The sequence below is a fragment of the Saccopteryx leptura genome, chromosome 3 (assembly GCF_036850995.1).
Source record: "Saccopteryx leptura isolate mSacLep1 chromosome 3, mSacLep1_pri_phased_curated, whole genome shotgun sequence".
Lineage (NCBI taxonomy): Eukaryota > Metazoa > Chordata > Mammalia > Chiroptera > Emballonuridae > Saccopteryx > Saccopteryx leptura.
Window position 1 is genome coordinate 224,998,983 of NC_089505.1, and position 71,628 is coordinate 225,070,610.

Consider the following 71,628-nt stretch of genomic DNA (forward strand, 5'->3'; position numbering starts at 1 on the left):
GCGACCATAGGTTGGTCACTTAACCTCTGCAGGGGTTACCAGCTGTGAAAGGGGATAGTAATCACTACCTGTTGTAAGTAAAGCGAGGAGCCAGTGAGACAGGGAAGGTGAGAGCTCTTTGTGAACTGCAAAGAACTTTTCAAAGAAAAAGCATTATCACGACTCTTTGGACCCACACCTTTAAGCTTATAAAGCATATCCACCTACCTACCAAAATATATCATCTCATTTTGAATATCTAATGTTGCGAACCAAGAAAGAAAAATTCTGATGCTTAGCAAAACTCTTGACACAGAAAACATAACAAAATTTTTTTTTCTGAGTGATTTAGGTGAAAATTACTAAAAGGGGGCCATTGAAGCCTCTTCAGAGTCAAGAGGTAGATACAAGAAGCCACCCAAAATTCGTGTCAGGACAGCCACAAACACCCTTGTGGTCCCAGTGAAGCACTATCTAATATAATCCTCTTTCTATTCCTCAGAAAGAGATGGTCTGGTAATGAAGTTTCCTTACAAGTCAACCTTTGTTCACGCTCACAAAACAGCAGGCTCCCTGAAACCAAGCAGGAACCTCTCACTCTCTACATTTCACTCACATGGTTCTTTCTTTAAAAACTGGTTTCTAAAAAAGTCATATAAAAGAAAAAGTTAAATTAGACCTCAACCTGAGTTGTTTTTCTAGAAAAAATTTTAAACTCTCCTTGAGAAATTCAACTACCACATTGGAGAATTCTTTACAACAGAGGAGTGCCCTTGCCAGGATGGGTGTTGCCACTAATGATGGGACCAATGGTATTTTCCTGGATTACCAAAGAGGTGTTAAATATTCCCTCTAGAAATTAAACATCTTCAAGGTTTCAACGGAGTCTTCCTCTGAAACTGTCCTCCCCGTTGAAGTTTTTCAAACCAATATTTTCATAAGAACAATTTTTTTCTGGTGAACCAAGGCGTTACAACAATGACTATATAGGGTCCCCAGTGACAGAGCCATAATTAGCAGTTACTATTTTTGTTTAGTTGCATCGCCATAGCAGCCCACATCCACAATGTGCTCTGCAATTGCTTCTTACTAGCAGTCTTCCCAAGAGCTCCAAGAGGCAGAAGGGTGATTTCTGTGTTACCTGAAGGGGAACTGCAGATGTAGAGAACTGGCTATCATCACCACTTATACAATGACCTCTGAGACACCCAAGGTCTGCCCCAGTCTGGTCCCATATTTACACTGCCTACATCCAGGATGCCAACTATTTCTGTACCTCTTGTTTATGGCTATTGAAACACCAGGCCTTTCTTCAGGAGGAACTGACCTGGGCAACAGAATCAGAATCAGACATGTGGTACCTAGGTTAGACCATAGGGATCATCTAACCAACTCCATCATTCACATTTGAACAGGACCAGAGAGAACACTTAACCCAAGTCACACAAGGCATTTACTCTCAGTTCTGTGTTTTTGTGTTTGATAACATGTTGCCACGCCTCACCTTTCTCTCTTTACCTTCTTTTTCTTCCTCTACCCTCTTCTTCCATCTTTTTTCTTCATTTAAAATATATGTGGTTTCAACTCCAACCAAGAAACCTGAAGCATATATCTGCTAAGAGTCTGCTCTTGCACCACCTGAGCTGGGCTAGCCTCAGAATACTGAGAAAGTCTGACCAATGTCATACACGAGCCCCTTCCTTTTCTCCAATCTCTATTCTTGAATCTAACCACTGGCCTCTGGCTGGAGATTTGCCCATACCTCCCTGAGTCTGCAGCTATCGTCCCATACCTGGGCTTTCTCCTGAAAAAGACCAGACAGCTCTTTGGACTCTGGTGGAGGCTATAACATGGCCAGGCTGAGAGTTTTCTCCTGAAGCTCTGTTACTTCTGTAGGAAATGGGTTGTAAGGAAAGGAGAAGGATGAAGACTTTTGTGGTTGAATATCACTTTTGTCCCCACTGTCCTGCCCTAACCAGCAGGTTGTCACCCTGTACTCTGAGTGAGTTATGCTTATTCAAACAAACCTCTCTCTTCAGAAAAATATGGGTCTTCTACCCTCAAGGGCCATTCCTCAGCGGCCAGGGGCTGCCAAGTGCTCTGTCAAATCCTACTCAGCCACGGGGGACAAGAGACAAGCTAAGCCAAAACACAGAAAACAACTCCAGAGCTCCTCTCCAACTCTAGCCACCTGTAATTAGGATTTTAGTAGTTCTCCTTTTTTTCCACCATATATTTTTAGTTTGTAAGTTTCTTGTTCCTTTTTTCTAAGACTTTGTGTTTATAATTGTTCAGAGAAAAGCAATAAATAACATAAACCAAATCAAAAACTCTGAAGAATCTTTGTAAACAACACTAAGTTTATAATCTGTCTGTATTTTGCCTAGCATAAAGATGAATGAACATAAAAGCATACAAAGCAAGATCCTTCCTTGTGAATTCCCCTGTGACGCACAGATGGCCCCGCCCACTCCCTAAGAGACAAAAGGCAGAGGAGCCCAACTGGGCTAAGGAAGTCTCCAGGCAGAGAGGGAGTCACTTCACTGGCGCCTGAGTAGCAAAGGTATTGTCCCTATCACATCTTTGGCTTTTAAACTATTTTTTCTCCTTGACTTTTATCTCTCAAACTGCCTTCTCTGAAGCTAAAGCCTTTTTCTTCCTTTCTTGTCCTTTCCTCGTTTAGTGTGTGAGTTAGAATCAGTCAGATTTTAGAAAATGATTTTTTCTCCTGATGAGGAACTGAGAGACAGAGGAACTGATCTCAGAAAAGGGCACAGGTGGGTACAGCCAAGTCTTCCTTCAGAGGGAACTCAACTACCAAAAACTACCAAGAGAAAACTGGAATTTCCAACTCTCTTGCTTCTATGTAAGGCAAGACCTCATTCTTGTGGGGTTTTTTTAAACTTATCCAAAGTTCACTAAATGCGTACTATAAGCATATATTGAGTTGGACATATAAGAGATATTAAGATTCTAAAAGAAGTTTACAGTCTGGTAGAGGAGACAGAAACATAAGCAAATAATTCAAGGGAGTAAAAACAAATGGGAAAAAATGTTGAGTGTGAGCTAAGTCATGCTTTAAGTTTCTCAAGAAGCGCAGAGCAGAGGTGGTTCCCCTTGTAAGCATCTGGGTCAGAGACTGGCTCAGCTGACAGCCCCTGGTGTTCTCTGTTGCAGAAGTCAAGATGGCCAAGGTCCCTGACATCTTTGAAGACCTGAAGACCTGTTACAGGTAGGAAATAGATTCTCTTGTGATTCGATGCGGGGATCGAGGCATGTTGGAAGCCAGCTAAGAGTTACAGCAACCAGCATGGGGACAGACTGGCAGAGACAGAAAGATGTGTGCTACCTCCAGAGTCAGAGCGGGCTTAGCAAAGACCTAGGGAAACTAGGGAAACTAGGGAAACTAATCATCCAGCAGGGCAAACCGAGGTGACATTGACAGGGAGATGGCCATTATAGAAAAACTACCTTTAAGGCCTGCTGAGTCCTAGTGAATCTACTCAGAAAGAGCCTCTCTTGGGTCACATGTTCTTATACAGTAATGGATTTTAATGGCCTGTCAGAGAGAAACCATTCTCAGAAAACTTCTAGATCTGAATCTGGAATGTGAAATGGCTTCCCAGCACTCTGAGCACGTGAGCGCTCACACACAGTCACACCTCATCCACACAGAGGGGGAATACACACGGATACAAAGGTGAAATTAGAAAGCACTTTACCAAACATGTTGCTCCCATGGCACCGGCACTTGGCCATCCAAATGTTGTCTGGATGTGCTGCCAAGTATAAATGACTAAATCTATTTTAGTGACTACATGAAAGCAATGTGTAACATAATCTATTTGATTAAAATTAAAATGAAGTGTTTCAAAAATATTTCTTTTCTCTTGAGGAGCTTAACATTTTTCTCTGAAATTTAATTACAATTCTTCAATTTATTAGCCAAGCCCTGTCTTTGTTGGTAAAGTTCAAAGTCTGCCCTGATGATTACTAATTCCAAATTAGTGAGGGACAAATCACTATATATATGTATGTATATAAAAGTTCTTAATTTTCTAAGATGACAGTAGTAGCTGTGTGTGTGTGTGTGTGTGTATGTGTGTGTTACCTAAAGCTAATGTGGTCATTAAAATATGTTGCCCAATGACTGTAGTGGTGGTATGGTATAGCAAACAATTACACTCTTGTCATCTTGTTTGACAGTGAAAATGAAGAATACAGTTCTGAAATTGACCAACTCTCTCTGAATCAGGTAAACAAATGATTGATTCTTACAGGATTGCTATTCAGACACAATAGTATTTTCTCTACCAGAAGAGAACAGCAATGGTTTGAGTCCTAGATGCTTCTGTTGTACACTCACAAGAGGTCCAGAGACATATATCTCTTCATTATAAGTGAGGTAGACTGCCTTTCTGCAGTAAGAGTTGATGGCCTTCTTCCTCTCACCAAATTTTCCCAGAACAGAGAAGAACTACCCTGAACCCCAAGAACTGGAGTCTCTTGATCAGGCTTCTTCAGAATGAATGTTAGTTATGTCATCCTGAGATAGTACCTTTGGGCCACTTCACCAGGACTCTGTCTCCTAAAGAGATATGTTGGGATCACCCCTCTGACTTCAGCTCCACGGATTAGAGATAACCTTGCAATGTCACAAACCATGAAGTTGAGGTGAAAGATGCAGGCCATTTGCCAGCCGTGTGATTTTTCTAGGAGACCACACAAGTACTGCCTTGTGTGTCTTTGGTACTGGCTTTAAAAGATGTCTGTAGGCCCTGGCCGGTTGGCTCAGTGGTAGAGCGTCAGCCTGGCGTGCAGGAGTCCTGGGTTCGATTCCCAGCCAGGGCACACAGGAGAAGTGCCCATCTGCTTCTCCACCCCTCCCCCTCTCCTTCCTCTCTGTCTCTCTCTTCCCCTCCCACAGCCAAGGCTCCATTGGAGCAAAGTTGGCCCGGGCACTGAGGATGGCTCTGTGGCCTCTGCCTCAGGCGCTAGAATGGCTCTGGATGCAACAGAGTGATGCCCCAGATGGGCAGAGCATCGCCCCCTGGTGGGCATGCCGGGTGGATCCCTGTCGGGCTCATGCGGGAGTCTGTCTGACTGCCTCCCCATTTCCAGCTTCAGAAAAATGAAAAAAAAAATTTTTTTTAAATAAATAAATAAAAGATGTCCACAGAGGAGTGTTTTAAAAATATTTGCACTGTGTCCAGTAAAAGTCTAACTTCCTGTGGGAAAACTAACTGGAAGGCCACCACTCATTAAGATCTTGCTTGTAAAGTTGCTTCATTACATCTCATGTTTGAGTCAGCCAATGGATGACAAAGACTGGCCAATAGATCACATTCTTCCAGGGAGATCCTGAGAGGGAAGGATGGGGAGGAGGGGAAGACTGATGAAATATGGGTGAGCCAAGACCAAAATGGAAAGCTTTCTCACTGACTCTGGTGAACAAAATTTTTACTGAAAGGACTCTCATGCTATGGCCATGGGTAGCCTCTCAGTTTCTACTTCTTTTCCTCATAGAAATCCTTCTATGATGCAAGTTTTGACCCACTTCCCGAGGACTACATGGATAAATTTATGTCTCTGAGTACCTCTGAAACCTCTAAGACATCTCAGCTTACCTTCAAAGAGAGTATGGTGGTGGTGGCAGCCAATGGGAAGATTCTGAAGAAGAGACGATTGAGTTTCAACCAGTTTATCACCCATGATGACTTGGATGCCATTGCCAATGATCCAGAAGAAGGTAGGGGTCAAGTACAATAATATTCTTGTTTTCCATTTTTAAGCAAATATAGAGACAATAAAGTATGGATGCAAATAAAACATAGAATTAGTAAAAAAGAAGGCAACTAGGCATTAGACTGGTAACTATAAGGAAGGAAAATTAAGTGTTGTCTTTCTCCAGCAGAGAGAAAGCAGCAGTTACCTGAGTCTAAAGTATTTGCTCATGTGCTCATTTCATGGCCATATTGTAAAGGTAGTGGATAACAATGTACACACTATGTTCCCCCCCATGCTAACTCTGCCTCCTTGGCCTAGTTACTTAACCTTGCAATGCTCCAGTTTCTTCTACTGTGAAATGGAGATGATCAAAGCCCCTACTATTGAGAATGTTAAATGTGTCAAAACTTGCAAGTTTCTGGACTTAAATAATGCCTGGCATGTAGTAAATATCTAATAAATGTCAGCTATTGCTGCCGTTGTTATTATTACTATTACTACCAGTGTTCCTTCTTTTGTTAACACTATCAACAACAATACTTTATTAACAACTGCATTATCTCACAACTTGGCAACAACCTGCCATTCTCATTTTACATATGAGGAATGTGAGCTCAGTGAGGTCATCACCTGCCCAAAGTCACACAATGTGTACATGGGGAAGCCTCAAACCAAATTCAGTACTGACTCTAAAAATCATGACTTTTCTCCCATGCCTCTTCTCTACAACACTGTGTAAAACATAAACCCAATATTTTTAAGGTAACAGCTGAACACTAATACGTGATCACCTAGAAAATTAAGAAATACAAGAAAATGTAAGAAAGAAAATAAAAATCATCATGCTCCCACTAAGGGTTCACCACTGTTAGCACTGTGATACATTTCTCAAAGTTGTTTCTATGTACATACGCACGCAGGAAAGTGTTAAGATCATACTATACACAATCTGATATCTCTACCTTTCTTTCACTTAACAATAGATCAAGGGCATTTTAGAGTGCTAGTTTTTCAGTGTTGTAAGTAATGCAACAATAAACATCAATAAACCCTCATTTCTACCACCATTCACTTCCTGAGAACAGACTCCCAGAAGTAGAGTTACGCAACCATGAGGGTTTGTGAAGCTATTGACTTACACTACTGTGCCGAGGGGTGACAGACATTTAGACCTGCTCCTTCAGTGCCTTACATAATTTTAATGTATTTATTTCTTTTCTCAGGGCACATTCGTTTAAAAATATAGGAAGGAAATACTAGGAGTCTTCCTGGTTACTTAGACACCTCCAAACAACCAACAATGAGAAAGTTGCACAAATAATCTCTTTTTTTTAGAAATACTGAGGCATAGCCTGACCGGGCGGTGGCACAGTGGACAGAGTGTCAGACTGGGATGCAGAGGACCCAGGTTCGAGACCCCGAGGTCGTTGACTTGAGTGTGGGCTTATCCAGCTTGAGCATGGGATCAAAGACATGACCCTATGGTAGCTGGCTTGAGACCAAAGGTTACTGGCTTGAGCCCAAGGTCACTGGCTTGAGCAAGGGGTCACTCGCTCTGCTATAGCCCTCTGGTCAAGGCAAATATGAGAAAGCAATCAATGAACAACTAAGGTGCCACAACGAAGAATTGATGCTTCTCATCTCTCTAGCTTCCTGTCTGTCTGTCCCTATCTGTCCCTCTCTCTGTCTCTCTCTCTGTCTCTGTCACACACACACACAAAAATATACTGAGCCATCAAAGTTTAAATAGAATAAGTACCACAGTAATGATCCCGGAGACCACTCTACTGCTGCTGGGTGATTCTGCCTCTTGCCTCCTCACCTGCACTGTAGTATTCTAATATCTTTTCCATGGCTGCTTTCTATGCTTGCATTAAGGCAGATATGTCTTGTTTGCACCCAGACATTAATCTCAGCTTGTGCTTCTGGTTGTAGAGACCATCCAGCCTGCGTCAGCACCTTACAGCTTCCAGAGCAGCATGAAGTACAACTTCATGAGGGTCATCAAACAGCGGTGCATCCTGAATGACACACTCAGTCAAAGTATCATTCGAGATACGTCAGGTCAATACCTCATGGCTACTGCATTAAATGATCTGGACCAAGCAGGTAAGTGGACAACCCAGTCATCTTCTCCTCCTATTATTTCTGTATTTCTTTAAGCTTTCTATTTTCAAAGAATATACCTCTCTAGATTCCTGCCTTTGCATAATTCTTCTTGAATAGAAGGATGCATATCATCTCCGTAAAAATCCCAAGCAAGGACAGGAGCCTCAGCCAAACCTGGAAGACACCAAGAGAAGTGTCTGTCTTTGAGAGGACACTGAGTGGGAAGCTTTCTCATAAAGTTTCTCTTTTGGTTTTTTCAGTCTTATCCCCTATTTTAAAGATGAGAAAATTGAATCTCAAAAATATTAAACAACTCACCCAAGTTTACCCAGAGCCAATGAGAAGCCATCATGTTTCATTGGTAAGCTCACCAATCAAACTTAGAAATAATACCGAACTAGCCCTGGCCAGTTGGCTCAGTGGTAGAGCGTCAGCCCAGCATGTGGATGTCCCAGGTTTGATTCCCGACCAGGGCACACAGGAGAAGCGCCCATCTGCTTCTCCACCCCACCCCCTCTCCTTCCTCTCTGTCTCTCTCTTCCCCTCCTGCAGCCAAAGTTCCATTGGAGCAAAGTTGGCCCAGGTGCTGAGAATGGCATCGCTTCAGGCACTAAAATAGCTCCAGTTGCAACAGAGCAATGGCCCCAGATAGGCAGAGCATCATCCCCTAGTGGGCTTGCCAGGTGGATCCCAGTAGGGTGCATGTGGGAGTCTGTCTCCCTGCCTCCCACTTATCACTTAAGAAAAACACACGTACAAAAAAAAGAAGAAGAAGAAGAAATAATATTGAACTAGAAAGAGCCATTATTACAATTATATAAAACAATTGTGAGGCAAAATAGCCAATAAGCTGCAAACATATTCTGAAAGATGAAATTTAGTGTCTAAGAAGTTTTATCACCAAGTCCAATTTCCATGATGTACTGTTTAGCATAAGGACATGTCATCATATACAAAATTATTTTCGGTCACAAACCAGCACAGCTAGTAATTCCAGGTCCTGAGTGGGAATGGCATGGAATTAAGAAAATAGGCTTAAAGAAATAAAGGATGGGGTTGGGAGGACTTTGCAATTGCTGATGGCAAGAAGAAAGCGCGCTCCACCACGACTGCTTATTTATAAGGCAAAGTGAGGCCATTAGCAAATCAGAGATCTCTGATTATGTTTCCAAGACAACCCAAGAATTTTACCAAGTGCAGAAAACCCCCACCATACATATCATCTTAACTTTACATAAAACAAAGGATAGAAGAAATTTGCCTCCAGTCTTTCTGGGGAACATGGGGCGTAGTGTAAACAATCCAGCACCACAGCTTAACAGCCTTTTGCAACCTAATCAAGCAACTGAGGTGGGGGGTTGAGCAGACTGTCAGCATATGGCCAGTTCCCTACACTTATGTTTCCCAAAAATCTAAACTGCAAAAACCCTGTTGACTTTTCAGTCCCCAATAATTTTCAGAGATCCACAGAGGCTCCTCTATTGTAAACAGTAGGACTCTTTCTGATTGGACTTAAGTCAACATGTTTCCCACTCTTTGACACAAATCATTTGTGTTCTATTTTCCTACTTAATATTATTTCACACAATTTTCCCCACATATTTTTGCTCTAACTAATTCTGTTGCAAATATCTTAGTATACACACATTTTTTTCCAGTGAGGTTATCTCTTTAGAGCATATCCCAAAAATGGAACTCCATATATAATTTTACAACTCTTACTAAACATTGTTCTCTAAGGGAAACTGAACTACAGGTCACAATCACTAGCAACATGAGTATCAGCTTCCTTAACCCCTCCATTTCAGGTCATTACAAACTCATGACCTCACAAATTACAAGGTCCACCCTACTAGTGTAATTACAAGAGACTTACCAAATACTTAGCCCCCAAGCATTCATTCAACATAGAAAATTCTAAAGACATTAATCAAGTATCTACCTGCCTAGTAAATGTGGCAGACATTGGGAAGGACACAAAGATGTACCACATTTAATTTCTGGTGCTTACAGCATGGCAGGGACCTAACACACACACATGCATGCACATACACACTCACACAGTGTATCTACATATACTCTTGATTTTATACAAATACAATGGATTTACTTTCTTTTTGGCTTTTCTCTTCACCAGTGAAATTTGACATAAGTGGTTATATATCAAATGAAGATCTTAAACTTCCTGTGACTCTAAGAATCTCAAAAACACGACTATTTGTGAGTGCCCAAAATGAAGATGATCCCGTATTGCTACAGGTGAGTTGTACCTGGACTCTAACTTCCCTTCATTACACCACATACATTTGTAAATGACCTCAATAGGCAGACAACCCTAGCAGGATGCACAGTCCTCTTCTCTTGCTCCCACAGTCCCCACCTGCTCAGCTACCCCCATCCTTTGCCTCACCTATCCCCAGGGACAATTCTAAGCAGGATCTGTGAGAGAGTAAAATGGAGATGCAAGATTATATATGAGACAAATGGCCTGCTTCCTTCTTTTTTCTTTTCCTATCTGATCCTGTTCACCTCCCATCCCAAGACATCCATTTATTCCAACTTTCTTTGATCCTCACTGACATCTGCTATCTGACCTATGTGATGGTAGGCATTAGGACAATGGGTCTGCCTCCAAGAAACTCAAACAAGCCCACTGAGATCAGGGATGATTAACCATGTGCTAGCTGGCACAAGGCAAAAACTGGACCAAGACTCCAGTTCAAATCCTGGCCTTCTGACTCTAGTGCCTCTCTCTCTCTTCATTGGTGTGAACACTGTCCTTCATTTCAGCCCCGCCTCCACTACCGCCTTCTCCCATAAATATGCAGATACACATATGCCCACTGTAGTCTTAGATATTTTCTCCACTGATTAATAGATGACTTTTTTGCAGTAAATGTATAATCTACCCCTCCACCCCTAGTAGGATTTACGTGGTACATGTGTTTCTATATCTGGATCAAGTGTGATAAAAGTGGTGTCTGCAGAGTAAGGCAGTAGCTTCATTCATGAAGTCATTCAGTAAGCATTATTAGTGAGAGCCTTCTATCTATCAAGCATAGTGCCCACAGCTACGTCAAGAGTGGTGTGACAAAATCCCTAACCTTATAGAACTTAGTCTGGGGGGACACAGACAGTAGACAAACTAAACAACCAGCACAATGTACAAGATGCTATAAAACAAATGAACAGGCCTGACCAGGCGGTGGCACAGTGGATAAAGCGTTGGACTGGGATGCCGAGGACCCGGGTTCGAGACCCTGAGGTTGCCAGTTTGAGCGCGGGCTTATCTGGCTTGAGCAAATTAAAAACACACTCACCAGCTTAGACCTAAGGTCACTGGCTCAAACAAGGGGTTACTCGGTCTGCTGAAGGCCCACAGTCAAGGCACATATGAGAAAGCAATCAATGAACAACTAAGGTGTCGCAACGAAAAACTGATGATTGATGCTTCTCATCTCTCTCCATTCCTGTCTGTCTTCTGTCCCTCTCTATCCCTCTCTCTGACTCTCTCTCTCTGTCCCTGTAAAGAAAAATAAATAAATAAATAAAACAAATGAACAGGATGCTGAGGAAAGTGGAAGGGTGCTCTTTAGACAGAGGGGCAGGAATAGAGCTCCTTGTGAGATGAGAGCTACTGATGTGAGAGAGGGAGCATGCCATTATGCAAGAGGGTGGGTGGAGTAAAGCATTCTGAACAGGGGGAGGGTCTGGCTGCTCCCAGGCCCTAGACTTTTAAGAGCTTAAAGACCAGCTTAAAAGATCAGAAGGACACTCTAAGAGCTGGGCACCATGAGGAAGAGGGAGGATAGAAGGAGCTAGAATTGGTGGAGACTTGCATTCAGATTTCATCTGAAATACAACAAAAAGCCACTAAAAGAAGTTTATTTATATTTTTTAAATGGAGACTAGATCAGAAGGAAGGCAATAGAGGAAGCAGAGGGCCCACGTAGAAGTTGAAAACAGTCATGGGATGGGAAGTGATGAGACAGGTGAAAAGCAGTAGACAGAATCTCCTTACATTTTGAAGACAGAACCAAAAAAGAGCAAGAGGAGGAACTACATTCACTGAGATGAGAAAAAGTAGGAAAGGAATAGGTTTTGGAAATAAAAACCTTAATGACATTGAAAACCCCAAGGAAACCTCAAAAGGACATTTAGTTGTTCTAGATTAAAAAGAGTAAAGATGAAGCATCTCAAGTTGGAATTTGAATTTTACCTTTCCGTAGAAGTATTGTTAGAGTCTATTCAAAACCACAAGAATAGTACAGTGTAAAGAGATCACAATTGTCAACAATTGCACTGAAGAAGATTCAGCAGCTAATATACCTGGTGCACATGGCAAGTGGGAATTGGTGTGTGTGTGTGGGGGGGGGTTAACCTTCATTTGTTGACTTAAATAAGGACATTAATATCTCTAAATCGTATTTCCTAAAGGTATGATTTGTACACTTAGAAGTCAAGATCTTAGAGGTCTTAGAATTTAGAGGTCTAGTGCTTGGATTTGACACAAAATGCTCTAGGCCTGTGTTGGAGGTAGGACAAGAACAAGTTTGGCCCCACCTGTCAGGATACAGGGAGACACTGCTATCATTGGCAATCTTCATGACTAATTTAAATTTCTCTCCAGTTAACCAAGGAAATAAAATATTATGAATAAATGGGGCCAAACATCTAAGAGGCATGTAAAAAATGCTTGCTGGATGAACAAATGAATGAAGAACCACATCATATTGCAATCATAATTGTAAAGTGCTGTGTTTCGCACAAAGGCCACATGCCAAAGGATTGAACTTTGGTTCTTGTTTTAGCATCTCACTCTCTAACATCTCTGTTCTCCTTATCCTAGGAAATGCCTGAGACACCCAAAACCATCAGAAATGAGACCAATCTCCTCTTCTTCTTGGAAACTCATGGCACTAAGAACTACTTCAAGTCAGTTGCCCATCCAAATTTGTTTATTGCCACAAAGCAAGAATACCCAGTGCACCTGGCAAGTGGGCTACCCTCTATCACTGACTTTCAGATACTGGAAAACCAGCCTTGACTCTCAAGTCTACTTACTTGTGAAATGTTGACAGTCCGTATGTACCATGTACATGAAGAAGTCAAATCTTAGTCATTTGCTGAGCATGTGCTGAACCTTCGTAATTCTAAATGAATGTTTACTCTCTTTGTAAGAGAGGGAGTAAGGTCTAGTGAACCAACACTGACATATAGTATTGCTTGTTATTTAAGGAACACCCTATACAATGCAGACTACCAATTGTTTTAATTATTATTCTTCATAATAACCTTGGGAGGACCAAGGCTCCTGACTATCAAAAAGACTATACCTGTACTACATATGAGTTAACTAAGGCTTAAGAAAACTAATACCCACAATGGCACTTGGAATGAAAAGCCATAGATTTCATTCCAACTGCTTACCTTCTGCTTTTAAGTTGCTGATGGACCCTTAATCAAATACTTACTATAAGTTTCTGGGACCTATATCCTTTCTGCCTTAACAGTATCTTATGACAATCAATGAGATCATTCCAATAAAATGCTTCTTGAAACTGAACTTCAAGAACAAGGCAAAGCATGGAATGTTATTTTAAGTTATTATTTATATGTACATATATATTTATAAATATAATTTAAGATAATTATAATATATTATTATATTTATGGCCATTTTTTGCAATCTCTGAGTGTGACCAGCCATCCTCAACAATAGACAGTGTTTTCCAGGCTGAATGAGTTTGATGTAGTTACACTAAAGCACTTTGATCCAAGTCATGTTTTTTCCATTGCCACAAGGCTCTGTATTTTAGTATCTGGGATTCTTGTACTTATAATAAATTTATATTAACTATTATTTTTTATTTGAACTGGTAATTGTCCAAAATCTTTCATTCTTCTGCCTTCAGACTCGCTTTGTCATTCATTTGACATTCAATTTCACCTGCTGTCAAGTCATGCTAGCTAAAATGGAATGAACTTAACTTTGGCAACCACAGGACAATTGTTATCTAAACTTTCTTTTCTGGAACATAAGTAATGTTCTTTCTAGATTCTAAAAAGATCAAGCCATAGTTTTATATTACTAGCAACAATGAGGAATGATACTTATCCATCATAACTGAATAAAAATTTTAAAAAAGTAAATTGACACATAATTACTAGTTGTTTTAATCATTATTTTACTGCATGGTAATTAGGGACAAATGATAAAAGTTCATATAAATAACAATAGTATTACTTTACAAAACCAAACCAAGATTTTATACTTTTTCTCTCCCCTTTGTTCACTAGCCAGTAACATAAATGGCATTTAGAATGATAATAATGCCTGACTGGTGGTGGTGCAGTGAATAGAGCATCAACCTGGGATGCTGAAGTCCCAGGTTCAAAACCCCAAGCTCACCAGCTTGAGTGTGGGGTCGCTGGCTTAAGTATGGGATCTTTGACATGATCCCAAGGTCGCTGGTTTGAACCCAAAGTCACTGGCTTGAGCAAGGGATCGCTGGCTTTGCTTGAGCCCCCCAGGCAAGGCACATATGAGAAGCAATCGATGAACAATTAAATTGACACAACTACGAGTAGATGCTTCTCATCTCTCTCCCTTCTTCTCTCTCTCTCTCAAGAAAAAAACAAAGAATGATAAAATTCTTAGGTTTATTTAAGTTCACATTACACACTTACAACACATGTGTTTATATATCCACACAAATTTGTACATACAGAGCCACCTTAATAACTAACTAATGCATTTAAAAAGCATGGATATAAGATATGTTGAGTTGGAAAAGTTAAAATCAAGAGAACTTGGAATTAGATGTGGAAAATAATGGGAAAAGAGTAGTCATAGATGATCGCAATTTTCTGGTACTGGAAAGAGGGTGAATGATGGTGTCAATCAGTACATTTGGTGGAAATATGGAGTATTTCTCACAACCAGGATGCAATATGATGAGTAGCATTTTAGACATGTACTTTCAGCTACTGGCAGGATGCCCATGTAGAATGGGGAGATGATAATGTATCTGGAACTCAGGAGAAGTTAGATCTATATATAGATTTGGAAGACAGCAGGGGTATAGAAGGTAAAATCCTCAAAGTGGCATCAGAGAAAAAAGAGAAGAGAAGCACATGGTGAACACTATTGTTCGTGTATGCAGTTGCCATCTCCCCTGCCTCAGGGATAAGAAGGTCACTATGATGGGGTTAAACAGTCTTGGCACTGAACTTGTTGGAGTCTATTTCTTTTAGAATGGTCTTTATACATCAGTTTCTAAAATGATGAGAGAAAAAACAAATCACCTTTAAGCCCAAGTTACAGAAACAAAAAGCCAAGCCCTCTTCCCACTAAATCATCCCCCTGATATTTAAAATACCTACACTCAAATGTTTTGAGGGTGACAGAAATAGTTGCAATAGCAATAATTATTGTGGTGGATGTAAATATATGCTTGTGTATCTATGTCTATTCCATAATCATACGGTGGTTTTGTGACTATATACATTTATCAAAATTGTCCTCTTGAGTCTTTACCGACATTGTCACAATATGGTCAGACTGAAAGAACCTAGAGTTAGATCTTGTCCTTCCTATTTTAGACAACATGCTTTTGCTAGAAAGTGACATTGGCTTTTTGAAAACAAGTGACATTGTTGATTCGTATAGTGTTTTAAGGCAATTAAGACCTACACCAATTCTCAACCTAAGTTCAAACTTTAAATTTATCTCTGTTAAATTTAATCTCATTAATATGGCCCCAAATTTTTCTAAAATTTTCCAAATTCTGATTTTTTTATACATTAGCTTTTTCTCTTAGTTTTTGTGACATCTGTAATTTGGTGACATAGTTTTATTTATTTATTTATTTATTTATTTTTATTTATTCATTTTTAGAGAGGAGAGAGACAGAGAGGGAGAGAGAGGAGAAAGAGACAGAGAGAGAGAAGGGGGAGGAGCTGGAAGCATCAACTCCCATATGTGCCTTAACCAGGCAAGCCCAGGGTTTTGAACCGGCGACCTCAGCGTTTCCAGATTGACTCTTTATCCACTGCACCACCACAGGTCAGGCAGTGACATAGTTTTATTTTGTTCACAGTATATTGTCACATATAAAGAATAGGTTACAAGTATTTTATAGTGTGATCCTGTTTTTATTCAAAATACAAACTATTTATATTTAAATGATTACTAAAAGATATATTATACATCAAAATGTTAACAATCCAGCCCTGGCCGGTTGGCTCAGTGGTAGAGCGTCGGCCTGGCGTGCAGAAGTCCCGGGCTCGATTCCCGGCCAGGGCACACAGGAGAAGCGCCCATCTGCTTCTCCACCCCTCCCCCTCTCCTTCCTCTCTGTCTCTCTGTCTCTCTCTTCCCCTCCCGCAGCCAAGGTTACATCGGAGCAAAGATGGCCCGGGCGCTGGGGATGGCTCCTTGGCCTCTGCCCCAGGCGCTAGAATGGCTCTGGTCGCAACAGAGTGATGCCCCAGAGGGGCAGAGCATCGCCTCCTGGTGGGCAGAGCGTCGCCCCTTGGTGGGCGTGCCTGGTAGATCCCCGTCGGGCGCATGCGGGAGTCTGTCTGACTCTCTCTGTTTCCAGCTTCAGAAAAAAAAAAAAATACAAAAAAAAAATGTTAACAATCTTTACTTCTGAGTGGTTGAGTGATTTATAAAGGTTTATGGTTATATGTTTTCCTGAATTTTTAAATGAATGCATACATTCATTTAAAATATTGCACAACAAAATACCAATTTACACCAAAAAAAATTTTATGATGGTCTTCACTCATCAGTTTCCAAATTGATGAGGAAAAAAAACGATGAGTTCGACTTGTATTTAGATCCCACATGTAAGTGATGCCATGCAGTATTTATTTTTCTCTGTCTGACTTATTTCACTTAGGGTAGTGTCAAGTTCTATCTATGTTTTCACAAACATCAGAATCTCTTTCTTTCTCATGGTTGAATAATATTCCATTGCATATACATATTTTATTATACACTATTTGTTTATGCATTTCTCCACTGATGACCATTAGGCTGTTTCCATAGTTTGACTATTGCAAATAATGCTTCATTATCCTGTTTTCATTTCCTTTAGATATATACCTAGAATTGTAAATCCTGAATTATATGGTAGTTCTATTTTTAATTTTTTGAGGAATTTTTATACTGTTTTCCATAGTGACTGCACCAATTTCCATTCCCACCAACAGTGCACAAGATTCCAGCTTTGTTCTTCTTTCTCAAGAGTTCTTTGACTATTTGGAGTCTTTTGTGATTGCATACAAATTTTATGATTGTTCTATTTCTGTGAAAAATGACATTGGAATTTTGATAGGGGTTGCACTGAATCTGTGGATTACTTAGGATAATACGAACATTTTAAAGATATTAATTTTTCCAATTTATGAGCACTGATTATCTTTCCATCAGTATACAGTTTTCAGTGTACAGATTCTTCACTTCCTTGGTTAAATTTATTCCTAAGTATTTTATTCCTTTTTGATGCAATTTTAAATGGAGTGTTTTTCTTAATTTCTCTTTCTCATAGTTTGTTGGTAGTGTATAGAGATGCAACTGGTTTTTGTTCATTGGTTTTCTACCCTACAAATTTACTAAAAATAATTGTTTGTTGGTGGTGGTTTTGTTTTTTTGGTTTTGGTGGTGGGGTTTTGTTTTGTTTTGTTTTTGGTGGCATCTTCAGAATTTTATACATATAGTATCATGTTATATGCGAACAGAGACGATTTTACTTATTATTATCTAGTTGGCTTTTACTTGTACTTCATGGCTCTGGCAAGGGACTCCAGTACTATGCTGAATAAAAATGATGAGATTGAACATTCTTGTCTTGTTCCTGATCTTAGGCAGTGTTTCCTAACCTTTTTTGTGCCATGCCCCACCTTAACCTTTCTAAAATTTTTATGTCCCCCCCATGTAACATACATAATTTTTAACATTAAAAAATTGATTTGTTCACTTAATAAACATAAATGATAGGTTCTAGGAAGAAATCACTATGAAATTGTTAACAAAACACAGTAAGTAAAATTTCAAAACATATAATGAAAAACAAATTTAAATTCCAAGTAATTTTAATACAGATTTTTCTATATTAATTTGTTATTTTAATTTAGTGTGATCCTTGCGCTTGATGCTTGCTGCACAGATTTTATATTAGTTTCCAATTTGGTTAGCTTTAGTCTCAAGTCACCACGTTGTGTTATATCCAGCCGATTTCTTTTTTTTACCAGTAAATCATTTACAGCACTAAATCCACATTCAACTAAAAATGAAGATGGAAACGGTAGCAATAGTTTTCTTGCACATTTGGTTGAATTTGGGTATTTGATTTCTGTTTCCTCACAAAGCCATGCCATTGCTCCTTTGATATTAAATAAAGCTTTAACTGACTCATCATTTTGCAATTCTGCGAGTTCTTCTTGATACTGCATATTTGATATATCAGACAAATCCACTAACATTGGCTGCATCATCCATGTTGGGAAATTAATTTGTTTTAAATCAGAAAATCTTTCTTTTAAATCAGCCGATAGAATATTCAAATGATTGACAATAACAAGTAAAGCGGTATCAGTTACTTCACATTTTTGGAGCCAATGAAACTGTTTAAAGTTTTTGTTGTTAATATGTTTCTGACATAACTCAATATTGGTAATGAAACCAAATATCTTTGCTTTTGCATCGACAAGAGTTTTATTTGTTCCTTGAAGTTGCTTATTTAATATATTTAGTTTTTCAAAGATATCGGCTAAATAACTCACAAATGCTTTACCATCTATTGTTAACAGATACTTCATTTCAGGTTTGTCGCTTAAAAAATCACTAAGAGTATCAAACAGTTCCATAAATCTTTTCAAACAGTTTCCTTTAGATAGCCATCTTACTTCAGTATGAAGTAAAAGTCTCACATGGTCTTCATTTTGTTCTTCACAAAATAGCTTGAAAAGACACTCACATTTGGCACTAGCTTTAATAGCATTAACACACTTTATTACTGTATGTAATACTTCATTCAGAACAGGCGAGATGTTTTTAGCTACCAAGTTTTCCCTATGAATAACACAATGCACAAGAATCATTTCTGGATTCGCATCTTGCATCAATTTTAAGCAGCCATTTTTCTTGCCCATCATATTGGGAGCACCATCTGCAGCACAAGATGTTATATTTTTCATTGGTATATCATTGACATCTAAGTAGTTTTTTAGCTTATTATATATATCTTTGGAGGTAGTGGTGCTTTCTAATCTTTTACAGAACAACATTTCTTCAGCAAAATGTCCTTTATCAATATATCTTACGTAAGTTATCAATACTGCCTCACTGTCTCTCAAAGTTTATTCATCCATTTGCAAGGAGAATTTTCGTTTTCAGCTTTTCAATAAGTTGTTTTTCAATATCCTCACTCATTTCGTCTATTCTTCTGCCAACAGTATTGTCACTGAGTGGCATAGCTTTTAGATCTTTGTCATCTTTTTCAAGAACCGTTTTAAGAAATGCTGATATTGATGGTTTTATTAAATTCTCTCCTATAGTGTGATTTTTCTCCAGTTTTAGCGATGAATAAAGAAATTTGATAACTAGCCTCAAGAACACGATTATTAGTTGAAGTATGAGCAGTAAATAGAGACTTTAATGTTCTTTTTTCAAAATTTTTCTTTAAAGTTTTAAAGTAACTCAAATCTGAATTAATATGAGCACTATGTTTCGCCTTCAAATGCGCCTCAAGACAACCTCGTTTCATTGATATGTTGGTCAAGCATTGCTGGCATAAAAGACAAAAAGGAATCTGCTCATCATGAACAGCGGGTATGAACCCAAATTTTAAATATTCCTCCGAATATTGACAAGTTTTTTTCTTGCTTGCACCACTCATTTTACTATGGGCTATAAGAAATAAAAATAAGATCAGGCCCTGGCCGGTTGGCTCAGCGGTAGAGCGTCGGCCTAGCATGCAGAGGACCCGGGTTCGATTCCCGGCCAGGGCACACAGGAGAAGCGCCCATTTGCTTCTCCACCCCTCTGCCGCGCTTTCCTCTCTGTCTCTCTCTTCCCCTCCCGCAGCTAAGGCTCCATTGGAGCAAAGATGGCCCGGGCGCTGGGGATGGCTCTGTGGCCTCTGCCTCAGGCGCTAGAGTGGCTCTGGTCGCAACATGGCGACGCCCCGGAGGGGCAGAGCATCGCCCCCTGGTGGGCAGAGCGTCGCCCCCTGGTGGGCAGAGCGTCGCCCCATGGTGGGCGTGCCGGGTGGATCCCGGTCGGGCGCATGCGGGAGTCTGTCTGACTGTCTCTCCCTGTTTCCAGCTTCAGAAAAATGAAAAAAAAAAAAATAATAAGAACAATTAAAAACTAATATTGTCCTGGCTGGTTGGCTCAGCGGTAGAGCGTTGGCCTAGCGTGCGGAGGACCTGGGTTCGATTCCCGGCCAGGGCACACAGGAGAAGCGCCCATTTGCTTCTCCACCCCTCTGCCAAGCTTTCCTCTCTGTCTCTCTCTTCCTCTCCCGCAGCCAAGGCTCCATTGGAGCAAAGATGGCCCGGGCGCTGGGGATGGCTCTGTGGCCTCTGCCTCAGGCGCTAGAGTGGCTCTGGTCGCAACATGGCGACCCCCAGGATGGGCAGAGCATCCCCCCTGGTGGGCAGAGCGTCGCCCCATGGTGGGCGTGCCGGGTGCGATCCGGGTCGGGTGCATGCGGGAGTCTGTCTGACTATCTCTCCCTGTTTCCAGCTTCAGAAAAATGAGAAAAAAAAAAAAAAACTAATATTAAAATATGTGTTAAAATATATTCAATGTGACATAGAGTAAACGTATACTAAAAATTCATATTTATTTAAATGTATATAACACATTTACTACACTACCACCGCAAATCAAAAGGTATCTATATTTTTTCCACTTGACAAAATTTTCTGGAAAGTTATGCTTCTAAAATTAAAATTGTCGTGCATGCACTATTTATTATAGCCCCAATAATATTTATAAAATATTATTGCTTTCTAGCCACGATGCAAGAAGTACTTAATAAAGAGTTTAATATTGATAAAAATAAAATCAAATACCAATTATATCTATACAATATATATATGTATATTTATTAAATCAACGAGCTTTTACAACAGTTTTGACTGATACTTATTTCAAATTAACACCAACTGAATGATGTGAAATACTATAGAAGTTGCGATGGGCCAATTAGGTGAGAATAACTGCGTTGTTTAGCGAGTTTTTAAAACGTTCGGGGTTCCCCGCGGCAGAGGGCACGCTCCGCGGTGAACCCAGGACGAAGTTTACTTGACGACGCCAATCACCCAGTTGATATTTTGGTCTCGTCAAACGAAATTATACTTAATAATTATTTACCGCAATTATTTAAGAATTGCATTTTTTGTTAAATTTGGCACCGATATCTAGCATTGCATTTAAATGGCCGGAGGCGAAAGAGTTAAAGTCGTGTCGAGTCCATTTTCAAATTGCCCCCCTTAACTAGCGAATTGCCCCCCTGTGGGGGGTGGGCCCCACGTTGGGAAACACCATCTGAGAGGAAAAAGCTGTGAGCTTGTTATCTATGGCCTTTTTTTTTTTTTAACTCATTTTACAGAGGAGAGACGGGGGGATGAGCTGGAAGCATCAACTCCCATATGTGCCTTGACCAGGCAAGCCCAGGGTTTCGAACCAGCGACCTCAGTATTTATAGGTCGAGACTTTACCCACTGCGCCACCACAGGTTTATGGCCTCTTTTATGTGAAGGAACACTACTTCTATGTCATCTGTACCCAGTTTGTTGCTTTTTGTTTCTTTGTTTTTATCATGAAGAGATAACGAATTTTGTCAAACGCTCTCTTTGCTTCTGTTTGGAGTTTAGCATAGTCTACTAACTGGTATGACAGGAGGTAGGAGGTCGCCTGCTGTGCCCCGGCTGGCAGCTCTAGCATCACCACGCCCGCCACCCGTTGCTTTCAAAGTCGCCCCGGCAGCTCGCTCCTCCAATCAAAAAGCCCTGAGGAGAGCCAACGGCAAAGCTACTATCTCACTACTTTCTTTCGTCCCGCCCTCCTCCACTTCCTATTGGTGGTTTTCAAACCCTTGGGAGCCAATGAGAGCAGGCCAAGAAAGTACTCAACAGCAGTTGCACCTTTGAGGAGTAACTGTCGCGGACGACAGTCCTCTGTAGCCATTATGGTGCGGTCTGGGCTCACCGCTGCTGTAGGTGAGTGCTCTGGAGCAGGGAAGCGCGGCGGGCTGTGTCCGCGGAGGATGCCTCCGCCTCGCCCGCCTTGGTGTCCCCACCAGGCGTCTGGGGCCCCACTGAGACGCGCGGGGAGTCCCCGGAACCCGCAGGCACTTTCCCAGCAGGTCCTGAAGCAGCTCCGCAGAAGCGTCCCGCGGGGGGTGCACGTCCAGGAGGAGCCAGGCGGCCCCCACCCCGGTCCGGCGCGGCCCCGCCGGCCCAACCTGCACAGCGGCCCGGCGAGTCTGGCCTCCGCCCGTAGGTGCGCCAGGGTTGGGACGGTGTCGGTGGTGGCACCTGTTGACGTGACGCGTCCTGGGCGCTTCATTTAACGGCCCGACCCGTGACATTGGGCACCTCTGTCCCCTTGAGGTGGCTCAGCTGCGACAGATTTGGTAAAGTGCTAGACGTCCCAGGACTGGCGTCCCCGCCAGCCTTTCGGACGCCACAGCCCCCGCTCCACTGGCGCGGCTCCGGTTCCCCGCAGTGTCTCTCTCTCTCTCTCTCTCTCTCTCTCTCTCTCTCTCTCTCTCTCTCTCTCTCATGCCATTACCGAATTGTAACCTTTTCCAGCTACTTACTCCCCTCATTCCCTGCCTCTGAACTCCCATAATTCTTTCTTTAACCCTCTGATGGCACCTAGATTTTTGCCTTGCGTTGTAATTGTTGTGTTTATCTCCACTACTACACTGAAACTTGAAAGCAGAAGTAATGACTTTCATCTCCTCGCCTTGCTTAGAAAATCACCATATAGATAGGTATTTTGTCCGTATTCCCAAAAGAAACCATGTAAGGTTTAGTAGGCAAAAATCATCCCGATTGGGAAAAAATGTAAGACCAGACCTGCTTCTCCAGCTCAGGTGGGCCGATAACAGAATTTCTTCATGCAAAGCATATATTGTAGCCCAGAACAGTGGCGCGAGCAAGGCGCTGGGGTCGGATAAACTTGGTTTCAGATCCTGGCTTTGCCACATATTAGCTGAGTAACTTGGACCATTTCATTTACACTCTAATTTTCCGGCTGTAGAAAACCTTATAGAATTGGTGTGTGGATTAAAGTAAATAAAGTGTGAAGAGCTTAAGTAGGGACTGGCATATAAATTTAGTTAATGTTGATATTAACTTGGAGGCATGATTCAAAGCTGAAGTCATTGCTTTAAAATGTCATCCTTTAAAATATGAATGAACTGATTAAATCCCGAGCTGAAGTTCTGTTGTGTGCTTGCCTGTTTTGCAGAAGAGCGGCAAAGAAAGCTCCAGGAGTACCTGGCAGCCAAGGGGAAACTGAAGTGTCAAAACAGCAAGTGAGTTTGTCTCCTGCAGTCATATGACTCTTGTCCTGGTTGCTCATAGCAATGTAAAGCCCTTTCAAGCATAGCCCTTATGCTTGTGCCCTACTCTGACTACATTGGCATTCTATGGTAACTGAAAAAGGGCATTACAGTTCCAGCATGACAACACCTCTGGGCAGTAGCATATAGTGCATTAGCAAAGATTTAAGCATATTATTGTGACAGTCTGCAAAGGAAGGAGGGGAGGATCAACAGTATTACCTACCATGCTAGAAGCTTTTCCTGTCCCTGCTTTTTCTCCTGGGAAAGTAATTCTTGCAAAGGCAATATTTGGTCAATGGGTTGAATGACCATGGTTCAGTCCTCTGTAGCAGCACATGAACATCCTTTCGCCTCATGTGCTCTTTGGTCATACTTTTTTTTTTTTTTTTTTAATAAATTTTTATTAATGTTAATGGGATGACATTAATAATTCAGGGTACATATATTCAAAGAAAACATGTCTAGGTTATCTTGTCATTAAATTATGTTGCATACCCCTCGCCCAGAGTCAGATTGTCCTCCGTCACCCTCTGTCTAGTTTTCTCTGTGCCCCTCCCCCTCCCCCTAACTCTCTCCCTCCCTCCCTCCTGCGTCCTCCCTCCCCCCACCCCTGGTAACCACCACTCTCTTGTCCATGTCTCTTAGTCTCGTTTTTATGTTCCACCAATGTATGGAATCATGTAGTTCTTGTTTTTTTCTGATTTACTTATTTCACTCCGTATAATGTTATCAAGATCCCACCATTTTGCTGTAAATGATCTGATGTCATCATTTCTTATGGCTGAGTAGTATTCCATAGTGTATATGTGCCACATCTTCTTTATCCAGTCTTCTATTGAAGGGCTTTTTGGTTGTTTCCATGTCTTGGCCACTGTGAACAGTGCTGCTATGAACATGGGGCTACATGTGTCTTTACGTATCAATGATTCTGAGGTTTTGGGGTATATACCCAGTAGAGGGATTGCTGGGTCATAAGGTAGTTCTATTTGCAGTTTTTTGAGGAACCACCATACTTTCCTCCATAATGGTTGTACTACTTTACATTCCCACCAACAGTGTATGAGGGTTCCTCTTTCTCCACAGCCTCTCCAACATTTGCTATTACCCGTCTTGTTGATAATAGCTAATCTAACAGGGGTGAGGTGGTATCTCATTGTAGTTTGATTTGCATTTCTCTAATAACTAATGAAGCTGAGCATCTTTTCATATATCTGTTGGCTATTTGTATTTCTTCCTGGGAGAAGTGTCTGTTCATGTCCTCTTCCCATTTTTTTATTGGATTGTTTGTTTGTTTGTTGTTGAGTTTTATGAGTTCTTTGTAAATTTTGGATATTAGGCCCTTATCTGAGCTATTGTTTGAAAATATCAGTTCCCATTTAGTTGGCTGTCTGTTTATTTTGATATCAGTTTCTCTTGCTGAGCAAAAACTTTTTATTCTGATGTAGTCCCATTCATTTATCTTTGCCTTCACTTCTCTTGCCATTGGAGTCAAGTTCATAAAATGTTCTTTAAAACCCAGGTCCATGAGTTTAGTACCTATGTCTTCTTCTATGTACTTTATTGTTTCAGATCTTATATTTAGGTCTTTGATCCATTTTGAATTAATTTTAGTACACGGGGACAGGCTGTAGTCGAGTTTCATTCTTTTGCATGTGGCTTTCCAGTTTTCCCAACACCGTTTGTTGAAGAGGCTTTCTTTTCTCCATTTTGTGTTTTTGGCCCCCTTATCAAAGATTATTTGACCATATATATGTGGTTTTATTTCTGGGCTTTCTATTCTGTTCCATTGGTCTGAGTGTCTATTTTTCTGCCAATATTTGGTCATACTTTTAGCACAGCAATGTTCAAACTTTTTCATCTCATGGCACACCTAAACTAATTACTAAAATTCTGCAGCACGCCAAAAATATATATTTTTTGTCAATCTGACAAAAAAAAAGGTATAATTTTGATTCGTACACACCAGATAGCTATAGTTGTGTTGGCTATTGTCATTTTTTAATTTGACAGTCTAAGGCAAGGAGTCATTGCCCCTGACTAAATAGTCAGATATTGCATGTTTAAAAATTCTCATGGCACACTCATCGAAAATCACTATCTTAGCACTTACTCTTTTTTTTTTTTTTTTTTTTTTTGCATTTTTCGAAGCTGGAAACGGGGAGGCAGTCAGACAGACTCCCAGATGCGCCCGACCGGGATCCACCCGGCACGCCCACCAGGGGGCGATTCTCTGCCCATCTGGGGCGTTGTTCTGTTGTGACCAGAGCCACTCTAGTGCCTGAGGCGGAAGCCATGGAGCCATCCTCAGCGCCTGGGCCAACTTTGCTCCAATGGAGCCTTGGCTGTGGGAGGGGAAGAGAGAGTCAGAGAGGAAGGAGAGGGGGAGGGGTGGAGAAGCAGATGGGCGCTTCTCCTGTGTGCCCTGGCCGGGAATCGAACCCAGGACTTCCGCATGCCAGGCCGACGCTCTACCACTGAGCCAACCGGCCAGGGCCAGCACTTACTCTTAAGGGGGACATGATATTACTGATTCATTTTTGGTTGTTTTTTGTTTGTTTGCCCTTTGTACTTTTATTTTTATCTTTTAATTGAGTTTATTGGGGTGACATAGGTTAATAAAATTATATAGGTTTGACTGATTCACTTTTATCTTTTGTCAACATCTTGCCGTCTTAGTTATGTTATTTATCCTTCCTCTGAGCATTAATAAATTTTCTGCCCACTTGGGTTGCTAAACATCTTTTTACAAAATGAATTTTTACAAAGTTAGCTTTTACTCTTTAGTTTCTTTTTACTTTGGGTTTTTATTCAACTCTTATTTCCTCAATTAAGTAAACCTAATATGTTTATTCAACTAATATTTATTTAATACCTGGATAATGTATCTCTCTTGGCTCTGAAGACATGATGCTCAACAAGACAGAGCAGTCTGGCCTCCCAGGGCCTACATTCAAGATGTGAGAAACAAGCATCAAGTCATGATCAAAGTCTCTATTAGCCTGGCACTTGCTTTCGATCCATGGAGATTGTGCCCTTCTAAATTCTCCTCTCCTTTCCTGTCCTTTTTTGCATTTTCTGTCTCACTAGCTAGATTTTATATGTGCCCATTTTTTTTAATTATATCACTTTTTCCCCTGAAAATTTATTATTTGAAGATACTCAAAACAAGTTTTTTTAAACTTGTTTGGTATTTTATCTCTAATGCCTGGCACATTGTGGTATTCTAGGAATGATGTTGGAATGAATAAGACTGTGCAAATACAAAGAGAAATACATTTTTCATTAATATTGTTTATGTTTATGCATAGAACATCTCCAAAGGGATTACAGATCAGTGAGTAAGAGCAGTTGTGGTCTCCGAAGAATGGAATAACAGGACTAAGAAGGGGAGAATAAGGAGATGTCATTGAACATAATTTTGAATTATTTTACCATGTACAGAAATGTTAATGATTTAAAATTCTGTTTTTACTCCCAATATTTCCCAAGCCTTGATCCTTCTTTACTAAGAATCTTATTTTGTCTTTTATAGGCCTTATCTAAAAGCCAAGAATAATTGCTCAAATCCTCTGCCTTCTAAATCTGTAAGTAGAAATTAGTCTTTTTTAAAAGATCCATTTTTGGGGGGTGACTAGTAAAAAGAAATAATAAAAATGTTAGCAATCTAAAGAAAATGTTTTGCACAAATACTTCTCATAAATATAAGAACAGTTTATAAGGGCCAGAATTGTTTTTTGAAAAGTGCAGTATATTAGCCTGACCGGTGGTAGTGGTGTCAACCACTGGAATACTGAGGTCCCAGGTTCGAAATCTCCAGGTCACTAGCTTGAGCACGGGATCCTATGGTCACTGGGTTGAGCCCAAGGTCACTGGCTTGGCAAGAGTCCCCTCCCCCCATCAAGGCATGTATGAGAGGCAATCAATGAACAACTAAATAGTACCACAACTACAAGTTGACACTTTTCATCTCTCTCCCTTCCTGTCTCTCTCCCTCCATCTCTCTCTCTTTTGCAGGGGGAAAAAAAAAAAGTGCAGCATATTATATAATTCAGTTTTTTTAACCAAAAGAAAAAAATTCTTTAAGTGAACTTTGGTTTCTTCATAGCTAACCTTTATTGAACACCTACCATGTGTCTACTTTTCTCACTTGTATTAACTCATTGAGTCCTTACAGCTTTGTGAGGTAGGTACTGTTAGTAGCCCCATTTTGTAGATGAGGGAACTGAGTCACAAGATAAATAAATATTATATGACAGAGCTCAGAGCCATGGTCTGAACCACTTTGGGATGCTGCTTAATGAGAATATACTGCCCATTTAGCTAGACTGTGGATAGAATGGAAAAGGATTCCAACATACTTAAGATTTAATGCAGTGGTTCTCAAACTTTTTGAAGTCGGGGAGCATTTAAAATCCTACAGATAATTGTAGGCACACTATATACAAATTTCTGAGAAATATGTTATAATAATTAAGTCAAATATTGAAGAAAAAAATATAAAGTCCAAGCATGCTTTTATGGTAATTAAACAAAATAAATACGACAAAATTAAATTTATTCTGACATTAAAAAACATTTTTATGTTACAGTTTTTGAGTTATGCTTTTTAGAATTTATAAAAAAGAGGGGTTAAAAATTAAAAAACGACAAAAAAGTTATCTTTTTATATATATAGATACATTCTTAGTAAGATTTAGTAAATTCGGCAGGTCCTGGCGCGAATGTGTTAAGTTTTTTCATTCTTGTGTTTATAAGAAACATGAGCCTGATGTATCCTAGCAATTTCTTCAATGTTTGGGCATATATTTAAAAGGCAAACTCTCATTTCCTCATCAATACATTGAAGAATTCCTCTCTTTTTACTCTTAATTGTGTTGAGTGCAGAAAACCCCCCATACATATCATCTTAACTTCACACCAAACAAAGGATAGAAGAAACTTGCCTCCAGTCTTTCTGGGGAACATGGGGGGTAGTGTAAACAATCCAGCACCACAGCTTAACAGCCTTTGCAACCTAATCAGGCAAGTGAGGTGGAGGGTTGGGCAGACTGTCAGCTTATAGCCAATTCCCCATACCTGTGTCCCCCAAAAATCTAAACTCCAAAAACCCTGTTGGTTTTCTGGTCCCCAACAGGCACATGTTTCTCTGGAATACCATAGGGTGCACGTGGAAATCTAGGATGCACCAGTGTGCCCTGGCGCACACTTTGAGAACCACTGGTTTAATGGAATATTTATTCAGCCATAAAAAGTAATAAAATGCATGTGTGGATATAATGGGTCTATGGGAACTCTCTACTTTTCACTCAATTTGGATTTGAACTTAAAACAGCTTTTAAAAAGTTTATTAATTTAAAAAATAAAGAAATTAAGTATTGATATAAAGTATTGATATATGCTACAAGATGGTTGAATCTCGAAAACATAATGCTAAATGAAAGAAAACAGGCACAAAAGGTTACATACTGTATGATTCCATTTATATGAAATGTCCAGAATAGGCAAGTCTGTAGAACCAAAGTAGATTAGTGGTTGCCAGGGTACAAGGGGAAAGGGCAATAGAGAGTGACTTCTAAGAAGTATGGATTTCTTTCTGAGGTGATGAAAGTGTTCTGGAATTAGTGGCAATGGTTGTACAACCTTGTGAATATATATACTATTTGTACACTTTGAATTTTTATGGGATGCAAATTATATCTCTCAATTTTTTTAATGTCATAAAAAAACAACTAAGGAATAGCATACTTTGATACCATCCTCCATGCCTCAAGCAATAAGTGATAATGGAGAGATCAGAGGTAGATATGAACACTGAGTCTCAAGAAGTAATCCAGCTCTAGTCATGTGGTGTAGTCTCTGCCCCACCCCAGGAACACCACACATGCCCATACAGTGCCAGAGTGGGCATCACCTTGCCCTTAATGCTAAGTGGCTATGTTACAGACTTCCTTTACATACTCACAAAGTTTACATAGTAACTCTTGACAAGTTCTGTATAACCTAGTGCTTACCTTTCTTATACAAAATTAAATATCATGATTGAAACATTACTTGTTAGGAACATAGAATCTAAAGTTAAAACCCATCCTGGGTTCAAAAATATCACTAACTTCTGTGATACTGGACGCTTACAGAAAGCTGTTCTGAAGTGTCTCAGGCCTCCCGACATCTACCAAAGGACTAGGAAGAACTTGGGTGATACCCTAACATAAGTATACTGTGTGTATATCTTTCCAGGGTCCCTCAAAGAGACACTTCACTGGGACATAGTGGGCATTCAGCAAGTACTTACTTGGTAGAGGCAGATTTATTTATTTATTTACTTACTTACTTATTTCCCCCCACCTCCAAGTGAGAAGCAGGAGAGGGGGAGAGGCAGACAGATAACTCCCGCATATGCCTGACCGGGATCCACCCAGCATGCCCACCAGGATGCTCAGCCCTCTGGGGTGTTGCTCCGCTGCAATCAGAGCCATTCTAGTACCTGAGGTGGAGGCCATGGAGCCATCCTCAGAGCCCAGGCCAACTTTGCTCCCATAGAGCCTTGGCTGCAGAATGGGAAGAGAGATAGAGAAAGGAGAGGGGGAAGAGTGGAAAAGCACATGGGCACTTCTCCTGTCTGCCCTGACCGGGAATTGAACCCAGGACTTCCACACGCCGGGCCTATGCTCTACCACTGAGCCAACCAGCCAGGGCCTGGCAGATTTGTTTTTAAACAGTAAGTTTTGTATGTTCACTGCCTCTCTGCTTAATTCTATCAAGCTAAAAGATTCTGGTGTATTTCCCGTAGGAACTCATTATAAAAATCCTCTATTCGTGAGCCTTTATTTTCTCGTGTTTCAACTTCCTTTAGGGAAATTCTAAATAAAATATTTTTCATTTTAAAGATAGCTATTCTTATGAATTTACTTTTTTGATATTTTTCTTTGTCTTTTTAGACTATTAGACCCCAAAAGAATGTTACCAACCATGTTGCTTTGCCTGTCAGAGCTGCAAGACCCATCAGCAATAAACTTCAGCCCAGACCTGCCAGTATCATGGGGTCCAAGAAGCCAAAGTTGGAGCCACCAAAACCTCTGGGCAAAAGGCTGACTTTAGGATGTGTTTCTTCTAACCCAAACTGTAAGCCTTCCAGCAGTCACCAGCAACAGCACAAAGCTGAATTATCCGCTGGAGAGCCGTCCAGGAAAACTGTGGGTTCACTTAGTACACAGGAACTGAAAGCTGCAAAGCAGCAGGTGACAGGTCAAGAGCATGCTGCACATATAGACTCTGTGGACAATGTCGATGGTGACAGTGAGTCCTTACACAACTTTCTAAAAGAGATGAACAAAGAGAACTCACCCCAAACCTTACTGGGCTCTAAGAAGGTGCCATATCCTCAATTATGGACCAAAAGTAAACCAAAGAATTGCTGTTACAATCAAACCAAGAGCAGTTTGGCCCCTAAACAAGCCTTGGGTAAAAATCCATTGAAACATGTTATTCTGAAAGACAGAGCTAATAAACAAATTGTTGGAGAAACACAAACCAGGATCCCACCAGTAAAGTCACAGCAACTCCTGAAACCAGGAGCTAAATCCCCAAAGACAATCCCCTCTCACTTTGTTGAGACCCTGAATAGGACTCAAGCATCGAAGAAACAAGAGGTCAAGGACATGAAGTGTATAAACATTAATAGGAATAAATATGAAAGGCCAGGTGGAGCTAAGTTACAGTCACATGCTGTTACTGCACGAGCAGAACATACCAGACCCAAGACATGTCCCAGCCTACCTCAGAGAGAACCTAACCATAGGCATCAAAACATTAAGGAAGACCAGAAACCCACTCACCCTTTCTCTAGACCTCGGACATCATGTGTGCAGCAGAAATCCAAGCATGTGAGCCAAAGACCTCACCTGGCAGTTGGCAGCTTTATGTCAGTCACTTCCATGACCCCAAGCATAAGTATAGCCAAGGGGAATAAACAGAGCAGCAGCTGTCAACAGAAAGCATGGACCCTGGACTCTAAGTTGAAAGGGTCTCTTCTCCAGAACAATTTCCTAGATAAGACAGCTTCCAAAACTCAAGCTGGTGGCATAGCTATAAATGGAAGAGGAGTCCCAAATGGGTCCCAGACTAACCCAGATGTTAAGAAGATCACAGCAGAGGATCGAAGGTATGTTGCTTTCATTCCAAAGTTGAAATTTAAGATAATTAGGCAAGTTGCCCATCAGGAGCAGTTGGCCAGAAAATAGGTCTGGAATAAATATGAAAGACCAGGTGGAGCTAAGTTACAGTCACATGCTGTTACTGCACGAGCAGAACATACCAGACCCAAGACATGTCCCAGTCTACCTTACTGAACACATGTTCAGTAACATCCAGTAAAATTCACCTTTTTAAGAGGTGACTGTTTCTGTCTGCCTTACTAACTTTCCAAAACTTTGCCTGCTTAGACTTATGGAAGTTTCTCATTCCTTTTTCCTCGATTACTTTTCTGGATGAAACCCTAACCCCTGGCCTACTTGACAAGGGACAAGCACCTTCCCACTTCCTCCAAGCCCTCTTCCCTTGCTGTTCCACCTGTGGGGACTTCTTTCGGGGAAGGTCATCCTCTTTGACTGAGCATGCAGCTTCAGGAGGGACGCACATGGAGTGGTGAGAGAGGAAGGGGACACCCACCTAGCCAGCCAGATCAGCAGATTCAACCCTGGCGATCAATGGGGTGATAGATGTCGCAGCCAGATCACCCTCACATCCTGTGGGGACTTCTTGAGTCATCTACATCTGCAACCCTGACTCCTCACTCAACCATTCTGCTTCAAGCACATAGAAAATTACAGAGAATAATTTATAATATGCACATGTATCACTTAACTCTATCAAGTCTCAATATTTGATATATTTGCTTTAAGTCTTCTTTTTTCAGGGTTAAAGCTAAAAATGACCCAGGAACTATTATTAACCAAATGGAGCTGCGATTGGCCCGCCATAAAAGCTGGAATGCCCACTAGTGGGCGGGAGGGACCAGGTTGACCAGCACTGCAAAAGTGGGCGGTTTTTATAAAAAGGTTCACCATCATGGCTCTAGATCCGTGTGCACAGGGTAAATTTGTTATGGGTTAGAATGAAAGCAGGAAGGGCCCTGGATGGTTGGCTCAGCAGTAGAGCACCGGCCCAGCTTGTGGAAGTCCCAGGTTCGATTCCTGGTCAGGGCACATAGGAGAAGTGCCCATCTGCTTCTCCACCCTTCCCCCTCTCCTTCCTCTCTATCTCTCTCTTCCCCTCCCACAGCCAAGGCTCCATTGGAGCAAGTTTGGCCCAGGCACTGAGGACAGCTCCATGGCCTCCGCCTCAGATGCTAGAATGGTTTCGGGCGCCACGGAGCAACAACACAGATGGGCAGAGCATTGCCCCCCATGGGCATGCTGGTGGATCCCTGTGGGACGTATGCAGGAGTCTGTCTCTCTGTTTCCCGACTCTAACTTCCGAAAAATACAAAAAAAAAAAAAAGAAAGAAAGAATGGATGCAGGAAGGGATGAATGAGTTAGGAGAGAGCTGCAACATTTCAGGCAGAAAGTGGCAGTGTTACGGACTAGGATGGTGCTGGTGGAGATGGGAGCAGTACTGTCCATATGATGGCATGTGAGATGTAGGAAAAGAAAGCACTGCTCAAAGACAGCTCCTACCAAAAAACAAAAAAAATCCAATTATAAAATGGGCAAAGGACTTCAATAGACACTTCTACAAAGAGGACATACAGATGGTCAATATACATATGAAAAGATGCTCAATGTCCACTATCATTAGAGCATTGCAATTAAAACCACAAAGAGATATTACCTCACACCTGTCAGAATGGCTGTCATCAATAAATCAACAAGTGTGGGCAAGGATATGGAGAAAAGGGAATCTTTATGCACTGTTGGTGGGGATGCAGATTAGTGCAGCCTCTGTAGAAAACAATATGGCATTTCCTCAAAAAATTGAAAATGGATCTGCCTTATGACCAGTGTTTTCTCTCCTGGGAATATATCTGAAGAAATGCAAAACACTAACTTGAAAGAATGTGGGCACCCCTATGTTCATTGCAGTGCTATTTACAATAGCCAGGATTTGGAAGCAGCCAAATGAATAGATGAGTAGATTAAAAAGCATATTTGTTGGCCTGACCTGTGGTGGCGCAGTGGATAAAGTGTCGACCTAGAAATGCTGAGGTCACCGGTTCGAAACCCTGGGCTTGCCTGGTCAAAGCACATATGGGAGTTGATGCTTCCAGCTCCTCCCTCCTGTCTCTCTCTCCTCTCTCTCTCTCTCTCTCTCTCCCTCTCTCTCTCCTCTCTAAAATGAATAAATAAAAAAACAGAGAACAAAATGATGGTTACCAGAGGGTAGAGGGTTTGGCAGACTGGGAAAAAGGTGAAGGGATTGAAAAGTACAGATTGATAGTTACAAAATAGTCATGAGGATAGAAGGAACAGCGTAAGAAATACAGTCAATAATATTATAATGACTATGTACAATGCCAGTTGAGGGAACACCTTGTAAAGTATATGATTGTCTAAACACTGTGCTGTACACCTGAAATTAATACAAAGTAATTTTGAATGAGAAAAAAAAATAACTTATAGTTTTAGGCCCTCACAACTAGGAAGATGGGGACTCTACTACTAATGCAGGGACAGACCTAGAGATTAAAATTAAGAGCATTGTTTTGGACAATATTAAATTTGAAATGCCTGTCAGACATCAAATAAAAGATATCAACTAGCCTGTGAGTTTTACAGTTTGGAACAGCAGGGAGAGATCTGGGCTGAAATGTACATTTGTGAGTTATAAACTAGTGGTAATTCAAAGAAGTTAGCAAATCTACATCCACACTCGGGCCCACATGTCTTGGTGCCTCCCTCAGCAGCATTCTATTGGCTGCTCAGAAGTAGGAGTGGAGCCTGTGAACAGTGGGGGAGAGCCAGGATTAGGACTTGACACCATCTTTTTAAAAGAGCACTGAAATTATTAGTCTTGTTTAGAGTAAAGGGGATCATGTGTGGTCAGGAGCAGGCTAAGAAACTGGGTAAAGTGTGTCAGTGGCAGATAAAAAGCTTGTCATAAGAGAAATGGAGTGCTTAGTGATCTCAGAAGTGAAAGGCAAGTGTCAGAGGTAGCATACAGGTAAAATGAAAGTTTTCAGAGAAAAATAATGAATAATGTTAAAATCAAGGGATTTGAAGACCGAGATGCTAGCCACTTCGAATCCTAGTAATGCCTCTGCCTTCTGAAGGAGGGGAAGGGGGCAACCACTGCTGCCTTTACCCATTTGTAAATTGTTTTTAATTCCTGTCACCTGACTTTGTCTATCGTTGAAGGTGTCCAGTAATAGTTCTTAATCTGTGCATATCATATACTTGGAAGCCTGACTATGTACCCAAAACCCTAAAACCATTTTTCCACATCAATTGTATCACAGGAAACAGCTGGAAGAATGGCAGAAATCTAAGGGGAAAATGTATAAGCGACCTCCAATGGAACTTAAAACAAAAAGAAAAATAATAGAGGAAATGAATATTTCATTCTGGAAAAGCATGGAAAAAGAAGAGGAAGAAAGGAAAGCACAGCTTGAACTGTCCGATAAAATTGACAGCACTCTGACTAAGTGTCTGCAGGTCATCGAAGGGGTGAGTGAGGGGGGTAACCTCCAAAGTTGTGACCCAGAGACATTTTTCTTAAATATAGTATAGGGGAAATAACCTGTCTAAACAGAAATTTAGTTACTCATTGTGAGGGATAGTTTTGTGTGTATCTTTTCAATTTTGTTCATGGTCATTTGTCTATTTAGGGTTTTTATTTCTTGGGCCAATCAAACTTGCTAAAGAGCTCTCTATTAATCTTTTTAAAAGGCCATTGGTTTTTATTATTTTTTCTCTTATATTAAGTCTGCATCTAGTTTTATGTTTATTCTTTTCTAGTTATTTTCATTGAAAGCTTAGATATTTATATTAGTCTTATCTTCTTAAAAGTACATTTTAATTCTATAAATGTGTCTCTAAATTTAGCTTTGGCCATCATGTCCTTTCAGATTTGATAGGTCATGTTCTTTATCAGTCAAGTCAGAAAAACAGAAACCACATCAGGTATTGTAATAGAAAGAATGTGGTATTAGGTTTCACAGTATCTTACATGAGTTCCGTAGAAGCACCCACAAGAGGAGAATCTGTGTGAGAGTAATTTATTAGGAAGAGGCTCCCAAGAAGACAGAGGAGTGGGATGTAGAGCCAATAAAGGAAGGAGGCCAAGCAGGGTGTGTATCCATCAAGGTCCACAGACGGTAACTGTGGCACAGATCCACAAGAAGCTCTGAGGACAATGTGAGTCATGCATTTCAGAGTTGGTCCTGATCAAGGACACAGCACTGATTAATGGCTTCCCAGAGACAAAAAGTCCCCAGCACTTGTGACTCTGGCACATAAAAAGAGATGAAGGTGCTGGCTGTTGAACATGACAATACTTTGTGAGTGTGTGTGCACAAAAATGGTGACAGGATCATCAGAGGCACATGGGTGCTGCTCCATGGGTCCAGGAGAACAGGAGATATTGGGAGTATCAGCCCTAAAAGCTAAGAGAGACAAACCCTGGTGGGAATAGGACTCCAGTTCTAAAGAGGAATACTGCCCAGCAAAAGCTAGTGCCACACAGTTGGAGGCTGCCCTGCAGGGCTGGGCTGAGACCTTGAGAAAAGGGTGCTTCCTCACTGGTGTGAGTAGGGTCTCTGATTGCCAGGAAAATGGGGGAGGTAGAACCAGTTGCCAAGGTGAAGGACCATTGCTGGGAGATAAGGACAAAGAGGAAGACGAGGTCCCCTCTCCCCTCCAGCTTTGTAGTCTCCCTCCCCATCCCATACTGGCAGAGCCCAGCGGGGAGCTGTCCTCAGCAGATGGTGGTTCACAAAATTCTAGCCCCTGAGTCACAAAGCAGAGGAGGAACAGAGGATTGGAGCTAAGAGACTATCATAGCTTAGTAACCAACACATGTTCTCTTTGTTGCTCATTTTTAAAAAGTTTGAGGTTTCCATTTTTAGCACTTTTTTAAACCCGAAGTTATCTTTGAAAAGTATCTTTTAACTTTCAGATGTGTCATTTCTTTCCTGGCTATTTTAGCTTCTAATATTTTGCATGGAATTTGTTGACATTTTCTTTCTGGTCTTAATGTCTGATCGGTCTTGGTAAGTGTTCCAAAAAGGTTTGAAAAGAATATGTATTCTCTGTTTTGTTTTTATTAAGATTTTATTTATTGATTTTACAGAGAGAAGAGAGGGGTAGGGACTTAGAAGTATCAACTAACTCATAGTTGCTTCACTTTAGTTGTTTATTGATAGCTGTCGTATGTGCCTTGACCAGACAAGCCTAGAATTTGGAACCAGCAACCTTAGTGTAGCCGGTCGATGCTTTATCCATTGCGGTACCAAAGGCCAGGCTGTATTCTCTGTTGAATGGAAAATTCTATTAGAATAAACTTCAAAATTTAAATAACACCATTATTTGTGTTTGTTAGTTCATCTGTTGCTTTCCAAAAGAAATATACCTAAGTCTCTCACTGACATTGTGACTGATGATTTCTCTTTGTATTCCTGTCAAACTTTTACTTCCTAAATTTTTTATTAAATTTATTGGTAACTTTATACCACGATATCTGTGTACACCATTGTGTGCTCGCCACCCGAAGTCCAATCTCCTTCCATCACCTTGTTTTCAGTTCTCTTGTTAGGAACTTAAAGACTCATGACTTACTTTGCTTCCTCTTCTATCATATGTTAGTCTTGCTACACATGCTTTTTTGTTTTTATTTAATTTTGTAGAGAAAATATTTTTCCATCCTTGTTAATTTCTAGAAGTATATCTCATAGGAATACATACAATTGAATTTTTTAACCAAATCTGAAATTCTCTGCTTTTAAGAAACAACTTAGCCCATTTTCATTTATTATAATTACTCATATGCTTACACTTACACCTGCCGTTTTATTTTGTAATTCAGTTTACATGAATTCTTTTTGATTTTCCCTCATTTTTTTGTTTGATCCAATTTACTTTATAAAGTGTATAAATTAAAATCACAACAAAAGAAAGTGGTAGATTTAAGTTCAAACATGCTGTGCATGGTATGAGATTTTTCATGAAGTTACTTTTGTTTCTTTTTTTTTTTTTAATTTTATTTATTCATTTTAGAAAGGAGAGAGAGAGGGGGAGAGAGAGAGGGGGAGAGAGAGAGAGAGAGAGAGAGAGAGAGAGAGAGAGAGACGGGGGGAGGAGCTGGAAGCATCAACTCCCATATGTGCCTTGACCAGGCAAGCCCAGGGTTTCGAACCAGCGACCTCAGCATTTCCAGGTCGACGCTTTATCCACTGCGCCACCACAGGTCAGACGAAGTTACTTTTGTTTCAAGTCTTCCACTTGAGTTCTGAAGTTTATTCATTAGTCACCTCATGGTTTTTTAATGGTGCACTTTCTGAGTCCTTATGTTTATAAAAATGTCATTATTTTGCCCACATGCTGAAATCTTGGTTTGGTTGGTGGAAATTTCAAAATTCAAATTGTTTTCCCTGGAAAATTTGAGTTTTGTTTCTTGCATCTGAAGTTGTTGATTTATTAAAGTTCATGTCAGTTTTATTCTTGTTCATCTGTAGATAATTTTTTTCTCCCTCTCTAGAAGCAGTTAAAATTTTTTCTTTTTTTTTTTTATGAGACAGGAAGGGAGAGAGATGAGAAGCATCAAGTTGTAGTTGCGGCACCTTAGTTGTTCATTGATTGCTTCTCATACATGCCTTGACAGGGGGCGAGGGGGCTAAACCCAAGCCAGCGACCTTGGGCTTCAAGCCAGCAACCATTGAGTCATGTCTATGATCCTGCACTGAACTCTGTGACCCTGGGATTTCGAATCCCAGTCCTCAGCATCCAAAATCAACCCTCTATCCACTGGACCATGACCTGATCAGGCTAGGATTTTCCTATAACCTTGGTTTTCTAAGTATGGTTTTCTAAGCATGGACCTTTCAGTCTGAACACTGGTATCCTTGGTTAGTTCTTGGAAATTTTCTTCTGTAACTGCTTTGAGTGTCTGTTCAACTTTGTTCTCTCTGTTTTTCCTTAAGCAATATTGAAATTTCTGCATAATAGACAAATCTTTCCAAACTCTTTCCTTTTCTTGTACACGTTCCACTTCTTTGTTTGTGGCTCTAGGTTCTGGGTAAATCCCACAGCTGGATTTCCAGCTCCCATTTATTCTTCAGCAATATCCAAGCCACCATTCTGTCCTGTGTGTATTCTCCTCCATGCAGACCATCTGGTTTCATATCCACGTTTTCTTATCACCCTGAAGAGACTGACTGCAGCACTCTTAAACTTACTCCTCTTTGCTCCCTCGGCCATTTACTGCTATGTTTATTCTTCTGGTTGGTGAGTTTATGCCTCCTCATGTAGTGTTGGTGATTCTTGACTGTGAGCTGACCTCTGTGTCCACTTCCGCCTCGGAAAGAGGAGGAGCTGCCGCTTAGCTAAGTACACCGGTACCTGGCCCATGTGCCTCCTGGTCCATTTCCCTGCCCCGCTCTGGCTATAAGCCAGAGGACACCTTAAACCAGTGAGGCTACTCTTAACCCTCTTTTATATAGACATGCACAGATCCCCAACACACACCCCCATGACCCTCTCACACCTGTGCCATCCTTCATGCTTCTGTTAGAGGCATATGGAGTCTGGTCACTATTCAGTGTTCACATTGTTGTGAATGCTGACTACTCTGGGGTTTGTTTGGTTTTGTTTTGGTGTTGCACCACATAAAAATGGAAGACATATTCCTTCCTTCGGCTATGATAGACACTTTTCTCTCTCGTCTCATGTAACTCTTCAAATTTAATAATCAGTGTCAAAACTCATTGAAATGTACTATTTAAATTGGGTATATTTTATTGTTTGTAAACTGTTTCTCAGTAAAATTAAAAGTAATTATTGAACAGACTGATTTCTACATACCTGCTATGCTAATAACAGGAGACATAACAGTGAGACAGTAATAATTTCCAACAGGTATTTCTCTTTCCAGGGTGTGCTTTCTAATGAAGCATTTACTATATTGTCCAGTATTCCTGAGGCTGAAAAATTTGCTAAATTCTGGATCTGCAAAGCAAAGTTCTTGGCAAGTAAAGGCACCTTTGATGTTATCGGACTATATGAAGAGGCAGTTAGAAATGGAGCAACAGTGAGTATATATCTTGGGTGGGTGTTTCTTGAAAATTCTCTCTCGTTTGAGTTCTGTTGTTTGCAGTACAGCAGTTATATAATGTAACTTCTAATTCATTTCACAAACTTATACACAGAATGTGAAGGTACAGTATGTTCCTTATGAACATTTTAATTAAAATATTTATACCCTTGGCCCTGGCCGGTTGGCTCAGTGGTAGAGCATCGGCCTGGCGTGCGGAAGTCCCGGGTTCGATTCTCAGCCAGGGCACACAGGAGAGGCGCCCATCTGCTTCTCCACCCCCCCTCCTTCCTCTCTGTCTCTCTCTTCCCCTCCCGCAGCCGAGGCTCCATTGGAGCAAAAAGATGGCCCGGGCGCTGGGGATGGCTCCTTGGCCTCTGCCCCAGGTGCTAGAGTGGCTCTGGTCGCGACAGAGCGACGCCCCGGATGGGCAGAGCATCGCCCCCTGGTGGGCGTGCCGGGTGGATCCCGGTCGGGCGCATGCGGGAGTCTATCTGACTGCCTCCCCGTTTCCAGCTTCAGAAAAATACAAAAAAATAAATAAATAAAAAATAAATAAACAAAAATAAATAAATAAATAAAATATTTATACCCAAGAAGTGTTCTAAATGTCACATGTAAACTAATAGAATCACTTTCTTGTCAAGTGAATGTGTCTTACTTAACATTTACTGTATAAATATGCACTTATGGAAAGTAATAGCATAGCCAGTTATAACATAACATCAATATCAATACTTATAAGGTCATACCTCACCATAAAGAACTTAAAAATACATTAAACCCAACACATCAAAATCCATAAATCAATAATTCAGAGCCATTGCATGTAATTCCTTTTAATTCTAAAACCTAGTAAAACTATTATTGCTAAATAATTTTTAACAAAAAAATCAAATAGTTTTATGCTCTTTCACTTGTAGGTTGCTTTCTGTGTCATCATGTATTTTTACATATATGTTTCATGATTGTTCAGAATCAGAGTTGTAAATACACATAGTTTAAACAAATAGTTTGAGAAGGTTCTTTCAGTAAGGCCTCTGCTCTCCTCACCTCCCACTTCCCACTTCCCAGAACAAACTGATTATTATATTTTCAGTTTCAGATAACATAAATGCTATTTCCTGATTTTTCAGTTTTAGACATGCTTTGTGGACTCCCAGCTATGCAAATTTGGATTTAACCTCTTTTACACATACCTGCACAGATCCTCAAGCGCACGCGTGCGCGCGCGCACACACACACACACACCTCTATGACCCTGGCACACCTGTGTCATCCTAATGCTTCCATTAGAGTCATGGAAAGTCTTGTCACTGTTCCTTGTTCACACTGTAAAGAATGTGTAAGAAATATATGAGTATGTGGAGCCATGTAGGATATACTGTGATTGCTTTGCCTTTCAAGCACAACTTTCTACTTTTCCTGAAATTAATTGTGTAGTTTTCTGAGTATTTAATATATAATTAATTCCCTGGCCAGGACCCACTTTTGATTTGTTATTTTTTAATCAGAGTTTTAAGAGGGATAAGAAATAAATATTTCCAATCCATCATCTTTAACTAGAAGCCTATAAAAATGTAAAAGACACTTGATGAATGTTTTATATAATTCATTCTTTTTGCAATGTATTCTGTACATTTCTTTCCATTTCTTTAAGCTAAAGCATTTTAGGTTTTATAAAAATGTGTGGATACACCCTGGCTGGTTGGCTCAATTGATAAGAGTGTCTGCCCAGCATACAGACTTCTCGGGTTCAATCCCCAGGCAGGGCACACATGAGAAGCAACCATCTGCTTCTCTCCCCACCCTCTCCCTGTTCTCTCTCTCTCACAACCAGTGGCTCGATTGGTTCTAGCTTCAGCCCCGGGCACTGAGGATAGCTCCATTGATTCGAGCATCAGCCCCAGACAGGGGTTGCCAGGTGGATCTCATTCAGGGCTCATGTAGGAGTCTCATTCTATCTCTCCTCCTCCCACTTAAAAAGTAAAAAAAGAAAGAAAGAAAAAGGGTGTGTGGATAGCTTTACTTTTATGCCCTGTTGTCAGTTTATACCAATTATTTATTTGATACAGAGTCCAGGTCAGAAACTCAGCTTCCAGATGCATTGTTCCTGAGAGAATGTGCTATTCATTTGAGATGCTCTGCCTTAAGGCATGGCTTGCCTACCTTAGAAGGCTCTCTCAGCTATTATTATTATTATTATTATTATTTTTTAGTGAGATAGAAAGAGGGAGGGAAAGACAGGAAGGGAAGGAGGGAGATGAGAAGCATCAACTCATAGTTGAGGCACCTTAGTTGTTCATTGCTTGCTTCTCATATGTGCTTTGACTGGAGGACTCCAGCTGAGTCAGTAATTTCTTGCTCAAGCCAGTGACCTTTGGGCTCAAGCCAGCAACCATGGGGTCATGTCTGCGATCCCACACTCAAGCCAGTGACACCATGCTCAAAATGGTGTACCCACACTCAAGCCGGCAACCTCAGGTTTTCAAACATGGGTCCTCAACATCCCAGGCCAAAGCTCTATCCACTGAGCCACCGCCTGGTCAGACTCTCTCAGCTATTTTTTTTTTAATTTTTTATACTTATCTGAAGCTGGAAACGGGGAGAGACAGCCAGACAGACTCCCGCATGCGCCCAACCGGGATCCACCCAGCACGCCCACCAGGGGCGATGCTCTGCCCACCAGGGGGCGATGCTCTGCCCCTCTGGGGCGTCGCTATGTTGCAACCAGAGCCACTCTAGCGCCTGGGGCAGAGGCCAAGGAGCCATCCCCAGCGCCCGGGCCATCTTTGCTCCAATGGAGCCTCGGCTGTGGGAGGGGAAGAGAGAGACAGAGAGAAAGGAGAGGGGGAGGGGTGGAGAAGCAGATGGGCACTTCTCCTGTGTGCCCTGGCCGAGAATCGAACCCAGGACTTCTGCACGCCAGGCCGATGCTCTACCACTGAGCCAACCAGCCAGGGCCTCAGCTAATTTTTATAGAAAATTACTTTTTTGTTATTTTTTTAAGTTATATTACCAAACAAAAGATGAAAGAATGGGAAGGCTGGGAAAATTATCTAGAATGCTAACTGAAAGTTGTATTTGGGTGATGAAAGTATAGGTGATTTATTTTTTTAAGTTTGACCTCTTGATGATTTTGTGTTTTTGTAGTGAGGTATATGACTTTTATGATGAAAACCAAAATTAAGTAAGACAACTCTAAAAATATATGCCACATTTTCTGTATGACTATCTTTATATCTTTGGGCCAGAATATTTATATGGGAACACATTCTCAATGGGATCATATAAGTCAATAGAATTAATTTGTTTTAGAACAATTTCATTATAGACAACTTTCCATCAATCCATCTCTTTGTTAATGCCAAACATAAAAGCATTTAACCGACATTTTCTTTGTTTCTTCATTTTTCCATGGAGCCATAAGTCTGAAACTTTTTAAATGTTATTTACATTTAGACAAGAGATTAAAAAAAGAAAACCTTTTTATAATAAAAAGAAATTCATTTAATATTACACAGAGTTCCTTAGATTATTTTTTTCATGAATGTTTTTAATACTGTTTATGTCTTTTTTTCCTTCCTTCTAGCCAATACAAGAGTTGCGGGAAGTTGTTCTTAATATTTTGCAAAACTCAAACAGAACCAAAGACGGTACTACTATTTTGTACTTAAATTCATTCCTTTAGCCTTACAAGTAAAAGTCATTAAGGGTCACCTAGGAAAAAAGAAAAGAAGTCCTCTGAAATGCCTCTCAGCTCTTGGTTTCCATGGTCTGGCCCTCTCAGCCAGTTTTATGGGCTGACTGATTTTTGTTGGTGCAAGTAAATGTACTGCTCAGCACTGTGCAGCCTGGACAAGAGCGTCCTCTTCCTGAGGCCTGGGTTAGAGAAGACAAGTGGCTCTTTTGAGGCAGAAGGGAGAAAATGCCTTGGCCTACATCATATATTTATTCATAATACACCCACCAACACTTTTACATCCAAATTTACTTTATCTCGTTTAAAATAACCGTGGCAGGACTCTGCATGTAGTTAAGCATTCCTGTCATTGGTCAGACCTCTAGAAGGCTCTTCTCTGGGAAATACTGTACAGTGAGTGGCATGCTATAGTAACTTACATTGTTTGTCATATGAACAGAAAAGAAACAAGCTACCTTTAGAACATAAAATGGACTATTTTTATGAATTTAGAAGGTGACAAATCTTCCTTTAAGAGTAGATTTAACTTTGGGGAACAATCAAGTTGTGAAATTACAGCTACTAACACATTACTTTTGGGAATAAAATAACAGAACAGATATGATGAGTGGCACTCTTCCTGGGAATGATGCTAAAATTCAGGTGCTTGTTTCTATATATGGCAATAGTCTTCAGTAGGTTGAAGAGAGTCAGGAATCCATGTCTTATTCCTTGTTCACCCCTTCTGACCTGTCTTGGGCCTCAGCCTCTAGTCACCGTATCTGCCTGTCTCAGCCTAATTTCCTTCCTTTCATTTTGGTGTTGCGGTTGGGCTATCATGCAAATTGGGTTAACACAGGATGTTTTTCACCCACTGTCCAAGGCCATAGCCATATGGTCATCCTGGATAAGGAGGCGATTGGGTCAAATGAGTTAACCCTCGTGAGTCAAGAAAATTGACCCAGGGTGTGGTATAAGAGTCAAAGGCTAGCTAAGAGAACTCCCTGGAGAGTGAGTAAGAGCGTGGCTCGTGGCTGTGTGCAGAGTGACCCATCCTCAAGGGGCAAGGAGGCTAGAAGCTGGCAGGGTGGGGCAGGGTGGTGTGCTGGTCAGGAGCAGCCTGCTGTAGTCAGGTCCTGCTGTGGAACTTAGCAGCAAACTGGGGGTAAGTCCCACTTCAGGGCAATTTCTCCCTTTTAGTATCTAGGGTCCATGAGAAAATCATTGTATATGTAACAAGGATTTCATTGACTTGATTTTTGGTTAAGTACTAAATGCTAAATCTTTTTTTCCTTGACCTTGCATACACAGGAATTGCCTCTGAGTCTTTGGTTGCTGAAACTAATATAACATCCATAGAAGAGCTGCCCAGGGACATGGAATCTGGAAAAAAGTTTTATCTTTCTCCAAAAAAGAGAGAACAGGTTCCAGTAACACCCCAAATAATTAAGGCAGAACAGGATATACACCCTGGTATCAAATTACAGGTCGCCCCCATCCCCAGGTAAGCACCCCCCCTAAAGCAGCTTTGTGCTCACAGGTCCAATTCTAGTTCTCCACAGATCCGAGTACCGGCAAGTTTTTGATACCCTCTGCCTCATAGGACCAAGTGGTCTGATCCATTCTTGGCATTGAAGGCAGGAGCCGAGGGCTGGGCAGGGTTGGAACAGACAGAGACCTCTGCCTTTGCTGTGCACACTCACTCCCCATCTCCCACAGCCCCCATGAGAACTAGCCTGTGATGAGGGCAGTGCTGGTGGACTCACGAGGATGTAGAGTGGATTTCTCCTTGCTCTTGACCCTCACTGGTCCTGCACTTGCAAACCCCACCTTCCTTTCCTGCCAGCCCAGCACAGATTGGGGAAGGGCACAGAGAGCCAACAGAGGCAACCTCTGTAGCTGTGCAGATGAGAGGCAGAGAGCAGCCCCAAAAGAATAAGGAGGGTGGTACTGGTTATAGACTGCTCAGAATAACAGTTGGCTTTTTAACAAGTGTAAGTTTAAGGCAGAATCCATAGTAATGTAAGGAACATGTCAGGGCAGCAGAGTCATTTTCTAAAACATTAATGTAACGTCAATCTCTGTTCATAATCTTGAAAGACTTCCAAGCAGGAGCCCCAGGACTACCACCTGTACTTTAGTTCCCTAGAAAGCACAGAGGACCTCCTCTAGTCTTAAGCTCCTCACAGACATGCCATGTCCCACACAGTCCACTCAAGTGTGCAGCAGATGGGGCTCTGGCCCTGCTTAGGCCAGCACAGTAGTGGCCGTGTGGCCTGCAGACCAGACACACTGGGTGGGAATGTCTGCACTTCCCTAGGCCACCTCTTACTGGAACACTTAAATTTACAAGGAAGATGCCCAGTTTGTTTCAGTTTCAATATGTGGTTTAGTTCACTGCCTAAAAATGTTTTTGTTTTATTTTTGTTTGTTTGTTTTGTTTTTTTAATAATTTACTGTTAAAACTAGAAAGAATCTTAGATTTCATCTAATCCTATTGGAGGTTAGGGCGAATTTCCTCTAAACCAACCCACTCTTTTGAACAAACTGCCAAGTAGTTGAATTTAAATAAAAACCACACTTTACTCTTCATGAGTAACTCGCTCTTCCTTCCTGGGCCAAGAGCAGGTAGGCGCCACCCCGTTTGCTCTGACAGTCAGATAAAGGCCATCTTAGGATGAGAGCTGTTCCAGACCTTACTCCTTTATCAGCCTACATTGAAATATCTATTTTGTTTTATTATTAGCATAAGAAAAAATAAAAGAGTAAGTAGAATTTCAAAAGAAGTGATAAAGCTTTGACTACATCTCTTGTTGCCTCTCAGAATATGTGGAATGTCAGAGGTGCAGGACATGAAGTTGATCACTCCCGTCCGGCGGTCTGCGAGGATCGAGCGAGCAGTGTCCCGCTACCCAGAAATGCTGCAGGACCATGATTTAGTGGTGGCTTCTCTTAATGAGCTGTTAGAAGTAGAAGAAACAGAGTGTTTTATATTCCGTAAAAATGAGGCTTTGCCTGTAACATTAGGGTTTCAAATCCTTGAATCATAATTTCTTAATACTTTCTATTAAAAAGGTATTTTAGAGCCTCTGTGAGATAAGAAATGCCCTTGTCCAGCTGACCTGGAAAAAACTGTCATGTACACAGACTCGGGACTTGTAAAGTAGCTTGCAGGGCTTGCTGTCAAATTGTATATGCACAGGAAGGACTTTAGCTATTTATTTAAGACTGTAGTTGGTCGGTTTTAAAGCATACAGAAATTTCACTCTGCTGAATGTGAATTTAAAGCACAGGCATGGTGAGGGTGTTGCAAGGTCAGTGCCACAGTCTCATAACCCTCCCTCCTACATCCACCCCTCCCATCACAGACTGAGCTTAGATCACATGGGACATGGCCAGCCATCTGTCAGACCCCCTTGTTTTACAGAGGAGTTTATACTTGCTATGCCTTTGCTCAGAGATCAGCAATAATTTACATGTGACCTTTGCCTCCAGTCACCGTGTCCTTGAGATGAGGGGTAATTCAGTCCTTTCTGTGCCAGGTCTCCTAGTGAAACAATCCTGAATTAAGATGGTTATCTAGCTTATATCCAAATCTAATTTTTGCATTTGTTATTGAGAAATGCTTTAAACAATAGGGAACAGGGAGAGGAGTGGGGAGGGGACACTTGGTCTGCACTCAAGTTCTTTGCTCTGCCAGGATCCCTGGGACCTGAGAAGGGAGGGCGAGCCCCAGAGCCTCGGCAGGTTGCCTTTCCTTACCTTCTTGGGAAGATATAGTCAGAATCACTTATGTAAATATAATGTATAGTACCCTAATCAACATACTTTGAATTTTTGCTTCCTTAATATTTAAGTATTTAACCAAAAAAGAACATTAAATTCTGTTTATTCCTGCTTCTTCATTTATCTTATTTAAAAAAAAAAAAAACAGTGATGCTGGCTTGGCCTAGAGAATTAAACGCCAGGATGCTTCCCCAGAGTCCTCATGGGACATCAGTTACCCTGGAGAACTCACTTTGGGCAGGGTCTGACCATCAGCCTCACTAGGAACCAGACTTTCTCATTGTGAGAGAAGCAGATCCATCTCTAGATCAGGTTTATACTAACAAGGTTCATGAAACTGAGCTATATGATCATAATGTAAATACTATAGATTAACTTTCAATAAGAAGTAGATTGTCACCACAGCCAAAATCCAGGAATCTGCATAGCCAGCCTTTTCCTCCCCTTAGACAGACTCACTTTACCTGTGATGCCACCAAGTATCCAGGTGGTTGCTTAGAGATCACAAAATCTGAAAATGGGACTTAGATAAGTTAAATATTTAAAATCACCAGACAGAGCCTTGAGCAGGCCCCTCCGGGTTAGAAAGGTCCTCACCGCAGGCAGCAGGCACTCCACTTCTGCTTCCCCGGTCCTCGGGATGGGCCTGCACGACCTTTCCATGTCCACTCTCTCTCTGGCTTCCAGAATGGTCCATCCTTGCCACTCAGCACCCACCCCCACCCAGGCGTCAGGATTTTACATCTCAGAATCACTGTCCTCAGTTCTCAAAGGGTGACCTCATTTTCTTTGTCACCTGTTCTTTGCAGATGTCAACAGTAACACTCGGGTACTAGCAAGTGCAGGTTGAACTGGTGTCTAACAGTGTGTGGTTTTCAAAGTGACAGATTGAAGACTGGGCAGCCTGATACAGAAGGGTGTGGAAGGGATCATAGACGCACAGCAGCTGCAGGAAACCACCCTGTAGATCAGGGGTCCCCAAACTACAGCCCACGGGCTGCATGCAGCCCCTTGAGGCCATTTATCCGGCCCCGCCGCACTTCCGGAAGGGGCACCTCTTTCATTGGTGGTCAGTGAGAGGAGCACAGGATGCATCCTGTGCTCCTGGAGTACTGTATATGGCAGTGCCGCAAAGCGCGGCGTCACTCACGTACAGTACTACTTCCGGTGACACGGGACGCACGCGTCATGGCTCTGGAAGCATGTCATATCACTTGTTACGTCAAGCAGTGACAAATATGGAACCGGACATTGACTATCTCATTAGCCAAAAGCAGGCCAATAGTCCCCATTGAAATACTGGTCAGTTCGTTAATTTAAATTTACTTGTTCTTTATTTTAAATATTGTATTTGTTCCCGTTTTGGTTTTTTAACTTTAAAATAAGATATGTGCAGTATGCATAGGGATTTGTTCATAGTTTTTTTTTTTATAGTCCGGCCCTCCAACGGTCTGAGGGACAGTGAACTGGCCCCCTATGTAAAAAGTTTGGGGACCCCTGCTGTAGATTCTCATGACTTGCTGGTAAATAGCTCTTCCTAGAAATGGGGGAGAGTGGGCAGGAAGAAGGCAGGCCCTCACCAGGGAGGAAGACTCACAGGGTTGTAATGAAGGCGGAGCCTTGGCAGAAATACATTCTCACGTTGTATAGGAACAGCTTTGAAGAATGAGGGAAGGACAGTTTTGAAGGAATGGAAGCAAGTAAGACTCTGTACTGGCATCGCTGTACAGAATGACAATTCACATTACTGTCTACTAGGTGCCATGTACTCATGCCATAAAATGTGTCTGTTTGTGCTTGACTGGCCCCCAGTCCTAGTAAAACCACCCCGATTTCCTAGGGCCATCTCTCCCACTCACAGTCAGCATGGTTTGTAGGGTGTGAACTCCACCCCAGAGAGAGCAGAGGACCCAGGTCTGGCCAGCTAGGCCCAGCATCTCCTAGCCAGTGGCACTGGCTAGAGGATGAGGCTGTCTCCATCAGAACCAGTGAGACTCATTTCCCAGACTTTTGTTGGAAAGAGTGTCTTCCTGGTAGAGTTGCTGAAAAGATGGAAATCAAGTTTAGGGTAAGCCATCTTATAACCACATAGAAAAAACCTGCCAGAGAATGCTGCCACCAGGGAAACATGAGCTGGAGAGAACATGGTTCAGCCAGGGCCCTCATTCGAACCCCTCGCTGAACCCTGGAGCAATCACACCCTAGACTTCCCTGTGGTGTAAGACAGTGAGTCCCCTTTCCTAAGCAGTTTAATTTAGGTTTCTGTCCATTACTAGGGGAAACCCTGACTAGCATTCACACAGTGAGATAGGAAATGTCTATGACTGTCACTTCACTAGGTCCTGACAGGAGCCTTATGACAGGTGTGGAAGCAGAGTAATTGACAGAAAGTGTCAGGCTGCCAGGCTCCAAATCCAGAGCTTTCAGTTCCTATCTCTAAAGTAAGAATTAAGGACTCCCATGGTGATGAGGGAAGAACAAATTGAGAAATTCTTCAACTGTTCCTAATTTATCAAACTCATTTATTATACAAATGGGCACCAAATCACCTTTGGACTGTGAGGCCAATACCCTGGGCTGCCTCTCCGCTCTCTCTGACTGCTCAGGGCTGGATTTGGCTGCAGTAACTAGCTCCACACACAGTCCCAGTGAGACAACCCAGAGCTCATGGAGTCAGGCCCCGCCGCATCTGGCATCGTTCTGCCCTCTTCATGGCCAAGGATGGCTGCCAGCCACCATCACACTCCAGCCAGGGAAGAGGAGAGGCAGTGGGAAGGCACTCTCCTGAGGTTCCACAAGCCCACCCAAGGTAATGAACCAGGTGACATGGTTCACTCAGTAAAACGGAGGACACTATAGATCCAGGTGCCAGATACAATGACGAGCCAAATGACCTGACTACAGGGAGCCAAGAGTCTAGGGAGGATGCGCGTTAGAGTCACAAATGTAGAAATGTGATGCTCCTGAGAAGAGTTCGCAGAAGAGGGACTGAGAAGAAACCACTGCCATCAGGGAGGCAGGGAAGCGCAGGTTTAAGAAAAGGCGGGGGTGCTCGGGCAGAAGGAAAGCAGGAGAGCCTGGGAACTTCCCTGCCACCTCCCTTACTTGGCAGGCTCTGACCTGGCCCCCGGCCCACACTGCACACTCTCTCCCTCAGAGCCCCTCGACTTCTTCTGCCAGGCTCTTCATTCCCAGGCCCTTCTGCATTCTCTACCTCAGAAGGGAATTCTAAGATTTGATTTTTGTAGACTCATCTACTGAACATATTGCAGCATCTTTCCAGAAAAGCAGGACCTCAGCTCTTTCCTGATAAAATGCTACCTTCTCCCAATGAATAGAATCTAAGGTTAAAGACACAGGCTGTGGTTACCTGGCCCTTGCCTGGGTGGCTCTAGACCCGAAGTGCAGATATAAGAAATGAGGGAGCACTTAGACAGCACAGCCTGCTGCCCCTTATTTATCTTCAGATATTCCAAATGTGTCCCTTGTTTATCCACAGAAAATGCCACCAGTGAGCTCTGTCACAGACCTATTTCATCAAGAGTTCATGTTGTCATTTCAAATGCAGATACATTCATTCTAAGCCTTCATATATCCCAGATGACACTAACAAGTGACAGTGACATCAGAACAAGTATAGGCTAGGGCTTCATACCATACAGAGCAGCTCCTCCACCCCCCTAGTCCCACAGCATGCTCAGCCTGAAGTTGGCCCTGCTCTCCAAATGACCCCAAAGCAGCCTTAGGATACAACAGCACCTTCCTGGTGATGAGGCGCTGGCATGTGCATTGCTACCCTTCCTGTTGGAAATACCAAGATGGAAAGATTTATTGGACCCAGTACCAGGAAAAACAGGCTTCTTGCAACATCATGGTAGATGTGAGTGGCATGTATGACACTTTGAGACACCGATATGACCATCACCAAAGTGGGAGTTTAGCAGGGGGATCAGCTGAAAGTGGCCGGGAGGGGTCCTGGCACCAACTCAGTCCCAGCATGTGGCAGTGTGGCGCAAGGGACAGAGCTAGTCTCTTGAGGTCAGTAGCACTGGATCCAAATTCTGGATGTAGTCTACTAGCAGTGTGACAGTGCATTGCATGTCTTCTACACTCCCTTTTCACTTGTGGTGAAACGAAGATAAGGGGACCGCTTGGTGGGGCTGTACTGCGCACTAAGCAGCATAAAGCTCCGAGCCCAGTGCAGGAAGCTTAGGCGACACTCAGACACACTTCTCGCCCTAGCGCAGCAGAGAGAAGCAAAGAGAGCAGGGGGGAGCATGCTTCACGTCCCGTTCCTGGATCCCAGACTCCGCATCTTGTAAGATGGGGACAATGGCATTCGGCTGAGAGAACTTCCTGCCTGCTGGGGGGTGGGGGTGGGGAGGGAGGTCTCTGTGTTAACCACAACCCTGCTCCTAAGCGACCTTCCAGAGGAAGACCAGCTGCAGCAGTCACCCGCACACAGCTGCTTCCTCACCCTCTGCAGTCGCTGTGTGTGGGCTGAGGGTAGAGGGACCCTTGCTTTCCCCCTTGGCTGCCATCACGTCCACTAAAGAAATAGCAAGATGATGTAGTCTTGATTTAAAACAGGGATGAGGCTGGAGTGAGGAAACCTTCCCTGGCAGAGGCTGGGGACCAGGAGGTCCCTCCAGAGCGGAGAGAGGGTCAAGGACATGAAGAGTTTTTCAGGGACCCACCAGCTCCGGGACCTCCTGTTTGGCGAGCTGAGCCAGCAGAGAAGCGGTCGGGGCTGCAAGCGAGCTGGGCAGGGCGTCTGGCGGAAGCTGCAGAACAGGCTGCCTTGGCGCTGGAGCCTTGGCTCCTGGGCCGCTCTGGCAGAGATCAGCACACAGAGGTGAGAGTCATGACGCCTGGCCTGCATCACCCAAGGGAGAGCCCACCTGCTGGGCCAGGATCTGTCACTTGGGTCTGTCCCCAGAGGACACTAAGCCTTTGCCCAGCACAGGGAAGGAACCCAGAGGCTATATGTGTGATAAGCCAGGTTGGTGCTCTGGGAGGTGGGCAGCTCTGCACTTTGCCACGAGCCTCACTCTCTGTTTTCCTCACAGTTCCCTGCCTGGCCCTGGAGAGTGACCACTGGTCGCACCCACAGAGGACTTACACAGGCCCACACCTAGACTCACTCCTGCCCCAGCACCCCCTCCTTGTCACTAGGCCCTGCTTTTAGATAACTGGTCTGACATTTACCCTCAGAGTGACCCAAAGCATGCCCTTCTCTCTGAGCCTTGGTTTCTTCACCTGTAAAATGAAGGTGACAGGCCCTGCCCAGCCCAACGCCTCAGGCTGTGGTGGGTCACGCGGCGCACTAAGCACTTTCTACCCTTCACTGTTAGTCGCAGCTGGCCTGGGCTGCCATGTGCCCTAAATCCCCTTGGTGGCTGCTCAGTGAGCAACAGGGCATGCTTTCTTGCCTCCTTTTCCCAAAACCCATCATCTCAGGGCCCTTGTCTGCCTGACCTCCGGCACTGATCAGAGCTGCCGGTCACTCATGGAAGGACCCAACCCAGGAGGTAGGTGCCTCTCAAGGAGTACTAATGGTAGAAATTGGAGAACAGGACCACCCTCCAGAAATCACCTCGCAGAGGAGCACAGTGCTCATTGGGGACATGGGCCAGCAGAGGGTGCTGCCTGACAAGAACAGGGAGAACTCTGTAAAGTAAAGGAGAATCAGACTGGGCTCAGAGACCTGAAACAGGAAGCTGGGAGGCCCACCTCTACCACCTCCACCCCACTGGGCCTGTCCCCTCCTCACTGGGCAGCTGGTCTTACCCGAATCTCCCTCTTGGTGGAGCTGATGACTTGCAGGCTATGATGGCTCCTATCCATGTAGCTGGTACAGAAGTGACCCAGGAGAAGAGGGAAAAGCTGGACGTCCAAGCTCCAGGCACAGCCTCCCTTACCCCTCTCAGCTCCCCGTTGGCCACCGGCCCTCACTGGTACAGCTCTGCCAGGTGCAAGTCCAGCCTCTTCAGCTCCCCCATCTCTCTGAAAATGGACAGGAAACAGCAGGGTAAGTGACAGCCCTGCCCCTTCGACTGCCCTGGCCCAGCTGAGGCATGCGGTTGGAGTAGAAAGGTCACCAGGGGCCTCCATGCTCACTTATGTGCATCATGTCTTTGAGCCCCTTCCTCACACCAGTGACACTCTGCCCAGAGCATAGGGATAGCATCAGCCCCATGGACAAGTGCAGAGGCCAGAGAGTCAGGTCACACACAGTGATTCAAACCCAAACTGCATTGGCTAACAGCTACCACTGACCCCAAGGATACTTCAGCTCATTCCCATGGAGAGTGTACCTTTCACTCACTACATGTTTTCAGAGCAGGTGAAGAAGTGTGGATCAGGTGAGGAAGGAAGCTCCCGGCCACAGAAACATCACGAGGCTCTGGAGTCAGGAAATGGGGTTTTGAGTCTCAGTTCTGCCCCTTCCGGCTCTGTGACTTGAGGCAGAATGCTTAACCTCTCTGAGTCTCTGTTTCCTCATGTATACAAAAGATCTGCTCTCATAAACCAGATTGGACAGGTATTATCACGGTCACTACTAGCCCCTACAAGAGAGGGGAAGATGACAATGGGGAGCTTTTGTTCTGGTGGCCAGTGTCCCCACCTGTTCCTGACCAAGGCTCACTCTTCACTCAGGCCCAAATGCCTAGCTCCTGGCACAGCTCATGAACCACCAGAAAAGTCTGCCAGCTCTGTCATTTCTTGACAGAGCTGAAGATGTCCTCAAAGGCGTGGTCCTCAATTATAGACGTTCTTTCCTTGGACCCTGAGCAACTCACACACCATGTTCAACAGCCTGCCCACCATGGAGGACAGGTTTACTCACAGCCCTTCCCTGTTTCAGTGGCAGGCTGGGGTCATGGGCTCCTCATTGAGGGACGTGCCCGTTGAGGGACTGGGTGTGGGTAGGAGCCAGTACCTTCACCCTGCCGACCCTATAAATGTCCCCCACGCGGATCACCCCATACGCCTTCTCTAGCCTCTGTTCCCGGGACCAGAGAACATCATCCAGGATGCGCTGTAACAATAAAGCTTTTATTATTCCACACTTCGTGGCTATGCCCTTCCTTCTTCCTCGGCAGGGAAAAATATCTTACAGGGCCCCATGGAGGTGCCCACCCAGCTAGCTCAAGTCCTAGAGGGGGCAGAGAGCAACCTGGTCAGGGAGGGCAGGGGTTGGGGTAGCAAGGATGACCATGGGCACAGGAGGAAGGAGTGCCAGAGTCCCCTGCCTTCTTGCCTCAGACCAAGCCTGAGGGTGGACTCCCTCCCCACAGCCTGGTCCATTGCCGTGTTGACCTGTCTCAGCACCATTCCCTCCAAAAAGAAGTGGGACTTCCTTGCGTCCACCACAGTCAAGTTGAAGAAGGACCCCAGGGCCTGGCAGAGGCCTCGGCCTGCACGCACGCAGGGGGGCACATGCAGACACGCACCTAGTCCAGAAAACCTGACCCTGCCATAGTTCGTAGGCTTGAGCCCACCCAGCCAAGCCCTGGACTGGTGAAGGCGGCCAGCCTCAATCACAAGCCTGTTCACATCACAGTTCTGTCTCCCAGGCTGGTGAGAACCAGTGCCGCAAACAGCGCCACTCGTGCTTGTGCAGGTCTAGAGTGGGAACAGGGCAGGATTAGGAGATAAACAGAGAAAAAGGATGGGATCCAGAGGTCACCTGGCAGGCTGATAGTGAGCCAGAGTAAACCTGCACACCCCCACCCAAAGCTTTAATTTATAGTGCAGAGCAAAGTTCTTTTGCAAAATAAAGAGAGCTCAGATACAAAGTCACATTTCGGAAGTATACCAGGAATTGTCTCAAGAGCCCAAAAACCCCCCACCATGCATAACATCTCAACCAGTAGCTCCACAAACAAAGGGTAAGAGGAAGATCACAAGTGAGAGATGTGGGGGATGGGACTAGTAGAAAGAATCAGCATCACAGACACAGACATGGAGTTGTGGGCCTAGCCTTTGGCTAAGCTCTTAAACTGTAAGGATCTTAGTCAGCTTGCTGTCTCTCCCACAGCCTCTAGCAACTTAACCAAGCAAGTGAGGTGGGGGATGGGCCACAAGAACTTTGTCAGTTTACTGCCAGTCCCCACACCTCTGTCCCCCACAAATCTAAACTGTCAGCTTGCAGCCTATCTCCCCACAAACTAGGGCATCAGCTCCCAACACCCCAGCCACACTGGCACTGGGAAAAGGCATCTGCAGACTGGTGTCACGTGGGCTCCACATCAGCCTCCAGAGCTCTTCACAGCACAGTCAATTCCCAGGGTCACATGACACAAGATATGGCATTAGAGCCCATGACACCTGGTCACACGCTCCCTCCGCCAGGCCCACCACAGTCATCTTTCCCTCCCCCCCCCATCGAGCCCCTTCCCAAACACATGATTACCTCCAGCACCCCTCCAGTCCTCCCCCTAATGGCTTGGCAGAGGTCACTGGCCTCTCACCCACTAAGGGGGTGGGGGTGGGAGTGGGGGTCCCAGAGAGGCCCACCCATGTGACACAACCCCTCTCCCACACTTGGTTCTTCTGAGGGGAGGGTTGGCTGGGCCCTCCCAGACCTTGGCACAGCCCACCCCAACTGGGATCCACCCGGCATGCCCACCAGGGGGCGATGCTCTGCCCATCTGGGGCATTGCGCTGTTGCAACCAGAGCCATTCTAGTGCCTGAGGCAGAGGCCACAGAGCCATCCTCAGTGCCCAGGCCAACTTTGCTCCAATGGAGCCTTGACTGCGAGAGGGGAAGAGAGAGACAGAGAGGAAGGAGAGGAGGAGGGGTGGAGAAGCAAATGAGTGCTTCTCCTGTGTGCCCTGGCTGGGAATCAAACCCGGGACTCCTGCATGCCAGGCCGATGCTCTACCACTGAGCCAACTGGCCAGGGCCAAATCTATCTTTTTATTTATACTTTGGTTGCTCTGCTACTGCCCACCATGAAAGCTGGAATGCCTACTAGTGGGCGGTAGGGACCAGGTTGACCACCACTGTTCTAACCAATATAATATGATAAAATTCTTACAGTCACAAATGTTTTTAACATGTTAACGTAATTTTACTAAGTCTATGTTGACACCATTACTGCTTTATATTATTTGCAAATGTAACCCAATTCCCACTTCAATCTGAGAATTGTCCCAAAGAGCAGGAGTCACACATATTCAGAAATAGTCCACAAGGCACTGGAGTTGTGGTCACATTCTACACTCTACAGTTAAGAGTCCAAGTCCTAATGACCACTGCTTCTAGTTGGAATTAGGAGCCTAAAATAGGCATGGAGGCATCAAGACAAGAGGAATAAAGGAGATACTATACATTAAACAAAGCAACAGAAATCAGACTGTCAATACCCACAGTAGAGATCTTTGAGGGATAAATAAAACTCGAATATTAAGCAAGGCATAGTAAGTGGCCCTCGTGTTTACAAAAAACTGAGATCAGTTTACCTGCTATTTGGAAGAAATACCCTAGGCTTGTTCTCAGTGACTTGAGATGTGGCCAACAGCCCCAGGCACCTTTAGCCTTCAGTGGCAAGTCCCAGCAGGCTGGGCAAAGTCAGGTCACAGGTAGCTGGATTAGGGCTGGAAGAGACTGAACCCTCCCTCCATGGAGCAAGGGGACAGCTTACCTTCTCATGCCCTTTTTTCCCACAGCAAAGGCATGTCCTCTAGTGGGGGCTGAGAAGTGGCTCAATGACCTTTCTTTCCACTCTTGAAGCAGGGCCCTGATGGAATCCTATGAAGCCCCTTTGGGATGCTGGAGCCTTTAAGCTCCAGTATGCCAAAAGCTGGTATTTTCCTGATCTCTTTTGGGCTCTATTTACCTTTTCTGTTCCTATCTTGGCCATTATAGACCTTAAAAGCCATGCTCAGAAGATCTCACTGAGGGGCTTGAGGGTTCTTTCCTGTCTATATAAACTTTTGGGAAAAAACAAAAGCAGCGTTATTAGCTGGATCAAATAAAAGAGGGTAAAAGCTTGCAGGAGAAACAGGTTTGGTCTTTCCTTTAGGATTCCAGAGTCTCTCTGCTGCTGAATAACTCAGTACATTAGCATTCAAAAGAAATTTTAAACAAAGAGCATGATAAAAATAGATTTGCAGGAGTTCCAGGATATGACTCCTTTTCTTATATTACCTAGCATTGAACAATATTGTTTCAAAATAATAAGCATTACATAAAAAGACATTATTGACAATTCCTAATATTTAAACCAAGATTTCAATATTATAGGGCTATAAAATAGTAAATAAGAATTAACAAAAGGCCTTTGAAATAACATTTATACATTTCTAACATGAAAAATACTCTTTACACAATAAGGGATTCTTGGTACAAACTACCCAGCTGGCAAAGAGATATTAACACTTTTGACCCACAGTAATTTACACTATTAAGTCAACATGAGGGGCGGGATGCCTAAGGGAAAACAGATTCCAAGGACTGGGAGTGGAGTCTGCTGCTTTTACCTTTTTTTCTTTCCTGCCGTTTGTCTTGTATAATCTAATGTATTGTACTACCTGTAACTAACTGCCTTGCTTTGAGCAGTTAAATACAATTTTCACAAAATTACTTTCCCAATACTGAGTTGATTTAGCCTATATGAGGTTTCCAATTTTTTCCACAATTCCCTGAAAATTCTTTTACAGTTTTTACTATTATGGCTAATGCAAATGGGTCTTCCCCATGAACTCCATGCCTCCCTCATCAGATAACCATTACTCCACATGAAGGAATTGAGAGACTTAGAGAGAACCCAATATCACCTCGGCCCTGTGGGAGAGTGTTGGAACCTTTTTCTAATTTTTTTTACACCAATGGAGAGCAACCAGCCCCTATCCCTAACCCACAGGGGGCTTGTCTCTAATAATTCTATTCCCTATAATACTATTACTCATGCTTCTATCACTCCTTCTGGAGTTGCAATTTATTTCAAGGAACTAATAACTAGCGAGGTCCACACCCTTTGTTCATTAATTTCTAAATTCTTTTTCTTTCCTTTAAGATTTTTCTAATTTTTAATATTATTTTTACCCTGTATTTTCCAAATGAGCAAAACCTCTTTTGGTCAGCAGGTGGATATTTGATTATTTGAAACTAGTTTCTATTTTATATTTCCTCTAGTTACTTTACCCTTTCTCTAGTGCCTTTCCCCTGCTGCTCCACCCACAGCACATCCCGGCCCTGCCTTCCTCTCACTCAAACTGCTTACTTGCCAGCCCTTTCCCCTAGAGCAGTGATGGGCAATCTTTTGAGTTTGTTGTGTCAAAATTCGCCAAAAAACTGAGCATAACTCTGGTGGTGTGTCACTTCAAGAAAAAAACCATAGTTTAAATAACAAAAATGTATAATTGTAATATATAACTGTATTTAATAAACCAAAAACTAATTATTTAACTTACCTGCTTAGTGACTTCTTTGTTCATCTGTCAGTCGGTTTCTTTTGTTGGTCTTGATATTATTTAACTTGTGTGGGGTGCTGTGAACTAAGATAAGTGAGGGGGAGGGGGAATTCTTTAACTAACCTGCCTATTAGTGACTTTTTTGTTGCTGAATTTCACTGGCTAAATCTTCAATTGAAGGTTGGTATTTTGTACACTTCAAGCCCAAGCAAGCACTACTGACATCATCTGTCAATCTGTTTCTTTTGTTGGTTTTGATATTATTTAACGCTGAGAATAAGGTCTCACAAAAGTACGTAGAGGAAAAAATTGTGAGTAAAGCCATTGTTATATTTTTCAGGGTGCTAAAAGTGTCTGGTAATCGGTTCCAGGTACTCCAAATTTCCTGTTCGTAGTGGCACTCCTCTTGATTCTGCAAGCGGCACCTTTCCAGATTCTCAAGCTTTGACCTCAAGTCGACAAACACCTGAGCCCAGATGCTGTCTTGAAATTCTGCAAGTTGCATCTTATGTAAATTAAGATGGCTGCTGCTATTTCTAATGGAGAAAAATGGCACCCATAGCACAGGCCCTCGCCTCTCCCAGCCTCCCCCTCACTATCTCAGTAATGATGGTCAATTAGAAATCCATGACACCTCAGAACAGTAGATTGGATGATGGTTGCTGTGGTTATGTGGTTGCTGGTAATGGCGATCACAGGGCCCCCAGAGATGCGTCCCCCACGGCATTCTGCTGCTCCCTGCTTTGCCGGCCAGAAGTGAGGTAAAGATCCCCTAACGGCCTAACCGGAAGTCCCAGAACTAGACGCTCTGTGCCGGAGTTCTGTTGTTTTGGCCTACAGCCCTCTGGCACAGAGTGTCTACACTACAGCAAATGTTTTATCCTCAGCTACTGCACTTGGCCGTACAGGAGCCGAGGATGAAACGTCCTTCTCGCATGTGGCCCCATACTTCTCTGCTATGCGACCTCATGCGGCCGCGTGTCATCGAAAATGGCTACACGTGTCAGTGCTGACACGCATGTCATAGGTTCGCCATCATAGTCCTAGAGGCTGAAGAAACACTTTCCCAGGCATATTCCCTATTGCAATACGCACATTGATCTTTTCCTAACAGAGTTCTAATTCTTTCTTTTGAATCCCCTTTCTGTCCTAGATATAAGTATGGCTGGACTAGGAAGATGTAGCGCCCTTTCTGTATTGAACAGGCTTTTAGACATTGATCAATGTATGAAAACTGATCAGGGTAGCCTGGATTCTCAGTTACGATATTCCAGACTGTCCTTACTAGCTGGAGATTAAAAGTTCCAGCCACCCGCCACTCAACCCCAAAACTGGGCCATTCTGATTCACAGAGAGTGTGTAGCCTTCTCTTGGACCATTTAATTTCATACCCATAGTTGTGTCTCCATAAGCTTCTTGAAAGTGCTTTAAAAGATAACCTTCTGGCCCTGGCCGGTTGGCTCAGCGGTAGAGCATTGGCCTGGCGTGCGGAGGATCCGAGTTCAATTTCTGGCCAGGGCACATAGGAGAAGTGCCCATTTGCTTCTCCACCCCCCACCCCCTCCTTCCTCTCTGTCTCTCTCTTCCCCTCCAGCAGCCAAGGCTCCATTGGAGCAAAGATGGCCTGGGCGCTGGGGATGGCTCCTTGGCCTCTGCCCCAGGCGCTAGAGTGGCTCTGGTTGCGACAGAGTGACGCCCCGGATGGGCAGAGCATCGCCCCCTGGTTGGCAGAGCGTCGCCCCTGGTGGGCGTGCCAGGTGGATCCCGGTTGGGCGCATGCGGGAGTCTGTCTGACTGTCTTTCCCTGTTTCCAGCTTCAGAAAAATACAAAAAAAAAAAAAAAAAGATAACCTTCTGTGAACTGGCCCCTCCTCCCATATTTAATAGCTAAGGATACTAGTTACAAAATTAAAACTACTTCAGGAAAATCTAGAAATTAGTGCACTAATAAAAACAAGAAAGATAAGACAGATAATTAACTAGCACCCGGAATAAAAGGGTGTTTGACTATAGAGGTATTAATTATTTTATACAAGACAAGGGAGGAAGCCAACAGAAGAGAATAATTTCGCCTGACCAGGCGGTGGCACTGGGATGCGGAGGACCCAAGTTCAAGACCCCAAGGTCACCAACTTGAGTGCGGGCTCATCTGGTTTGAGCAAAACCTCACCAGCTTGGACCCAAGGTCGCTGGCTCGAGCAAGGGGTTACTCAGTCGCTGAAGGCCCGTAGTCAAGGCACATATGAGAAAGCAATCAATTAACAACTAAAGTGTTGCAATGCGCAACGAAAAACTAATGATTGATGCTTCTCATCTCTCCGTTCTTGTCTGTCTGCCCCTATCTATCCCTCTCTCTGTCTCTGTAAAAAAAAAAAAAAAAAATTAAAGAAGAGAATAATTTCTTCAGGGGAGAAATCTAACAAGACCTCTTGAAGCCAGAGATCCTGAATTCAAGAGAAGATGTGTTGTAGTGGAGCAGGGGAGAGGGGTCCAAACCATGAAATGTCACAAGAGATCTCTCTAAGGAACAAAGAAAATCTGTAGGATACACAAATTACCATTTAAGATTGCTTTTTAGTCAGAAACTTCCAATTTTGACACAAAACTCAAGCCAGGCCTTAAAACAGACACATTTAGACATTAAACAAAGGACTTCACATATCACAAACAAATCATGAGTGTGTTTTATTTCAATTAAAATAATACCGGATATTTTGATAAACAAAGACAAAGCTTCATTGCCTCTCAGGTGCACGCAGGCCATGGCACCAGAGATTCCTTTAAACCAGGAGTTTCTAGACAGACACATTAAAAACAAAGACTGAGATCTCGACAAATACAAATGTGTCCCTGAAAGTCCTGAGACGGAACTGACCAGCTCAGTATCAACTCAGTCCCTACTCAGATCTCTTCCCGAGAACACCACCAAATGTGGCACCACCAAGTGTCCCCACTCAGGCTTCTCTGAGAGCACAACTAGATGCCTCCCAGATAATCCTAAAGCAGGACCAATAGACTTCCTACCGACTTCTCAGTCTTTGGAGAGTCCCAGATCCAGATAGACTAGTTACAAACAGCAAAATAGTTCTGAAGGCCCTACCTACACACCGGGGTTCCACACCCCTGGAGCTACAACTAAGCAAAGCCCCCAAATCTACCTTACCTACATCCTAGTCCCAAACAATTTTGAATAGTACCAGTCCCAAACAGAAAAGTGAAAGCAAGAATTCAGAGGAAAGCCAGAATTAGTAAAGCAAAAAGAGTTGCTTTACCTACCTCATTGATTTGTCTGCTGAATTATCCAAATTGTCAAATTTGGGAATCTGGAGGTGTCTACCAGAGAACTGTCCAGACTCACAGGAAAACCAGGAGCCCTGGAATGTCTCAGGTGGTGCTTCCCCTCGAGATTCAAGCAGCTCAGGCAGCTCCCCGGAGAGTCCATCTGATTCGGGGTGTCTCTACCTGGTGACACGAAACACCACAGCCCCGCACTGGGTGCCAAATGTTGTAAAGTACCCGTACCTCAATTCCTCGGGTTCACGTAGAGACACCAAGTCCAGATGAATTTTGAAGAGTTTTATTAAAGGAGGAGCTTTATTAAATATGCCGGCCGCATATGGCTGACACAGGGCAGCAGACCCAAATTGTGTGCGAACCCCAAAAATATTTCAGGGGCTGCTTATTTACCCTTGATCACACACAGGCAGGAGAGAGCATGACATCATGGCACAAGCTTACAACATTTGTTTAGGGGATACACAGAAACATTAAGACTTTCAAGGTAACACAATCAAAGATGTTTACAAATCTTTTAGGGTTCCTTTGCCTAGAGGTATGTTACTCTCAGGATTCCAGGAAGAGGGAGGAACTACAATCAGTGTAGGGTGGTATGTAAATTCTGTCTCCCATTGAAAGAGAAGTTTCTCAGTTAACCTTTATTTTAGATTTAAAACTAAATGACCCATTGTTCTTGCAAGCCAGAAACTTCTACATTCTTCTCCCTCCCCTCCTCAAAGGAGGGAAAGGACAGGAAAGCCTAACCTTTCCTCCTAGAATATCAATATTAATTTTTCAGCTTTTTGGTACCTTACAACAAAGTGACCACCAACCCTCAGAGCCATCCTGGGAGGGTGTCACCCTATGCTGAGGTCACCTCGTGGAGGGCACCAGTTATAAGGTTGGGGGTCTTGTGATGATGGTCTTCCTGCTGAGCTGTTGAAGCCCCTCAAAGCCCTCAGGAGGGGCCTCTGTTCCTTAGTGGGGCCTTCACTTCAGGGCTTAGTCCCTGGGCAGTGGCAGCATCCTGTCGGTTAACCAGGGCTGAGCACAGATGCCCTTGGTGTAGCAGGAGCAGTGGAGAAGCCTAGCAGGCATGCATAGAGGGTCGTTCTCTGGGATTGGTAGCCCCATAAACCTCTGACCCAGGGACCCTGGCAGCAGTCCCCAGACCAGAGCTGGGCCCCAGAGGACCCCCATCTTCACACCCCTCCAGCCCTCACCAAGCAGGTTGAAGAGCATCTTAAGGATATGGAACTTCTGCAGGCTGTCCCTCTGAGTGAACTTGCTGGGATAGAAGCTCCAGATCTCAGCCCTGGGGAGGGGTGGGCTGGGTGAAGCTGGTGCCCCTTCCCAGCACTTTCTAGAGGTCTGTCCAAGCCTGCCATTCCTTCCCGCCTCTACCCATTCTTTCCCTCCCTCTGTCATGTGCTGAGTCTTTCCTCCCTTCCATCTCTCCTTCAGTGTCTTTACTCTGAGAGGAAGGTGAAGCCATGGGCACCCAGCAGCATGTTCCCATGGGCATCCACCTTTAGCAGGTTCCTATACAGCCTGTCAGACACCAGCACGCTGGGGCGAGCACATCCAGGTGCTCCACATCTGGAAGGAAAGGCAGGAAAGTAGGCATAGCATAGGATGTCACGTGGGTATGGATGTACACCAGACTTTCATAGGCCAGAGACTTGTAGGCTGCAGGTGAGCAGGGTCAGGCATGTGGTTGCCACATCTGTCCCAAGACCCCAATGCCCTGTGCCCCTCCCCACCCTACTGGCCAGAGTGTAGTCCAGTCGAAGCCATTGAAACTTCCCCAGCACTAGGCTGACGGAAATCCCAGGGAGGGAAAGGAGGACATTGGATGAAGTCAGCCCATCGGCCCCCAAACTCTATGAGCTGGGTCTCCTCCTTGGGTCTGAGTGTGTCTGAGCACACGCATGTGAGCGTGAGTGTGTGTGTGTGTGCATGCGTGCGCTCCTGAGTACAGAGAAGCTGTAACTTGTGTCTCACCATGCGGAGTGTGTCATGGGCATCCCTGAAAGAGAGGCCTTGATCTCTGGGGGGTGTCACTTTTCTGAGAGGGTCATTGTGTCTAAGTTCAGAAATGACATGTTTGTCACCGTGTGGAGGGGAGTGAAGGGCACTACCCCTGTCAGAGTGTGTACAGTTAGTGTGTCCATCTGACTATCACGGTCCCCCTGCACATGAGGGGTCCCTTTGCAAGTGCAGGAGTCAGTGTTTTCAGTGTCACCATGGCTGTGAATTTAATGGGGTCATTCTCAGGGCTGATGTGTCACATGGGATAGGTCAGGAAATGGGGTGTTTCTAAGCTGAGATCCCTCCCAACCCCAAGTGCTCGTTTTACCACTGGTGCCAGTCCTCCTGCAGGCCTTGAGGCCAGGCCTGTAGCTCCCAGCAGAGTGCCTCGGCTCTTCCCCACCCACAATGGCCATCCATCAGGAGCCCCTTCCCTAGCAGCTACCAGTGAGACCCAGCAGGTCCCTGCTCCCTCAAACCCCTAGGACACCAGACACAGCCCACCTGAGCCCCCAACTCCTCTCCTATGGAGGAGCAGTCAGCCAGGTCCATCTCTGGTATCCCCCCCCTTCAGGAAAGAAACTATGATCAAAGAAGAACAATTCATCCCAGTAGTTTTCAACCATTTTACATTTGAGGGTCGGTGAGAATAGAAGACTTATTTCAGGGACTGCTAAGGCATAAATCACCCTGAGCCTAAGTGAATTCGACTAAGATTACTGAGTCTATAATCTTCATACAACATCAGAGTGGGCAGCTCCTTCACAGACTGTCATGAAATTTCTGGCGGGATGGTTTGCAGATCAACGGTTGAAAAACACTGATCTATACTGTGCCACCTCCATTTCTAGGGCGTATGCATCCAAGGACCTTAACCAGCTAGATGTAGCAGAGAACCCAGAATGAAGCAAAATGGTACAAAGGCAGAAGACTGGGTACTTAAAAAATAAGAGTCTTCAATAAGTAAATCAGGACTCATACTTTACACACAATTCTAACATACTTGGTTATCAATTTTCTCAGCCCAAAGCCATTTAAAGCTGGAAAACATGCCCACAGCTATAAGAAGTGGCAGATAACTAGACTCGCAGAGTCAGAGAGAAAATACAAAAGTGAACAAATTGGAACCACTTACTCCAGCGCTGTAAGTATCCCTAAGGGTTCACAACACCAGCTTTACAACAAAGCATTGTGATTTTTATTCAGAACTTTTGACCCAAATCATCGAGGAAGACGTCTTCAATGTGGCCTGTTGTCTTTTAAAAAGAAAGACAACTTTACGGTGCATTTTAGAAAAACGTTATTTTCAAAATGGCTAAACTAAATAAAGTTAGGCAATCTTAAAAGAATAAGAATTCTCTGGGGAAAAGGTAACTCAGTGAAATAGTTCTTTCCTTGACAATGCCAGATAGTGAGGCAAGAGTTGGGAGGCTGCAGGACCTGTGTTCTCTCATTGGATAGACAGAGGGATAAGTGGATGGTTGCATGGATGAATGGATGGTTGGATGAATGAGTGGGTGTGTGGATGGATGGATGGATGGATGGCTGAATGGGTGGGTGGGTGGGTGGATGGATGGATGGATGGATGGATGGATGGATGGATGGATGGATGGATGAGTGGATGGGCGGGTGGGCGGATGGGCGGGTGGGCGGATGGATAGGTGAGTGGATGAGTGGATGGATAATTGCATGAACAGACAGATGAACTATAAATGTCAACCTTTATTGAGAGTGTGAGAAGAGACTCATACTTCAGCAATTGGGAGTATTTCCACTCCCTTTCTTCTATGATTCTGTATTTTCTGCTCGTCTCAGGGACACCTTTTAAAAAAACGCCCTTTTCCATATTGCATGGTTCCTCTGTGTCAAAAACAGAGAAGGAGGAGGAATACCTGGTTTTGAGACGTCCCTGGAAAGTTCCTTACTCCTCCCATTGGGAGGTAGCATGGCAAGTGTGCAAAAAATGTAACTTACTTTCCCTATAGCTGAATTTGGGGGTTTATCGCAAGCTTCCTTCCACCTGGGGACAAAGAAGTCATTCAGTGACATTCAGGTACACTCAGGCACTTCAGCAGTTTCTTGAGTGACTCCTCCAGGTACACTCCAAGCCATCTATCTCCTAAGGCTGATGAACGGTGTGGGGTTTATGCCCAACCAGACTGACACTTGGTAGCTGGCAGTTGCCCATCACTTCTTGGCAGGTCCTGGTGTGACCTGCACCATAGGGTTAAGCACAGTGCCCACTGTTACAAAGCTAATACATGGCAGAGTAGAGCCTGAACCCAGAGGCCAGGCACCAACATCTGTACTCTCGACCACTGGATAAAACTACCTCCACTCAAGGTTCCTGGACTTTTCAATGTCATAAAAAACAGAGAAAGGTTGAGGAGGTGTCCAGATTGATGGAGGCTGGAGATACAGGACAACTGGATCAAGACCTGCATTTGGACATTGAGTCAGGGAGGAGGATGTGATGATAAAGATGTTATTAGTTCATGATATCATTATGGATGGCAGATAAAAGTGCTGTCTCCATGTAAATACAAGAAGCTGACAGACACTGTGCTATGGTAATATTAGAAAAAGCTCTGTTCTTGGAAAATACTCAAGTATTTAGGGTAAAGGTTACCTTCTGGCAAGAAATATGGCTACATTTGGTGAGTGTGAGCTGACACCTGGCCAGGGTGAATGATAAAGCAAGTGCAGTGAGGCACTAATGAACAGGACAGAAATCTTGGTCAAGGGTGTAAGAATACATGTTCTTGGCACTATGTTTTATTTTCACAACTTGTCATAAACTAGAAACTACTTCCTCAGGCCCCACCTGTCGGTCCTGGAGCTCTCTCCTCTCCTCTCACCTTTTCCTGAGCCCAAGCTCAGTATCCCGTCCACGGAGGGTGTGGGGCAAAGCAGCAGGTTCCCTCCGATACTTACATTTCGACGGTGTCCAAGGAGAGTCCAGGCCCAGCACATGAAGGCTTTGTTCCTGTCACCCCACATCTCTCCTTCCACCCAGTAGGAGGCACTATTCCAGATACCCACAGCTGGCATACAGCTGCCTTACAATTTGAGACCTGCAGCCTGGGGCTGGAGGGAACTTCCACCCCCTGGGTTTGGAAAAACCCTCTCGGGCCACCGAACCTCCCCAGGCAAGAGCTTCCTCACACACACAGTGCAGCTGGTACAGGGGCATTGAGGTGGGGGCGGGAGCAGTGCACCAAGGAGGATTTTTAACAGAGCGGAGTCTGAGACAAGGTCTTGAAAGAAATGTAGGATTTTTATTAGTTTAGAGGGGAAGAAATTGCATGTAGCAGCAATGAGTCCTGTCCTGAGGGCAGAAAGGAAATAGCTACAGGAGATAGAAGAGGCTGGGAGCCAGCTCAGAGGCAGTGGCCCCCCAGAACCCAGCCTGGGAACTGACCCAGAGCTTGCCTGCCCTCTGATGTGCCCACACTTCCAACAGCATGTCTTGGGATGGATGGGGAGGGACTGAGACCAGAGGGTGGACTCCACTTGCTGGGAAGGGCGGGAGGCTGAGATTCGACTATCTGGCACCTGAGCCAAGTAAAATTCGGCCCCACCCAGGGCAATGCCTGGCCGTCCCCTCCTGGGTGGGGCACGGAGAAAGGATAAAATCGGGTGAGAGGTTAGGAAAGTTCCAAGGACCTGTCTCTCCTTCCTTCAAAATAACAGAAGTTGCCTGAGTGTGTGGTTTGTGTGAAAGAGCAATGTGTTTGTGAGTCATTGTGTGTGTGTGCGTGTGTGTGTGCGTGTGCGTGTGTGTGTGTGTGTGTGTGTGTGTGTGTGTAAATGGGAGAGTTCTGGGAGTGGGGCCTGACCAGAAGCTCAGACAGGAGCAGGAGCACCTGGGGGCCTGCAGCTTCTGCTGCCCACACAGCTTGTCCTCACCATCCTGCAGGAGCCCGGGCCAGGCACCAGAGGCCAAGCCTCCCTAAGTGACACCATGCAAGGCTTTTTAGGGGATTCTCTTTTAGGTAAATTGGCCCCCGAGGGAGTAAGACCTCATTTATCCTTAAACTGGAAAACTCCCCACTCCCCCCTCAGCAGCCATGCAGCCTGACAGGCATGGCCCTGGGAAAGAATCTGAGGACAGCAGGGGACGAAGTGTACAAGAAGCGTGGGAGTAGTTGTCTTACCCTTGGCTCTGTTCAGGCATGTGGAGAGGTGCTGCAGGAAGGCAAAGGGCAGGAGCTGCAGGAGCCTGGAGGCAAGTTTCAGCAGAGAGGAAAGCTTCAGGGCAGATACCTTCCTAGAGGAGACCCACAAATTTCCTTCTGCGACTGTGAGTCGGGAGAACTGGCTGCTGCTTACCAGGGTCTGGGCAAGCTGAGGACAGGCCAGAGCAGTCTCAGGCAACAGGCGGCTGTGCGGGAGTAAGAAATGATGGGTACTTCAACCATCTCTGGCATGTAAATCAATCTAGTCACACACCAAGCATTAAGTATTACCTCATGTTACCTGCCGTTGTTTATAGTCCAAGAAGACAGACAACACACATTAGTAGTGTTGGTCAAATAAGTTTTTAAATATGATATATGTTTGCTTACTTATAGTTTGCATTGAGTGTGAGGGACAGGCTGTAAACAGGATGGGTCATTATAGCCTAAGGCAGGGGTCCCCAAACTACGGCCCGCAGGCCGCATGCAGCCCCCTAAGGCCATTTATCTGGCCCCCGCCACACTTCTGGAAGGGGCACCTCTTTCATTGGTGGTCATTGAGAGGAGCACATTGACCATCTCGTTAGCCAAAAGCAGGCTGTTGGGCAGATAAAATGTATTATGCTCACTTTGTTAAAGAGGCCGTTGCCCAGGTGATATTAATGTGTGTTGGGGTGGGCTAAAGGCAAGCAGAATCCTTGTAGCCTGGGGCTTGGTTTTGGGATTAAGCCTTTCCTACCCTTTTTGGTGTAAGGTGGTACAATCCTATCATGCCTCAGAGAAGTGACTTTGTATTAGAGACTTCCCTATTATGTATATTGGATTAAGGGTTTGGATTTCTACACTATAAAATGGGGATGGAACGAGAGTTTGCTCTCTTGGTTCCTGAGGTTAGCATGAGAGTGAGGAGAGAGTAGAGCCAGCAGCGGAAGGAGGCCACGTGGAGGAGGCCAGGAGAAGCAGCCAAGATGGCGAAGTGCTGAGTGAGATGCCAGTTTGTACAGAGTTTGTATCTGGGATAAGGAAGAAGATGGGGAACTGAGGAGAAGAAGGCTGGTGAGCTAGAAACCTTTGATTCTAGGAAACTCGGATAAATCAGTAGCTTTGTGAGCACTGAATGTGACTGGGTTTTGGAGCCCAGTGTGTATTTTTACTTGCCCGCCGGGTGCAAGCTAGATTAAAGACTATGGCCCACCAGTTTTTGGCTCCATGGTTTCTTTACCGACTGTCCGAATCCAATGCGAACCTGCATGGGCCGGGCTGCTGTGATAGTGGCCCCGGCCCTGCCTGCTGGCTTTACACAGGCCCATAGTTCCCATTGAAATACTGGTCAGTTTATTGATTTAAATTTACTTGTTCTTTATTTTAAATATTGTATTTGTTCCCATTTTGTTTTTTTACTTTAAAATAAGATATGTGCCGTGTGCATAGGGATTTGTTCATAGTTTTCTTTATAGTCCGGCCCTCCAACAGTCTGAGGGACAGTGAACTGGCCCCTTTGTAAAAAGTTTGGGGACCCCTGGCCTAAGGCTTAGTTTTAAGACTAAACTTTTCCCCACACCCTTGACTGATTACATGATGTAGGGTGGTGCACTCTCATGAGGAATCCCATTATGCCTCAGATAAGTGACTTTGTATCAAAGACTTCCTTGTTTGTATATTGGATTAAAGGTTTTGATTTCTACACTATAAAATGGGGCAGACCGGGAGCTTGCTCTCCCTCAATTCTTTTTTTTTTTTTTTTTTTTTTTACAGAGACAGAGAGTCAGAGAGATAGACAGGGACAGACAGACAGGAACAGAGAGAGATGAGAAGCATCAATCATTAGTTTTTCATTGCGCGTTGCAACACCTTAGTTGTTCATTGATTGCTTTCTCATATGTGCCTTGACCGTGGGCCTTCAGCAGACCGAGTAACCACTTGCTGGAGCCAGCAACCTTGGGTTCAAGCTGGTGAGCTTTTGCTCAAACCAGATGAGCCCGCGCACAAGTGGCGACCTCGGGGTCTCGAACCTGGGTCCTCTGCATCCCAGTCCAACACTCTATCCACTGCATCACCGCCTGGTCAGGCTCTCTCAATTCTTGAGATTAGCATTAGAGGAGAGAGCAGAGAAAGGAGAGCAGAGAAAGGCCACGTGGAGGAGGCCAGGAGAAGCAGCCAAGATGGCAGCGTATTGAGTGAGAAGCCAGTTTGTGCAGAATTTGTGCAGGGAGAAGGAAGGAGATGGGGAACAGAGGTGAATAAGGCTGGTGAGCTAGGAATCTTTGATTCTAGGAAACTCAGATAAGTCAGTAGCTTTGTGAGCACTGAATGAGTGGGTTTTGGAGCCCAGTGTGTGTTTTTACTTGCCCACCGGGTGCAAGCTAGGATTAAAGGTAATGGCCCACCAGTTCTTGGCTTCATTGTTTCATTACCGTCTGTCCAAATCAAATGCGAACCTGCATGGGCCAGGCTGCTGTGATGGTGGCCGTGGATACTGGCTTTACAAGTTGGAAACAGTGAGAAGAGAAACCCAAGCCCTCAATAACCCAAGGAGTCAGGAAAAACTTCCTGGAGGAGGGAGCCTTAAGGGGTGAGTCAGAGTCAGCCAGGCAGAGAGGCAGCCTGGTGAGCATGGGGGAGTCTCAAACACGTCATGGCTGGGACTGCAGAGAAGGGCCATGCTGTCGGCCAGGATGTCCACCTGGAGGTGATGATCACATGTGAAGAGTTGTAAAGAACGGAACGGCCGGGTCCGGTGTATGCAATAGGTCAATCTCCCTGGTCTAGGGTGAAAGAGGACACTCTGCAGGGGAGGATGGGAGGCAACAGAGGCCAGTTCAGAGGCTAGTGCAGTGACTCTGGCAAGGGCACTGGGTGCCTAAACCAGCGTGGGTGGGCGTGAGAGAGTGGGAGAATGTGCAAGAAATAAAGCACATCACTCACAGGCTGGCCAGAGGGAAGGGTGTGGGAGGAAGCGAGAGGGTGGAGGCTAGCGTGTGTGTGGAACCACCACTCCCGGGTACAGCAGAGCAGGAAGACAGAGACAGTGAGATGGAGGTGGCAGAGAGGCTGTTGGATAAACTGGCCTCAGGCCGAGCTGGAGGTCAGAGATGTGAGTTGTTGGTATGAGTTTGGGTGGTGTAAAGCCAGTATCCAGGGCCAGGACCACTATCACAGCAGCCCGGCCCATGCCGGTTCGCATTGGATTCGGACAGTCGGTAAAGAAACCATGGAGCCAAAAACTGGTGGGCCATAGCCTTTAATCCTAGCTTGCGCCCGGCAGGCAAGTAAAAATACACACTGGGCTCCAAAACCCAGTCACACTCAGTGCTCACAAAGCCACTGACTTATCCGAGTTTCCTAGAATCAAAGGTTTCTAGCTCACCAGCCTTCTTCTCCTCAGTTCCCCATCTCCTTCCTTATCCCAGATACAAACTCTACACAAACTGGCATCTCACTCAGCACTCTGCCATCTTGGCTGCTTCTCCTGGCCTACTCCATGTGGCCTCCTTCTGCTGCTGGCTCTACTCTCTCCTCTAATCATCCCAGGAACCAAAAGCCAAGAGCCCAAGCTCCCGTTCTACCCCTATTTTATAGTGTAGATTCAAACCTTTAATC

The 71,628-nt window shown here is 43.8% G+C and overlaps 2 protein-coding genes across 3 annotated transcripts; both read left to right on the forward strand.

Moving 5' to 3' along the window:
• Positions 1-2,507: 2,507 nt before the first annotated feature.
• Positions 2,508-13,636, forward strand: IL1A (interleukin 1 alpha). Its single transcript, XM_066372329.1, has 7 exons — positions 2,508-2,542; positions 3,157-3,211; positions 4,186-4,234; positions 5,506-5,728; positions 7,642-7,815; positions 9,953-10,074; positions 12,665-13,636. Exons 2-7 carry the CDS (start codon positions 3,165-3,167, stop codon positions 12,860-12,862), a joined length of 813 nt encoding a protein of 270 aa, XP_066228426.1. The 5' UTR covers positions 2,508-2,542; positions 3,157-3,164; the 3' UTR covers positions 12,863-13,636.
• An 8,327-nt stretch (positions 13,637-21,963) lies between these two features.
• Positions 21,964-47,225, forward strand: CKAP2L (cytoskeleton associated protein 2 like). Of its 2 annotated transcripts, XM_066377726.1 has the most exons (9): positions 21,964-22,056; positions 23,315-23,381; positions 26,944-26,995; positions 30,350-31,572; positions 34,865-35,072; positions 39,493-39,648; positions 43,244-43,307; positions 44,645-44,837; positions 46,158-47,225. In XM_066377726.1, exons 1-9 carry the CDS (start codon positions 22,026-22,028, stop codon positions 46,381-46,383), a joined length of 2,220 nt encoding a protein of 739 aa, XP_066233823.1. In that variant the 5' UTR covers positions 21,964-22,025; the 3' UTR covers positions 46,384-47,225. The 2 variants fall into 2 exon arrangements, with proteins under 2 accessions (XP_066233823.1, XP_066233824.1); XM_066377727.1 differs by lacking the exon at positions 46,158-47,225 and having other exon boundaries at positions 39,493-39,665; positions 44,645-44,812.
• The last annotated feature ends 24,403 nt before the right edge of the window (positions 47,226-71,628 follow it).

What these genes read in the sequence shown, in the direction of transcription:
- IL1A (XM_066372329.1), top strand. Translation starts at nt 3,165, where the DNA reads ATGGCCAAGGTCCCTGACATCTTTGAAGACCTGAAGACCTGTTACAG. An exon ending in GACCTGAAGACCTGTTACAG is followed by an intron (nt 3,212 to 4,185) that starts GTAGGAAATAGA and finishes CTTGTTTGACAG; the next exon opens with TGAAAATGAAGAATACAGTT. An exon ending in AAATGATCTGGACCAAGCAG is followed by an intron (nt 7,816 to 9,952) that starts GTAAGTGGACAA and finishes TCTCTTCACCAG; the next exon opens with TGAAATTTGACATAAGTGGT.
- CKAP2L (XM_066377726.1), top strand. Translation starts at nt 22,026, where the DNA reads ATGGTGCGGTCTGGGCTCACCGCTGCTGTAG. An exon ending in ATCCTCTGCCTTCTAAATCT is followed by an intron (nt 26,996 to 30,349) that starts GTAAGTAGAAAT and finishes TTGTCTTTTTAG; the next exon opens with ACTATTAGACCCCAAAAGAA. An exon ending in CTCAAACAGAACCAAAGACG is followed by an intron (nt 43,308 to 44,644) that starts GTACTACTATTT and finishes TTGCATACACAG; the next exon opens with GAATTGCCTCTGAGTCTTTG.